Here is a 58,623-nt window from a genome sequence, read left to right on the forward strand (position 1 = left end):
TCTCTCCCTCTCTCTCTCTCTCGTACTATCAGTAGTTTATACTCTTGCAAATCATGAGTAGCTTTTTTTTGGCCGTTCATAGTTTATACTCGTACGAACCAAGAGTAAATGTTTTTTTATTTGATTTGGACATTCACAGTTTATACTCATGTGGGCTAGGAGTGATACAAATGTTTTCTTTTTTTATTTAATTTTGCCATTCACAGTTTATACTCGTGCGGGTCAGGAGTAATACAAATAATTTGTTTTGTGACTGTACCTTTTCAGGTTGCCTACGTACCCTTAGAGGGACCAAGTCATGACGTAGTTCATAAAGTGATTTGTACTTGCGATTTGGGGCTTTGTAGACAGTTTAGGCTCATGTCTGGGAGTACATTTTGAGTTATTTTGGAAGTTGAATAGTTTATACTCAATACTCAAGAGTTTTGTAGACAATTTATACTTGTATTTAGGAGCAAATTTTGAGTAGTTTCAAAATGACGAGTAGTTTATACTCATACTCTTGGAGTGTTACAAACAGTTTATGCTCATATCCGGGAGCAAACTTTGAGTTGTTTAAAAAGTCGAGTAGTTTATACTCATACTCGGGAGTCTTGTAGATATTTTATGCTCATATCTAGTTTTGTTTTTTTTTTTTCTAATTAGATAGTTTAAACTCATATATAGAAGCATAGATAGTTTAAACTCATATCCAAGAGCGTATTGAATGGTTTTTTTTTCTAATAGACAGTTTAGGCTCGTATATCAGAGCATAGATATTTTAAGCTCATATCCAGGAGCAAACTTTGACTCATTTTCTTTTCTTGTAACATGGGACTGTATGCACAACTACACATCCTTTGGAAAAGAATCCCATTTATATGAACTCTTGTAGAGTAATTGGAAGTCAAGGGACTTGTTTCAAAACTTCATTAGTTACCACTCGTGGTGGCTGGGTAGTAGTGTTATTGCCTTATCTTTTCTTGCTTTTGAGGAGTCTCTGTGATCGAACATTCCTTTTAATTTGCTTTGATTGTCCACAGGTAGAGTAGATTGGTGTGTCGCATGATGCTCCCTACGTATAATGATGGTCCAATCATATTTTGAGAGTGATGTGGTGGATCGGGGTGAAAGAATTTCCTTGGGACTTAAAGCATGTGCTTGTGCTCGATTTAGTACTGCCCCTAGTGTATGGAAAGAAGTAGAAGGGTCATTGGGGATTTGTGTTTCATTTAGTGATGGCCCCAGTGTAAGTTCATTGATGATAGGACAATGAGGGCATTGGAGAGCTTCAGGTTCAAAGGATCCAAATGTAACAGTTATCATGTTGGTGGTCGCTATGTCCTCACTTAGATCTAGTTCTATCACTCCTGACTCGACCAATTGCGTTATCTTATATTTGAGGACAAAACATTTCTCAACTAGTGGCTAATTACCTAATGGTAACGATAATATTTTGGATGATTAATTTTTCCTTCCTCTTTTGGGCGTATACTATCAGGAAGCTCTATAAGATTTTCAGCTAGAAGGGCATCCAACATTTCTGGGACATCTGAATCAGGGAATGGATACACCTTTGCTTCCAATTCCTTAAGAGTGGGCTTTGGATTTTCTTTCTCTTGTTGAATATTTGATTTCATTTCTTTCTTGCTTTTTTTCTTCCCAATAACCTTGAGAGGGGCTATTGAGGTTGCTAGGACTTGCATTGGCCTAGACAATTTTGTCTCATTTTTACCATATTTCTTTTCCTTTTCCCTTTGGAAATCATTCGGGTGATGTTCTCCAAAGGTAGTGATAACTCTGCATTTTGATGCCTTAAGGGTATTATTTCAAGGGCATTTTTGGCCTTGGAATAGTCAAAGTATGCTATTTTCCCAGTTCAATTCAATGTTGTGACCTCTGAGGGTCTCTACGCAAATTTTGTGGAAAATTAGATAGTTTTCATAGCTGAAGTGCAGATTTTGGGAAGCTGGTGCGAAGTCCAGCTAAGAGAGGGGGTGTTTTTGTGAAAACTAAAAGCAGGAGGGTGCCTCCTAGCTGCTAAACCCAGTTTGGCACCCCTCCTACTGTATTAGCATGCTCCCCACATTTTAGCAAACCCTATGGCGCCTTCTAACTCATTCTTTCATCCTTAACAAACCCTAGCCGCCCCTAACTACTAAATCCTCACCTTCCATCCTTTCTAATCTCCACCATCCATTCTAGGGCACTCCCTTTTAGCATTCTAACCCTAGGAGCCACCTAACTTCTAATCTTCACCATTCAGCTTTTAGCCATTAAATCTCAACCTTACATAATATTGGGTGCCTTCTCTTTTTCTTCTCAGCCTTAGGATTATCCTAGAACCATCCTAACCATTCATTCTAAACCCTAGGGCACCCATATTTTTGCTAAAACCCAGCTGTCGCCCCCTCTTTCTCTTTAATTCCGGTTATATCCACCCTTCTCTATAAAAAGGACCCAGGGGCCTTGGAGAAGGGGTTGGTCAATTCACCCAATTAACAAGGTTAAGGTTTCTTGAGGAGTTTGAGTGCTATAGAAAGGATGGATGCCTGATTCTTGTCAGGAGGGGTTTATGCAAGCTGTTTGGCCGATCTGTAGCTACCGCCACCGAATCTAGATTCTGGATCATTTTTTTATTTATTTCTTTTTTTTTCCTCTGTTGATTCCCATACTTTATTAAAGGGCACTCCCTTTTTAGCATTCTAACCGTAGGAGCCACTTAACTTCTAATCTTCACCATTTAGCCTTTACCATTAAATCTCAGTCTTACATAATATTGGGTGCCTTCTTTTCTTCTCAGCCTTAGGATTATCCTAGAACCATCCTAACCATTCATTATAAACCCTAGGGCAACCATATTTTTGCTAAAACCCAACAGTCGCATTCTCTTTCTCTCTAATTCCGGTTATATCCACCATTCTCTATAAAAAGGACCCAAGGGCCCTGGAGAAGGGGTTGGTCAATTCACCCAATTAACAAGGCTAAGGTTTCCTGAGGAGTTCGAGGGTTATAGAAATGATGGATGCCTGATTCTTGTCAGAAGGGGTTTATGCAAGCTGTCTGGCCGATCTGCAGCTACTGCCACCGAATCCAAATTCTGGATCATTTTATTTATTTATTTCTTTTTTTTTTCCTCTGTTGATTCCCATACTTTATTAAATTCTGATTTTTATTTATTATCTTGTTTAAATTTGAAACATTTAATTTCAGCAATAATAGATTTTGTTTTCGTATTTTCTGCCATTCCCAATTGCATTCTCTTGTTTGGATCTAAGTATATATTAATTTTTCACTTGCTTCCTTGTGGATACGATCCGTTCTCACCCATTTACTACGTTTGTATTTGTTTGAGAAAAATGTTAAAATTATAAATATTTAAACTGGTGTTCCAGAGTGTTTAACGACGTGCTTCCAGACACCAAGTTTTTGGCGCCATTGCTAGGGAAGCAACGAGAAAAATTTTTATTTGCTTTATCCAGATCTATTTCATTATTTTTTATTTTTTTCGATTACTTGATCCATTATATCAATTTAATTCTTGTTTCTCTTTGATTTTGCAGGACAATAGCGAAAGGTGGGGTACCGGAGCATTGTGGGACTACGGGACGGAAGAGAAGAAAAGAGAAATTGTATTGCGTTTCAGGTGTAGTCATTCTATTTTATTTTTAATTTTATTTTTTTTATTTTCAAACTCTTTTTTGGGTAGAATAGTAATTTTGAAAAATTTTTAATTATTTTTTTCCTAAATCCAATTTATTTTCTTTCAGTATTATTTTTCATCAGTTTTGTTTCTAGATCTATTTTTCTTTCTTCATTTTAATTTCTTGTGCGAATTTTTATCATATTAGGTTTGTGTTTTTTTTTATTTGAAAAAAATCATTTATTTTATTTTATTTTTTTGCCACATAATTTTCTTTTGTTTATTTTATTTTTGATTTAATTTTTAGAATAGCAATTTTCTTGTTAGGATTTATTTTCGTAGTTTTTAATCTTTTTAGCATAATTATTTATTTTATTTTCTACTTGTTATCATTATTTGTTGCCTTATTTAATTTCCTTTTTATTATCACTTTAATTGAATAATTAATTGTTATAGAGGAAATTGTTTAAATTTTCCAATTTGTATTTTAATTTAAATTTTAATTCAAATTTGAATTTTAATTTTAATTAAAGTTTGAATTTGAATTTCAAATTTCAAATTTTAAATTTAAAAATTCGAATTAAAAAAAATAAAAATATCAAATCAAAATAAAAAAATAAAAAAAATTAATGATTATTTAAAGAAAAAGTTTTGCATTTGTATCCCAACATTTATGGTTTCAGATTCTAGAGCATGCATCATATAAGTTTATTTAATTGCTGAAATTATTTTGTTAGTTGTGAATGTGCTAAGTTTCTTTTTATTTTAACTGCTTCTTGTAGTTAGTTTATTTTATTCTTTTATGTTATATTGCTGAATTGCATTTTAGAAATAATTGTTCATACAGTGTAGTTAGTTGCATTTGTTGTATTTATTTTGTTTTTGTTTCCTTAATCCATTTAAGGGCACCCAACTTAAATAAGATAAGGTGGGGATTTCATCACCCTTCCTTGGCCCAAAAATCACCACCCTTCATGTGCGGTTTACCCTAAACCTTAATTTAAAATTTGGATAGCAAGATCCTTTAGGGAAGCCTCACACTTGGTTCAAAGGTGTGCTGAATTTTAGAAAAGCTTGTAATTACTTTCCATAACCGGCTGTTGGTGTCTAAGGGAAGAGGTTAAACGGTTACGCTAAAGAGGGTTTTGTGGTTACTTAATTAGGTCCTTACGAGAGCAAGGGGGCCTCCCACATCCCCACCTCTTATCCGGTTAACTGAAGGAAGCAGTGTAATTCCAAGTGAACCTAAAATGATTCACATTTGTTGAACCACTAGTTTAGGAAACCCTAGGTCAGCCCTAGGTCATGTGGTTGATTTGCTTGCATTTTTTTAAATTTTAAAAATTCAAATTTGAATTTAAATTTTAGGAATTTAAATATCAAAAAATTTAAAATTGGATTTTATAAAAAAAAGAAAAAAAATCAAATTTGAGTTTAAATTGCAGAATTTAAATTTCAAAATCTAAATTTGAAATTAAATTAAAATTTTAAATTTTAAAATTCAAAAAAGTGGGGGGAATAAAACAAAATAAGATAAAATGAATTCAATGGCCGGAGTCTGTGGAATGAGAAACTATTTCCAACTTGAACCACAAATAGATTGGAATCATGTGTCTCGTCAACTAGACAAGATTAATGGGATGGCCCATAGAATTGACCAAGTCCTTGCATGTCGTCAATGATTTAGCCCATTCCCAACATTGTCATCCTGCCTAACATGTTCCATCTGTACAAGCCCGACCTATCATGTTAGTCAGTGCTCGGCGATGGGCCTATGTTAACTGGTCATTACAAAGCAAGTACATGTAGCTAATGGATTTTTTTAACCCAATGCCAACCCATCCTTTAGTTCATATAACCTTGGGTGGGAAAATCAGCCCAATTTCGCTTATTGGGCCCAAACCCAAGAAACCACCTGGCCAGATGTACACTTTCAATGGTCTGAAGCCCAAAATCACTATGAGTACAATGATTACCCTAGGACTCAACTGGCTCAACGATGCCAAACCTCCCCTCAGCCTTATCAAACCAATTCACTTAATGATAAGTTTTTGCAGCTCTAATAACTGATTTTATCTTAGCAGCAATCCATCGATAGATTAGAGAGCCAAGTAATTCAGCTCATGGAAGCTAACTTGCAGTGGGAAAATGATTCAATGCTTAGTCAGCTGGTTGTAGATCCTGAAAATGAATCCCTAGGTATTCCCCAATACCAAGAGCTTACAACCTCTAATGTCCCATACTTAGGGAGGGAAAGAGTGAAGACCTGTATGAATTTGGAAGTCCTTCTGCTTACTCAGAACAAGATTGTTGTATAAAAAACGTAAATAGAAACTCTGGAGAAACCGAACCAGTCATAGCGGATGATCCGATGAAAGAAGTTAATGTTTTAACAAAGTCTCCACACCCATTACAGTCTTGGCCTACTATTGAACCTCTCCCAAAGATAAACAATGAACCACCTGTGCCTTCTCTTGAATCTCCTCCGCAACTAGAATTAAAACCCTTGTCGGACTCCCTTAAGTATGTGTTTTTAGGACTCGACCAAACACTACCAGTAATTATAGCAGCCGATTTAACCCCTATGCAAGAAGAGAAACTGATTGATGTCTTAAGAGAGTATAAGGGTGCCATTGGATGGTCGGTGGCTGACATGAAAGGGATTAGTCCGTCCATTTGTATGTACCATATTTATAAGGAGGAGGGTGCCAAACCAAGTAGGAAAATGCAAAGGCGGTTGAACCCAAATATGAGAGAAGTGGTCAAGCAAGAAGTAGTCAAGTGGTTGGATGCGGGTATTATCCACCCAATTTCAAATAGTAGTTGGGTAAGTCTTACACAAGTGGTGCATAAGAAGGGTTGACTCACCGTGGTCACTGGTGATCAAGGTGAAGTGATCCCCACCCGGCTTACCACGAGATGGAGAGTATGTATCGACTTTAGGAAATTCAACACAATCACAAAAAAATACCACTTTCCTCTGCCCTTTATTGACCAGATTCTTGAAAAAGTTATAGGGCAGAAATATTTTTGCTTCTTAGATGGGTATTTTGGGTATAATCAAGTAGCCATTTACCCTGAAGACCAAGAGAAAACTACTTTCACTTGTCCATATGGCACATTTGCCTTCTGGAGAATGCCGTTTGGATTATGTAATGCACCAACAACCTTCCAAAGATGCATGATGGCAATTTTCTCAGAAATGGTAGGTGACTTTCTAAAAATATTTATGGATGATTTCTCTATCTTCAGGGATTCCTTTGAAAATTGTCTTGAACACTTGCGAAAAGTTCTTTAACAATGCATCAAGACAAACTTGGTACTCAGTTGGGAGAAGATTCTCTTCATGGTCCAAGAGGGGATTGTCTTAGGCCACATAGTTTCCAAATGAGGGATCGAAGTAGATAAGGCAAAAGTTGACCTAATCTCTAAACTCTCACCTCCCACCTCTGTTAAACAAATCCGCTCATTTCTCGGACATGCTGATTTCTATTGTAAGTTCATTAAGGACTTTTCCAAGATATCTAGACCTCTGTGCAATCTTTTGGCAAAGGATGACCCATTTAATTTTGATGAGGCTTGTCTTAAGGCTTTCGATTATTTGAAAAAGACACTGACCAAAGCCCCAATTCTTCAACCTCCTGACTGGTCGCTGTCTTTTGAAATAATGTGTGATGCCTCTGACTATGCCATTGGAGCAGTTTTGGGACAAAGGGTGAATAAATATCTTGTGGTAGTGTATTATGCTAGTTGCACCCTATCTGAGGCCCAACTGAATTACACCACTACTGAGAAAGAATTGTTAGTTGTAGTGTTTGCTCTGGAAAAGTTTCGTTCATATTTATTGGGCACCAAAGTTGTTGTCTATTCTGATCACTCGGCCTTTAGACATTTGTTGTCCAGGAAAGAGGCCAAACCTAGGCTCATCAGATGGATCATTCTTTTGCAAGAATTTGACTTTGAGATTCGAGATAAGAAGGGATTTGAAAATGTAGTAGCTGATCATCTGTCCAGAATTCAAATTGAAAAGAGTGAACCTATGCATGACTACTCTTTTCTAGATGAACACCTCTTGGCGGTTTCCCATAGCACACCCCCGTGGTTTTCTCATATTGTCAACTATTTAGCGGTAGGTAAATTTTTGAGGGGTGGTCCAAGAATGAGTAGGAATGATTCTTCTCATAGCTCAAATATTATTTCTGGGAAGACCCTGAGTTATTCCATATCTGTTTGGATCAAGTAATCCGAAGATGCATCCCCGAGTCTGAACACCAAAGTATCCTTAATTTTTGTCACACTCTTGCCTATGGAGGGCACTTTTCAAGGAAGAAAACAATGGCCAAAGTACTGCAAAGTGGCTTTTATTGGCCAAGTTTATTTAAGGACACCCATGCCTTTAGTAAAAATTGTCTAAGATGCCAAGTTGTTGAGAATATGTCCAGTAGAGACATGATGCCACTTAATCCCATTCTAACTGTAGAAATCTTCAATGTTTGGGGCATTGATTTCATGGGACCATTTCTGCCATCATCCGGTTACGAATACATCTTGGTAGCCGTTGATTATGTGTCGAAATGGATTGAGGCGGCAACAACCTGGACCAATAACCACAAAGTTGTAATGAAATTTGTTCAAAATAACATTTTCTCTAGATTTGGGTGCCCACGAGCAATCATTAGTGATGGGGGGTCACATTTCACTAATGCGCAATTCCGTACTTTGCTCTGCAAATACAGAATCACTCATAAGATAGCAACCCCCTACTACCCCCAAACGAATGGTTAAGTGGAAGTTTCCAATCGGGAAATTAAGAGTATTTTGCAAAAATCCGTTAGGTCAGACCGAAAAGATTGGCCCAACAGATTGGATGATGCACTTTGGGCTTATCAGACGGCTTATAAAACTCCCATTGGAATGTCTCCTTATAGGCTAGTCTTCGGCAAAAGATTGTTATCTTCTTGTAGAATTAGAGCATCGGGCCTATTGGGTCATCAAAAAGTTCAACTTCGACCTAACCCAAGCTGGACCCACCGGGCTCTGCAATTAAGTGAGCTAGAAGAACTTCGCAATGAAGCTTATGAAAGATTTTGCATTTATAAAGCCAAAATGAAAGTGTTTCATGATAAAAACATTTGAACCTGGTAAAAAAATTCGGCTCTTTAATTCTAGATTGTGGTTGTTTCTAGGTAAATTAAAGTCCAAATGGGATGGGTTGTTTGTTGTTGTTAAAGTGTTCGAGCATGGTGTTGTTAAAATAGTTGATCCCAAGAATGGGACCATGTTCAAGGTCAATGGCCAAAGGCTTAAACCATACATAGAAGGAGTATCTGAAAGTAGAGGAGTTGAGACCTTTAGTTTGAGTAATCCAGTTGCGTCTGGCTGAAGACGTTAAACCTAGCGTATGTTCGAAGGCAACCCAATGTGGTTTTCAGTTGTTTTTGCTTTTAGGATTAGAGTTTTTCTTTTCTTGATTTGAGATCAGTTGGCAAACCTTGAACCCCTCTGGAAAACCCTCTTAATTGTTCCCTTTAGCCCAAGTCCTTTCTGTATCATCCTAGTCATGCCATTAAGGACAGTGGCATTTAAGTTGAGGGTGAGGAAAGAGAGAGGAAAGAGAAAAATTTTGAAAATATAAGCCTTTAAATGTGCAGAATTAAAATTTTACTGAGAAATTTTTAATTTTTTTTCCATTAAAAGAGATTCCCAAACTAAAAAAGTTGAGGAAACTAATAAAAAAATATTGAATTTTGTAGAAATTGGTAGCAAGTGATAGGAGTCAAAATTAGTCTCATTTGAATATTGTCGAAACCGTTTAGAAATTGGAAAATACTCCCAAGTTTTATTTTCTCTATTGATTCCCATACTTTATTAAATTATGATTTGTATTTATTGTCTTGTTTAAATTTGAAACATTTAACTTCATCAATAGTAGATTTTATTTTCGTATTTTCTGCCATTCCCAATTGCATTCTTTTGTCCAGATATAAGTATATATTAATTTTTCACTTGCTTCCCTATGGATATAATCCATTCTCACTCATTTACTGTGTTTGTATTTGTTTGAGAAACTGTAAAAATTATAAATGTTTAAACTGGTATTCCGGAGTGTTTAACGACGCACGTCCGGACACACCAGGTAGTCAAGCTAAGTTTTATGTCATGGGTGTGGGTGGCCAATTCCTCAAATGTTCGAGGTTTTATTCCCTTGAGGATGTAATGCAAACCCCAATGCATGCCTTGGATACAAGTATTAGTAGCTAAAGCTTCTGAGAGCTTGTCTCAACAATTGAGGTAGAGATTTCTCCACCTGTCAATATAGTCAATGGCTGGTTCATCTTTAGCTCTGCAAAATACTAAGTTATTTCAACTTTGAAATAGTAGAAGCCCAAGGCTTATGAGGAGGTCTTATTTGTTGCTAGAAAGATGGACTAAAAGTTGAAATTACTTACTCAAATAATTGACTCATTAAACTAAAAATTCTACAAGGCCCTCAAGGCAAACGTTGTTTTTCTTTATGGTCATCCTAGTAGAAGTGATAGAGCTCTATTCTGGCAGAACTTCTCTCAAAGTAAGCTTTATCTTCAAAATCATCCATGGATAATGATGGGTGATCTTAATGACATTATTCATGTTGAAGTTATGAAAGTCCAAGTCATTTTCACCATATCTCAAGTTCTATAAAACATGTTACTGATTCCTATTCTCTAACTGTGTTAGGGAACTTAGGACCTTACTTACCTAAACAAATAAGCAACTAGGTCGAAAACTAGTTAAAGAAAGGCTGGATAAAGCTTTTGTTAGCCTAGAATGACTAGATCTATTCCTAGAGACCAAATTAACAATCCTTCTAGCTATTAATTAGATCATAACCCTCTTATCCTTGATACAAGCTTTTCTTTTATGGGAGGGAGACAAACTTTTCACTTTCTCCCAACGTGGGTTGAACATGAGGATTGTGAAAAGTTAATTTCACAAAACTGGCAAAAACAAGTCTCAGGGTCGATGGCCTATAAAATATCTAGAAGGCTAAAATTCATCAAGAAAGATCTAAGATCTTGGAATAAGGAGACTTTTGGTAACATAAAAGAGAAATTAATGAGTTAGAGACAAAAATTCAAACTATTCAGCAAAGTCCCTTAGATCCGAAAAGTAACATTATTCTAAAGGATCTTGAACAATAATTCAATCATTGGCTGGCTTATGAGGAAAGATGGGAGACTCAAATCTCAAGAGTTTTGGTTAAAAGTTGGAAATAGAAACACTGGATTTTTTCACCTTCAAACCAATCGGAGAAGAAGATGAAACAACATAGAATGGTTAAAAACAAGAAATCAAAGCTAGGTTTCAAGTAGAAAGCATATTGGCCAAGAGGAAGAATTTAACCCTGATCTCTTGGAGGGCTTAATCTCTCCCCTCATCTTTGAGGAAGAAAAAGCAAATCTGATGCTAGAACCTAATGAAATTGAAGTGAAAGTAGGCCTCTTTGAAATGAATCCCAATAAATTTCTAGGACTAGATAGATTCACCCCTTACTTCTTTCAGAAGTACTAGCAAATCCTTGGTGCAGATCTTACAAGATTAGTCCAGAACTTTTTCAACAGTAAATTCTTGCTCAAGGAATTGAATCATACTTATTTGGTATTCATTCCTAAAAAAAGTGGGATCTCAATCTACAAATCATTACCGTCCAATTAGTCTTTGTAATGTCATCTACAGGATAATTGCTAAAGTCCTCGAAAATAAGCTAAAGCCTCTCTTGCCAAAATTAATCTCTCCAAATCAGGCAACCTACATAAAAGGAAGAAAAATTTCTGGTAATGTTATTCTTGCCAAGGAAATAGTCAATAAATTGAAGTATCAGAAAGTGAAACAAAAATGGGTTATGTTAAAAATTGATATGGCAAAGGCCTTTGATAGGACGGGGTGGAGCTTCTTAATTGAAACTCTCAGAAAATTGGGCTCTCCGGAAAAATGGTATAACTTAATAAGTTAATGCATTTCTACAACTTCTTTCTCAACCAAACTAAATGGCTGTTCTTTTAGTTTCTTTCATACTAAGTGAGGACTTTGTCAAGGGGATCCTCTCTCTCCTTATCTTTTCATTATAGGAATGCAAGTTCTCTCTAAAATTTTTGAAAGAGAAGAATTTGAAGACAGACTTTAGGGGATTAAACTTGCCAAAAATTCTTAGCCCCTCACTCACTTGTTATTTGTGGATGATTGTTTCCTAGTATGCAAGGCGTCTCTAGAATCTCTTCAGGCAATCAAGCAGGTACTAACTCTTTTCGAGAAGATTGTTGGTCAACAGATCAACTACAATAAATATGGCATTATCTTCAGCAAAAAGGTTCATAGAATCCATCAAAACATTGTTTGTAGTTTTATGGGCATGAACATTATGAACTTTAGTGGCAAGTACTTAGGTTCTTGGATTGATGAAGAAAGAAACAAAAGTAAGCCTTACAAAGAAGTTCTTACAAAAGTGGAGAACAAGCTTGAAACTTGGAAAGACAAGGTGCTATCACAAGCTAGCCGAACCACAATGTTATAGTTAGTAATTCAAGGCGTTCTAGCCTATTTGGTGCTCACAAATATACTACATAAGAAAGTTCTATAGAAACTTGAACAAATGCAGAGGAACTTCTGGTGGCAAGGAGATAAAGAGAAAAGTTTGGGCCACAACATTTCATGGAGAAAAATTTGTCGGCCAAAAAACATAGGTGGTTTGGGATTGAGATTAATGGAACCTATGAATAAAGCGCTTTTTGCAAAGCGGCTCTGGAAAATGTTTGAGGAAGGGGAATCAATTTGGCAAAGACAATTAAGAGTAAAATATTGAAAAACAAAAGTCTTTTGAGGTTAAAGAAAAACAGTCCCATTCAAGGTGGTAGCGAAATATCCTAGAAGTAAGAGATCAAATATCCTCGCACCTATGTTGGAAGATAGGAACATGAGATAAAATCAACCCTCTTGTAGACCCTTGGATCCCATGGCTGCCAAATAATAAACCACAAATAAGAACCCCTCTGCTATCTAGTCAAGAATATCGGACTTGGACTATAAAAGACCTCATCGTAGAAAATTGGGAATGGGATACTCAAATCCTGCACCAACTCTTTGAACCTATCTCTCCTCATCAGACCGAAGAAACCATGTTGTGGAAAGGATCAAAGAATGGAGTTTACACAGTCCATTATGATTACAGAAGCTTTAATCCAGATGATGGAGAAGGAACCTGATCAAGATCCCTCATTCGATGGCCCATGCTTTGGATGGTGAAAGCTCCTTATAAATGTCAAATGTTTGGATGGAAGATTCTGATGAACAAAGTAAAAACAAAACACAAGCTCACCTATTATTTGAATGAATTTATCTCATCAAAGAAAAACTTTGAACCAAAAGCCTTGAGGGATCACTTTATGGCTAGAATTCTAGACATCCTTCGTAGCCTTTGGGATCATAGGAATGATGTGGTCTTTAGAGGAAAAAGACCAGATCCTCTCACAGTAATTTTAAAAGCTGATGGATATGTTCCACGAGTTGAGCCTTCTCAGCTAAATGTCACTTTGTTAGAGAATGCTACTGATCTCACTCTCTCTGATTATTGGTTTTCTTTCTCTTCTCATTCACTAGTTGTAGTGGATGGCTCTTGGAACACTTACACCCACACGACTTCTACAAGACTTTATCTATATCTTATACACATAATGTTTGCATTGCAACAATGTCATGCCAATGAAACTGAACTCTGGCAATCATCAGAGGCTTAAGGAAACTAGCTGTTTTGGGGATTGGTAAAGCAACTCTTACTTCTGATACAAAAGACATTTTGATGCAATTAAAAGGAGCCAGAAGAAACATTAGATGGAATGGCCATGCACTCCTGGATCATATCGACTATCTCCTCACTCTTTTTGACGACATAAATCTGCTATATGTCTGTAGGGATGATGTTATTAAGGCACATAATATAGCTAAGAAAGCGAATGTAAATAGAACTTACTTTTTTTTTGTTCAAAACCACCCCCTTAAGATCATCCTCTCAATTCTGTAAAAAGGGGCTCCTTTTGTATCCTTGATGTTTCTAGTGGATCATTTTACTAAAAATAGCTATTATTATGTCATTATTTTATGAGACCAATTAATTATAATTTTGTTTGTTACGGTAAGTTTATAGAACCTCGAATGCACAATTTAATAATTTTGTTGTCATAGTCAACCTTATTAGCATGTTAAGGGGTAAAGTGCTTGAATCTAGAAGCTAGGAATTTCTACCCAACTTAGTAGTGGATACTTGCTTAGATGGGGTAGGTTTTTGCTTCAAGGATGGATTTTAGGGTGGGAATGGGTTTTGGAATTTTCCACGTGTGCCTATATGGGTTTTCAAAAGCATATGAATTTATTGCGAAAGATGATTGATAATTTATGTATATTTTACATGTCTTAATCAAATAAATTAAAAATTTTGATATTTATTTATATTAGGGTAAGGTCATTTCTTTATGGAAATTTAAATGCTGGTTCTAAATCCCATCTGCCCCTTCTCTTAAATGCGAGAAGGTTAAGAACGGGGAAGATTTTGCATCATTTTGAGGCAGGCATGAGTTAGGGAGGTTTTCAGGAGGCTGGTAGGGTTTAAACTCTAAAATTTACAACACCCTCCGCAAACTCGGCCCATTTCAATCCCTAATTGTGGTTGGGTAATTGGGTTGTATTTCTAGGATGATTATTAAAAGGAGATGGTAAAAATATTTATTTTTTATCTGAAAGAATTGTTTTTTTTTTTTTTTTTTTCCTTTACCTTCTTTTTTTGTCCACGTTGTTGTCTGTTGTAGGGCCTTCTTTTTCTACTGAATTTAAATCGTATTGGAATCGGGAAGAATAAAATGAAATGAAACCCAGGTCATTTAATATAGATGGTAGGCTGGTACCTAATTAAAAGATAATTCCAAATTAAAGCCGGTTTAAGTTACTCTCACAACTATTCCCCATAAAAAGAAAAAAAATAGAAAAACAGCACTCCATTCTCCGTAAAGATGTGGTCATGAACAACAACAATCTGCGTTGAATTCGTTTTCAACCGTCACTCCAGTCTCTCGATCAAACCCAGGTCAGTGCAATCAATTCTTGTGAATTTTCGCCCTTATTTTTGACGCTCAACATGTCAGAATGCTTTGTAGAATTTTTTATTTACATTTCTTTGTAGAATTTTTTTATTTAGATTTTTTTCATCTATCTATTTGACTACCTTCCCTTTACTTCTCTTCTGGTTGTCTTTAATTTTCGCCATAATCGCTGGTTGAGGTTTTTCTCTTTTTTTTTTTTTTGTTGTTTTTTAATTCTTATATTGTAATGGATTCGTGCTCTTTTGTAATCTTTATTGGTTTTTGAATTGAGATGTGATGGTTGATGGTATTTTAACGAATGTCTGAAATTTGTTTTTAAGTAATCCCTATACTTCTTTATACTTTTCTTCTGCATTACTTTGTATTTTTTAATTTGTTGGTTTCAGTATTCTGTCTTTTTACAGGCTTTTTCGATAAAACTGGTAAATTGGTTTGTCTAAAGTCTTCTGCAAAGTCTTGCTAGTAATTGAAGTTTGGATGCATGACTATCAGTTTGCAGTTTTCGCGATTTTATGGCTATTTAGAATTTCTCTTTTTTCTCCAAAAAAATATCTATTTGATTGGATTTGATAATCTCTTGTTGTTCTCAGTCCTGTTGCTAGTTTGTTTCTTTAATTATTGGGTTGAGGAAGCTACAGTTAATCAGAACTCTCGTATAATGATGAGCTAGTTTTTCCTCATCAATTGATTGATTTGTAAATTGTTAAATTGTAAAGAATGTAGGAAAATAGTCTGTAGTTATCTAAGTGATTGCGTTGCTTTCATGACCTTGGGACTCCTCCTTTGATCTGCATCTGCAAAGCCCACTTCTTTTCTGGGCATTTGGTCAGCCTGCTTGGGAGTTATCCTTGCCTCGTGGCGTGAAGCTCTTTGTGTTGGTCTTTGGTTGCATGTAACTCCTTCATTCTTTATGCCAAAACCTTTGAATGGATCATATGGTTTCCTTTTTATTGACTTGCATTGGGTTCGCAGGGTAACGCCTAAGGAATTTTGGAATTATGAAGTTCAAAGAAGGAAATAAAGTGGAAGTATTGAGAAGAAAAAAAGATCCATTTGGCTCTTGGTATCCTGGAAAAATAATTTCAGTAGATGGGGATCAGTACACTGTTAGATATGAGTTGTTGAATAATGAAGGAAAGCCAATTGTTGAGAAGGTATATGTGGAAGATGTTAGGCCTGAGCCACCACCTAAGAAGGGAGGGGAGAAATGGGTGCTCGGTCATATAGTTGAAGTTTTTGATTTTCATTCTTGGAGGGCTGGGAAAATTGCCAAAGTGATGAATAATAACCAGTTTGTCATCAGACTATTTGGGTCTATCCAGCTTAGAGAATTTGATAAACCTACTCTTCGGGTTCGGCAAGTGTGGCACAACAACAAGTGGGATTTGGTAGGGAAGGTAAAATTTTAATCCTCTTTATCATTTGACAAGTTCTTCTCTTACTTTTCTTTCATGTTGTTGCTATCAAATGTCATTGTTTTCTCCTAGTTTTGTCTTGAATGTAGATAATGTTATATGAATTCTTGTTTGATACTTGTTATGAGCTACTGAACAAACTTTATCTTCTTGTTGTTTGGAACTTGTAAGACAGTGTAGTTGATTTGATGCAGTGTTCCCTTGTTGTTTGTTAGCAATTGCATAATTGCAAAACATGTAAAAAATCACTGAAATTGCCTTGTTGCTTTGATCAGATTTCCTTTTTGTCTTTAATAGCTTGCTGCTAAATGCTAATCTTGTTATTTATTTTATTAACTTGAATGATCCCCTCATGTTTATCATGTGAGAGAGGATATTGCTTTAGGAAAGAAATTTGTTGAAATAATGCAAACAGAACTATATTTTTACAGCCTTTTTCATATTGGGATAAGGAACCATGATATACTCTTAGATTCTTTAATTCCTTAAAAGAAATGGAATGTCTTCCATAGTGCCTGTAGCAAGTTAAATACATGGTCTCAGTGCTTGCTTTTTCTTTCCCCTTCTCCTAGGCACCTTATTGCAAACTGTTGGATATAATAATAAAGTTATTATTCCCATATCTAATGATTTGCTTTGAGGTGTAATTATATTAACTGACAATTGAATCTATGGAATCTTATTCCCCAGTAAAATTTTGGTTGATTTATAACACTACTGGAGCTCAAGTAACAAGCATACATTACATGAGTTCAGGTTTTGGCATCAGGTGTAGGTATGCGTCCAAGAGTCATATCCATTTGACAACAAAATTTTGGACTATGGTAGCTTCTGAAAATTGGTCTGCAACTCTTACTAATATATGGACACATCATATATTGAAAAGTAAATATTTAATTTCTAATTATGCAACAACCTTTGACACCTAATTGCATGCTTTAACTTCTAATGGAATGCCATTTTTAACAATAATTGTTAATAACTTATGTTTAGTGTTTGTCCAATTGAGTAAAAAATACCCAATCAATCAAAACTTGGCATCAGAAAACAGATACAGACTTGACTGATAAGAGAAAGAACCTGTACCCATGTCAATGTTGTGACATGGATACTTAGGGTAAAAATGATAGGTTCAGATATGATAGTTTGTTACTTAAGAATTACTTTATGAAGTCTTGGGTTGAAGAAAAATATTTTCAAAGGTTAGAAAAATTCTAGACGATAAATTAGAATTTCTATCTTAATTTTATCTTTGAGTTTTGTGGCTTCTACAAACCTAGAAAATGTGTTTACTAGTGGGTCTTTGTGTTATACCTTAAATAGGGGTGCAACTTGGGCTGGGTTGGGTCAGCAACTTGTTAAATTTTAACCCTAACCCAAGTCTGTTGTAGTTGAAATTCTTCAAACTGGGCAACCCAACTTTCAACCCTAATGTTAATAAATAATAAGGTTGTGCTTATGGGCTTGAGTTATATTGTGACTAATAAATGAGATATGTGATGCTTTTAAGAACTTTCATCACTTATTAAGATTTAGTTTGGCCTTTATATTCTTCTTTCAAGTATGAAGGCATTTTGTGTGCCTGAAAGCTTTCATTCTCATTAGAACTGTAGAAGCTCCAAAGTAATTGTCATGGGTATCATAGCTTGTTAATCTTGGTGGGAAGGAGCAACTCTTTAATTGTCTCTATGGATAATTTCATCAGAAGTAACGATAAGTAATAAAGACATGATAAGTAATAAAGACTTTATTGTTGTGAAAGTATTACAAAAGTTATATTGTTTTTCCATCTTTATCTAATTGAAATTTCAGTTAGATTGTTTTTCTTAGTGTTTCATGAACTTGAGAATAGATGAAATCTTCTTTTTTTTGATACTTTTGCGTTCTATGTTTCGGTTTATGTCATTTCTAGGGCTTGATGCCCATACCCCGCCATTAAGCTGTCAATATATATTTTTGTTGTTCACTAATTTTAGGAAATTCTCTTCTTCCTGTTGAAATAACTAACCCACACTGCTCTGGATGTGGTTTCTGCTGGTTAAACAATTTGATTGGCATTGCCAATAACTGATTGGTGTTCCTTGGTGGTGCTTTCTCTAGGCTCAGTTTGGAAAGAGTACAAATGCAAATATGTAGAGTACAAAACCTTGTATTTTTTATTATTTTGTATGTATTTGTACTCTTTCCAAACTGATCCTCAGTACTTGTATTCAAGTTGGTTGGTTTTCTGTTAATTGCCTGTACCTTCTAGTTCTGTCTCATGGAACTGATTATGGTCAAAGGGTTTTTTACCAGACAACTGGATCTCTCTTGGATTTTCTAACTATTTATTGCATATGCATGCAGGTTGATGGACCTAAACTAATCAAGAGAAAAGTAACACAAAATTGCTTGAAGTACTCTCATGCTTTGGGCGGTGATGCTCAACAATCAATCTGCGAAGACACTCTAACAAGAGAGAGAAATGAGAGGGAAGAGTTCAAGACATTTCCCACTGTGAAAACTTCAAAGAGGAATTACATCTGTGATTTTGAATCATCACCACATGATGCAGTTAGCCGACAAGGTGGTAAAAAGGGGAAGCCAAGCATAAAAATTGAAAATTTTGACAAGTCACATATGAGAACTCTTACATTCCCTAAACAGGTAGATGTCGTTTCTTCCCCAAATCTGGAAATGGGTGAGAAATGCATAAATGGATCTTTTGAAATGAAGGTTAAAATGTGTAAAACAAACAATTTTGCCTTACATCCATCTTCCATGCCTGTTCAGGCTACTCAAGAGAGTAAAGAATGCTCTGTTTCTAGCTGTAGCAGTAATGACTACCAGGAATTTGCTGCTCAAAATTTCAGAAAACCTAGGAAAATTCCTATCAGCTCTTTCAGTGATGCTGGGTCATCCTGTCCATCTATATCTGGGTTGAAGGATTTGCATTCCTGTGCCGAAAAAGAACTAGAAGCCAACATCCATAGATTAGAGCTACATGCATATAAATCAACTGTTCAGGCATTATATGCTTCTGGTCCTTTAAGCTGGGAACAGGAGTCCCTCTTAACAAATCTTCGTCTATCTCTTAACATTTCAAATGAGGAGAACCTTCTCCAGTTGAGGCACCTCTTATCTTAAAAAGTTCTTTGATCATCTTTATTAATTTTCTTTTTGTTACTAGACTAGAATTCAGAGCAGCTTAGAATAGCAGTCAAAACATTCTTTTAAATGTTAAATCCTTTTTACTTGTTAGTTATGATGAGTTACACGATAAGAGCGGGAATCTTTTATCAGGTCTGAGGTAGGTTTTAATAAAAAATGAGTTCTTAGAAATAATCCAGCAGAACTGTGTTTTGCTTTCAATGTATATATGTAAATGTTAGTCAATAGATCTGGTTTTAGTTCTTGAAATTCAAGGTCTGAAGTGGATATTTGATGTATGTTGTATTAATGAAGGTGCTTCCTCCAAGAAACACTCAAATTCACTGGAATTGCTTACAATAAATCATTGTTGAGATGAAACTATACATTGTAAATTTATAGTTTGGAAGCATTAGAAATTTCACCAATAGTGTTTTTCCAACTACATTTTTTATATTGAACATAGTAAAGCTACATGCTTGCTGATTGCTGAACTTATTGAGTATATATTTCTCAGCTTTACTTCATGGTTTCTTTGTAGTTAATTGTCAAATTCCATTGACATGCTCCCTCAAGGGATTTGGGATCTCACCAACTTTTTACTTCAAGTGGATCTGGAAAACTGTTGTGATTGTTGAGAAAAATCAATAGGTGGTCAAGTCTGGAATTAGCATAGCTAGACAAGGACGAATTCACATCTGTGCCCCACAGAGCGCACCCCAAAAACGCCCCACAGCACATCCCAACCGTGTATTGGGAACATCTCCTGAAGATAATTACGGGAGATGTTCCCAATACATGCTGAGATGTGCATGTGGGGTGTTTTTGGGACACGCTATGGGGCACAGATGTGAACTCTAGACTACCAAGAATGGGTGGAATTTGATAAATTAAACTGCAAAATTGCATAGGGTTTGCCTGAGTTGCCAAGTGATGCAGCTTTTGGGCCAGAGGTTTGGCGGGCCAACTCATTTTAATTACTCTTTAATAAATCACATATATAGAAGTCCGACTCCGATGATACTGATTGAGTTGAGCTGCCTATAAATGAGTTATGCAAGAAAGAGTCAACATGTCTGGTCTTATTGCAGGAAAGCAATACTTTGTTGAACATAAATAGTTTCTATGCTGCATATAATTTGTTGAATTTCTCTCTTTGTTTCTTATACAATGCAAGTTAAAATCTCTTTCCATGGTACATGGGAAAAGATAACATGGTATCCTCCGCATATCCTTGTTTATGTATCATCATATGTTATTCTGGTTTTGCATGGCCATTGGCCTGTAATAGTAAATAGATGAACTCAAGTTTACGAAGGCATCACTGGAAAATCATGACGTTCATATATCAGCAATGGTTATCTTCCTGGTAAGAATTACATATCAGTTTTTACCTTGCTACGAAAAGATAACTGTTTGAAGTTCAAATCAGCCCCCCACAACGTCCCACAGCACATTCCCGCTGTGTATTGGAAACATGTATTATCATTGGGAGATGTTCCCTGTGGGGATGTGCTGTGGGACGTTGTGGGGGGCTGATTTGATCTCAACTGTTTGTTATAGATAAGGAGAAAAATAGTTTTCTTGCCATAGATAACAATTCCGAGGAGAAAGGTTCTTTCTATAAACAAGGGGTTCTCGGAGTAAAACAGAACATATGCAACAGAAAATTTAATACCTCAATGTGGATGTGGTCTCATCCATTACCTTGATTCAATAATTTATAACAAAAAGGAAAAGACTACCAGGTTAAATGAGAGAAAAATAGACTATAATGCTTTGGTCATTGGTCACATGCAGAGAATAATTAGGATTTAGGAGCAAGCCAAATGGAAGTTGGTGTAAATACTGAGAAATTATTTCAAGACAATTGGTTATAATGAATAACATGAGCAGGAGCCAGGATGATTCATGTAGCTAACTCGGTATAGTTGAGGTAAGGCTTTGTTGAATTGAGTTGAATGGATAGCAATTGGTTGTGCCCTATTGAATAACATGGGCAGGCTAGGCATGAGTTAGTAGTAGCTAGTAGGTTAGGAAAATGAACCCTGTTCGTTCTAGTTTATTATGTGACACTGACATGGTGGCACCCTAAGAGGTTTAAATCTCCCAGGATCTAATGATTTATCATCATTTCAAGTTTGCTATTTACAAATAACTCTCTTCTTTGTGCAAAACCTTAGGGTAAAATCTTTACAAAGAAGAGAGTCATTACAACTACTCTTTGTGCTTTTTTTTATTTATTTATTTAACTTTACTCTCTTAAACAAATTGGTTGGTGACGGTTCAAAGATGCAAACTCCAATTCAAAGCTATGCAATTGTGGTCCATGGTTCGACTATTGTTGAGGTGGATTGATCGACTGCCTAAGTCAGCAGGTTGTTGATCAAATCAACTATTTTTTGACGAAAGAACAGTTCAAGGGTGAAACATAACCAGTTGTCTGGCCGGTTTTTGGGCCAAATGGTTCGACTGTTTGAGTTAACAATGGTTCAAAAACCATACTGCCAACCACCATGATACCATTAACATCAAGTGAAAGGAACCTTTACCAAACATGCTTGGAAATTTTTTTGTTACTTTTGAGATTAAACCCTTGTCTACCTCTTATCTTACATCATCAAACAAGTATAAATCTAGAATTTCTATCTTCAAACCAAAGTTCAAAGTAGGGTTGTTCATCAAACTAATGAAACTGACCAACTTGACCTAATCTGACTTGAGTTAGTTAGTTATCTAATTATTTTGGTTGGTTTCAGTTTGGTCATTTGCAAACCAACCAAAACTGGCCCGATCTGACCATATATATATATACATATACATTCATATATACATGCATATATATGGAAAACTAAGAAAATTCTCATATTTTCTAGTTTAAAATATTTTATATTGTAATTTTTATTTTTCTTAAATTTACTTTTTAGTAATACCATTAAAATTCTTTAAATTTAAATTTAACTTCTAAATTTATTTTTTTTTGAACGACCAACCAAACGGAAAACCGACCCAAATGATACAACCTGAATTGTTCAATTTTCATTATTGGTCAATCGGTTTTAGGTGACTAACTCCTCAACCTAACCAGGTCAATTCAGTTGCTTAAATAGCCTGGAACTGAACTGATCCAACTCATGAACACCCTTAGTTCAAAGTATTGGTATAGCACATTGTTGCTATTCAATTTTGCAACAAGGAGAGAGCTGGATAGTGACTAGATGATCCTTGGATTTAGGTGACCTACAATCACAAAGTAGCGCCAAAGGCCCCAAAGTTAGGTCTTCAAAGAGAACCCTTCAATGATCAAGTTAGATGATATGGAGAAGAAGGAGCTTAATATCCTGGGACTCTAGGATCTCATAGTAAATGCAAATGTGTGAGATGTTCTTCAAGGTGTGCCATGAGGAGAGAGAGAGAGAGAGAGAGAGAACCTTGTACCTTGGGAGGAGGGTGCTATTCAATGTTTTAAAAACTAACCTGGAACCGGAATCATTATGGTCACCAATTTCTAGGTCAGCAGTTTGAATAGACCGCTCATTTTAATTAAAAAAATTAAAATAATAATTAAAACAAAAAGGTCAAAAAACCATTGTCCAAGTCGAACAAGTCAACGGTTTGACTACCTAAGTCAATAAGTTGCTGACCAAGCCTACGATTTTGGCCCTTTTAATTCCTTACGGTCTAAAGTTGCTTTTTGTTTTGTTTTTGTTTTTGTTTTTGTTTTGTTTTGTTTTTTTTTTTTTTTTTTTTTTTGCAAAGTTCAAGGATGGTTAAAGTAAAAAATCCAATATATTAATAAGGGTAAATTTCTTAAACTACCCCTATGGTTTAGCTAATTGACTAAGTGTACCCTTATTGTTTGAAAATTGATTAACACTATCCCTATTGTTTCTAACAATTGACTAACTCTACCCTTACCATTAGGTTCTATTAATATTCCATCAAAACTCATAGAAACATGACATAATTTTTTTAAAAACCAAAATTTACCCTCCACCTCAATCTCTTTCGCTGTAGATCTCTGATCTCTCCCTTTTGTTCTCATTCTATTCTCAAGAACTGCCAGAACTGCAGAGGTCGGATGCTATAAGGGAATCACAGTTACGACCTTTCCCCTCTTCCTTTAATCTCTCATTCTCTTCTCCGGAACCGTCAGAACCACCAGAACTGCAGAGGTCGGATGTATAGGGGTTTTTCATTGGGATTTTCTTATGGACACTCCTCTAGAAAAAGAGTTGCTCAAGAAGATCGAAGAGGTCGAAGCCGGCATGCCCACCTTAAGCAAGAGATGTCGAAGCTGATGCTTAACACCATTGGTGGCACCGACTCCAAAATGGACCATGGGCATCGGCGCTCCCACTATGAAAAAGGTATGAAGACATATGAAATACATGCTTTAATGGTTTATGTGAAGAATTCATTATACTGGGATAAATAGATATACTATTATATCAATCAAGAGTCCAACACATGTACTATATACTTTACAAATTACAAAAAATGCATTTGGCATTCCTTATCTTAAGGACTTTTCTCCTTTCTACAGTTAAAACCTCATTGTTCATAGGGACACTTTAACTGTAAAAGGGAGAAAAGTCCTCAAAATAAGGAATGCCAAATGCAACCTAAGTGTATAAGACCATTGATATTTTATTATTTATTATAAATTATACTATCAATAATAATTTACAGTAATATATAATCTTAATTTAAAAATTATAACAAAACCATTAGAATTTCAAAAATACATGTCATATGCAAATCATAAAGTTTAAGAATAATTATATTGGTTTTATTATTTTTTATTTCTATAAATCGCCAAACAAATTAAAAAACTTTAAATAAATATCGATAAATGGGCTTGATATATTATTCATACATAATTTATTTCAATAATAACTATAAAATACTGATTAAATGATCAAATTTTCATTAGTTTTTAATTTTCTGGCTCAACATTTTGGTTTGATAGACAGCCTAACTGAAAGCCCTCCTTGAAGTTGAAGGGTGGTTAAGAGACAAACATCAAATGGAATGATCTTTCTCCCTGACCAAACAAAACAGCAGCAGTTGGCAGATTTCAGAAACAAATTACGGACAGTTTGGTATTGCCTAGGAGAAGCCAAGCAGTGGTCCAGCTATCTCGCCTGAAATTAGGGAAGGACTTGCTTAAGATGCTAGCGTCTAAGTACTGTGGTGTTTGGTAATGTTGAATCGATTTGTGAACTCTAGTTAAAACTTTTGATCTTCAAAGTTTAGTGGTCATCGGGAATAAACATTTGAACATATCTATGTATTCTGAAAATTAATTATCTCTTAAGTAGTAGTGGAGTCACGAATTTTCTTTTGGGTACATGTTAGATGTGAATACCTGGCTGCTCATTTGGGTAGTTTCATCATCTTCACCCGTTTACAAAAAAAAAATGGGTAATTTTGAAACATTGGCCCAAAATCAGAATATCCCTAGGCTCCCTTATCCCATGATTATATCTGTGGAGAGAGAGAGATTTACTTACTGATGTGGGTTAGCTTAGCCCAGCTCATCGTGGGCTGGGAGGCCCAGCCCACTAACGCCTGACAGCATCAGGAGGGAGCCCTGCTGCCTTTGTATGGAGCCAACCATATGATGATCAAACGTACTCATCAGGACCTACCGCCTGACCTCGTACGCCTCTCATCAGGGGCTTTCATCTTCACCTACTTCCAGTACATTCAAGTATAAATAAGAGGTAACTCCCCCTTAAAGGGGATCCGGAACAGAAAATTCTAACACAGCTTACTCATTTACTCCCCACACCTATCCTGCTTCCTTAGTATTTACTCCGGGAGATCTAGTGCATCCAAGGACTATTGCCAAGACCTCGCCTGCACCCTCTCCTACTTTACACCTCATACTAACTTGAGTGTCGGAGCCTCTACCCCGGGTGCCCGTCTGAGGCATCTGACATTCCCTGTCTTGCAGTACCTCTAGTCATCAGGGACCTCGCCTCGGTCTACAGTCCTCGGAAGGAATACCTCACCTCGGCTTGTGGTCCTCGGCTTTGGCTCACCTCTTCTGAGGCCACAAAGTCCTCAGCCAACATTCGAAACCTGGAGAGTGAATTTACCTCGTTGCCCCCAGCCAATTCGTGTGGCACAATTGGCACCGTTTGTGGGAATGTTGCTAAGATGACCCCCACTTTATGATAAAAAAAAACAACATACTCTAAATCCAAGCCCTCTTAAGCTTGAAAACCATGGTGTAGAGAACCAGGAACAATCAGAACCAGGTCACCTATGAACAGTTTCAGGCTGTCCTCGATTGTCTAGACCGCCTTACTCAACGAATGGAAGAAGTTTTCCCCCGAGCAGGAGGTCCCTCTCGAGATGACTGCCCCACTGGGGTGTTAGAGGATCAAGGTCGACATGAGAATGTCGAGCCATCGGCCCCTGGCCACGGTAACTCGCTGGCTGAGCCATCAGAATCGGGCAACAACCATCCCCCGGATTCACCACGAAGGAACATTTGTCTTCCTAACCGAAGGGAAAGCGTGCCCGCTCAATCCAAAGATAGTCATCAACCTTCAGAGCAACACCACCGCTGCCAGAGGGAGGCCTCCCAAGACGATGACGGGCATCTCGACCGCCCTGGAGTTTGCTCCCGAGGTGAGAGTCGACACCACGCCACTCCCCCTCCCGTCTCGAATCTCTGGGACGTTCTGAATGATCGTCGCACCCGCAAAGGAACACGCAACCCTGTCTCAAGAGTATTCGGGAGTCCAAATTGATGCCCACTGAGTCCGTAAGGACAGAAGCGGAACCCATGCCCGCGTTGACCCAGGGCTTGCTGAGTTGTGAACCGAGACTGGGACCGTCAAGAACGAGCTCTGCCAGGTTAAGGAGAGCCAAGCCAACGCCTCAACCAGTCATGGCAACTCCGCTGGCCGCATAGACGCATTCACCCCGGAAATCATTTCGGAGCCTCTTCCCTCACACTTTAAGGCTCCCACACTGGAAAACGTATAATAGGAGCACTGACCCCAATGACCACCTGGAGGGTTTCAAGGCACTCATGATACTCTACGGGTATTCCGACGCCTTGACGTGTCGGACCTTCTAGGCCACCTTCAGGGGGGCCGCTTGCGACTGGTTCTCCAACCTCCCTCCTCGATCAATCAGCTCATAGGAGCAATTTACAACCTTGTTCCTCACCCACTACATCAGGAGTAGACGATGCCAAAAGAGCGTAGTCTCTTTGGTGTCACTAAAACAGGAACCAAGTGAAAGTCTGTGGTCTTGTATTGACCGCTTTAAGAAGGAAGAGCTCGAGGTTTGAGACCTCGACCCTATGGTCTTCATGCATGTAGCCATTAACAGAATCCGCCCCGACTCAGCCCTCAAGTGCTCAATCGCCAAGACTCTACCAAAGACTAAACTTGAATTCCTCAAGAATGCCCAAAAATACATCACGGCAGAAGAGGCTTCGACCGGGGACAACCAAGAAAGGGCAGCCAAAAGCCATGACGGGCCCCCAGAGAAGAAGAGAAAAGGTAGGGGGACTAGTGCCACCCCGGCAACCATGGTGGCAAAGACAACAAGAAGCCATTGACTCCGACCTTGGCTTATAAGGACTACATGCCACTCAACTCCACCCACACTCAAATACTGATGTAGATCGGGGAAGAGAAGTTTGTGAAGTGGCCAACAAAGCTGAAGTAGAACCCCAAGAGGGGGAACCCTATGAAGTCCTGCAAGTATCACCGCGGCATCGGGCATGACACCGAGGACTGCTACGATCTAAAGAACGAAATAGAGTCTCTTATCCACCGCGAGCACCTCAAGCAATTCATCAGAGGAGAGGTTGATGCCTCGTCCTCCCAGTAGTAGCAGCATCAGCAAGTGGCAGGTATCATCGACGTCATCGCCGAGGGCATGGCCTCAGGTGAAGCCTCAACCTCGATTCTAAAACCTACACCAGGCTGAGCATGGACCTAAGCTTTAGGCCAGTCTGACAAAAGAAGAGAAGCTTTGTACCGGAACGATGGAAGTCCATAGGAGAGGAAGTTGATAAGTTACTCGATGCCGGCTTCATCCGTGAGATTCATTACCCCAACTGGTTGTCTAACGTGGTTTTGGTAAGGAAAGCTAATGAGAAATGACGGATCTGTATTAACTTCACAGACCTTAACTGAGCCTGCCCAAAGGACAGTTTTCCTTTGCCAATGATAGACCACCTCGTTGATGCCACTACGGGGTATGAATTACTCAACATCATGGATGCCTTCTCTGGGTACAACCAGATCCAAATGCACCCCAACAACGAGAAGACCTTGTAAATCACTGAGCACGGCCGGCATTAAGAATGTAGGGGCCACCTACTAGTGCCTTGTCAACAAGGTTTTCAAGAATCAGATGGGGAGGAATGTCGAAGCCTACATGGATGACATGGTGGTGAAGAGCCTGAAGGCCGAAGCACACACCTCGAACTTGGCCGAGACCTTTGATACTCTACACAAGTTCAACATGAAGCTCAACCCGAGCAAGTGTGCCTTCGAACTTACCTCAGGAAGGATCCTAGGTTTCGTCGTCAGTCAAAGAGGCATTAAAGCCAACCCAGACAAGGTACATGCCATACTAGACATGGCACCCCTCAATCAATAAAGGAGACCTAGAGACTCACCAGTAGGATAGTCGTCCTCAACCATTTCATGTCAAAGTTGGCAGACCGCTGCCTTCCCTTCTTTCGCATCATCAAGAAGCTAAAAAATTTTCAATGAACGGAAGAATGTTAGCGTGCCTTCGACGAGCTCAAGCTATACCTTGCCTCACCCCCGCTCCTTGCTCGGTTGACATAAGGGGAAATTCTATATTTGTACTTGTCAACTATAGACAAGACCATCAGCTCGGTCCTGGTGAAAGATGACAAAGTCCAAAGACCTGTATACTATGTCAGCAAGGTCCTCTGTGACACTGAAACTAGGTACCCCAAAGTGGAAAACTAGCCTACACCCTCGTCACCTCGACTAAAAAGATCAGGTCGTATTTCCAAGCCCATACTATCATGGTCCTGACGAATCAGCCCCTTAAGGCCGTCCTCGCCAAGCTAAAGACTTCAGGACACCTTTGAACTGTCGGAGTTTGATATCCAATACCAGTCGAGGCCTACGATCAAAGTGCAAACCTTAGGTGACGTCAAGCGGGTGTAGGCTAGTCCAAAGACCTATATATTATGTCAGCAAGGTCCTCTGTGACACTGAAACTAGGTACCCCAAAGTGGAAAACTAGCCTACATCCTCATCACCTCGGCTAAAAAGATCAGGTCGTATTTCCAAGCCCATACTATCATGGTCCTGATGAATCAGCCCCTTAAGGCTGTCCTCGCCAAGCTAAAGACTTTAGGACACCTTTGAACTGTTGAAGTTTGACATCCAATACCAGCCAAGGCCTGCGATCAAAGCGCAAACCTTAGGTGATATCATAGCGGAATGCACCTTCAGCAGGCCCCTCAACCGGTCACATGGAGACGAATCAGAAGAACCACACTCGGCCAATGAAACCCCCCCTATGTGGAGACTTTTTGTCGATGGTTCATCTAATGCCAAAGGGAGTTGAGCGGGCCTCATTCTCCTCACTCCTGACAGTGTCATCATAGAGTATGTGTTGAGATTCGAGTTCCCTGCATCCAACAACCAAGCCGAGTACAAAGCCCTCTTGGCAGGGTTACAGTTCACTAGAGATCACAACTTTAAGCACATCGGCCCTCCATAGAGGACATCCAAATCCTCCCCATAGAGGCCGAACCGTCTTGGATGTACCCTATCATCGACTTCCTACAGACGGAGAGGCTACCGACGATAGGAACAAAGTTAGAAAACTCCTATGTCAGGTAGCACACTACACCCTGCTAGAAGGTAAATTGTATAGAAGGTCCTTCACCTTGCCTTACCTCTGATGCCTCTACCAGGAGGAGGGCGAGTACGTGCTCCAAGAAATTCATGAAGGCATCTACGAGTAGCTTGCTACTATAACTCCAAGGTGAAAGAAAGACACTACAGAGAAGACCATGTCCTCAAGAAGGTCATGGTCCCCGAACCTGGAGTGGGAAAGCTGGGCCCCAGCTGAGAAGACCCTTACCGGATTAAGCAAGCTCTTGGCCCCATCACAGTTTAGTTAGAAAATTTAGATGGAAGACCCATCCCTCGGACGTGGAATTTGAAGGACCTCCAGATGTACTATAGGTGAATGTAATTTTTTGATGAAATAATGAATGAATGAAGCAAAGTTCCTCTCCACTTTGGATGGTCAAACGAATGAATCCTAAGTCCAAAAAGACTTACAGCCTTGGGACCTACCAGCGTGGGAAGCCCTCTTTCGAGGGATGAAACCTCGACATAGGCCATTGCGGAAAACAACACCTCACCCAGGACATACGTGCCAAGGCAAAAGGCTTGTTACGCCTCGTTACCTTGGAGTGTGGTGACCCCCTCGGCTACCCGCACTTAGCGTAATGGAAATAGTGAGACAGAGCCCTTGGCTTCGCTGGTGGGATGCCTCGGCCTCCCCCGAAAAAACACTTGGTAAGAACGAGTCAGGGGAACTGCACCCTAATGGTGCCGCTCCACCTTGCCTCTTCGTCTACCCAAGTACATCAGCGGCATACCTCGGCCATGGCACCAGGTCCCTTTGGCCTTGCCTAAGTTAACACAAGATTTGGGAACCAAGTGAGCCCCACTTCAGACGCGTGACTCCATCTCAGCTCCCAATGTCCCAATTACTTTAGGCGAGCATGCAAGTAAACAAGTACTACGAATGAATTGTGTGCGTCTTGTGTATCGTGGTCTTGATTGTTTGGAGGGGAAAGGGTCTCTCATAAAAAAAAGGAAAAGAGAAAAAGGAATAAGAAGAAAAAAGAAAGGGGAAAAGACAACATGCACAAAGCACAGTAGATACAAAAAATGGCTTCATTCATTACTCAATTTTGGTCTAGTATAGCCTTTACAAAAAGTTTTGTATTGCCTTCACAAAAAGAAAAAGAAGAAAAGCAAACAACAAAGTATTACAACCACTAAACAAAAAGGGGGGGGGGGGGAATCTACGCTTGCGCCTCGTCGTTGGTAGGAGGGGGAATGGAGTCTTCGGCCGGCTGAGCCTCGGTGGGAGCATTGGGGATCACTTGTAGCCCCTCGATGCCAAAATCTGGCAGCACCACTAGGAGTGCCTTCTTGGTATCTTCAATACCGTCGAGATAGGACGACGAAGCATACTCCACTAGCATATCCGGGTAGTTAGAGGACTTCTTGTACACCTCCACCACCTTGGTTGTTTCTTTCTTCAATTGTTCTGTCGAGGCTAGGGCTTCGGCAACTTTCTTCTCTGCCTTGGCAGCCTTCTTCTCTGCCTCAACTGCCCGTTTCTCCACTTCCATGACTATGCTCTCCAACTAGATCTGCTCCATCTGCTCCTTGGAGAGCCCTTGCCACACCTCCTTCATCTGAACCTCAAGGCACTCCTGAACTGATTGCTCATCCAGTAGCACCTTTCGGAATTTTTGGTACTTGTCATCGGCAGTGACAACTGCCTTCTGGAACTTCTCCCATTCCTTATGGTGTTTCACCTTGGCGGCCGTTTTCTCCTTCTCTGCCTTGTCAATTCGAGACATGGCAAGTCTTGTTTGGTCCCACAAATCAACGAAGTGCAGACAGGCCTGCAACAAAACCAGTTAGCAAACAAAAAGGTAAGGAGAGAAGAAAACGTGAAGCCGAAGAACATCTTACCTCAGCCAAGTGATACAGTCCTTCATCGTAGATTGCCTTGGGGTCACTCTGCAGTAGACGGTAATGATCACTTGGCAGGATGGCCCCGCTCACCAGCTCCTAGCTGACCCCTTCGTCTTGAATGGAGTCCCCCTCTCGGAATTACCATTGTGGGCGGAAGATCTTCCCAATCCCCTCGTCTCTCTCAGGGAGCCCCTGTACTGATGGAGGGGCTGATGAAGGCCCTGATGGGCGCTCCCCGGGCGTGGACCTCTGCACCACCTCCTCGGCCTGCCTATCAATGTTATTCACCTTCCACGGTGGTTTCTCCCTCGACATGTCTACTGCGGGCCTCTTCTTACCCGCCTCATGCCTGTCTGTAGGCTTCTTTGGCACCTTGGTCCCGATGGTGGGCTTCTTCGGCACCTTTGTCAACTTCTTCGATGCCACCACCAGCTACTTCCCCTTGGCGGTGACCTGCAGATCTCCCCCCTTCGCCAGGGTAGGGGGCAGCTTCATCGCTGGGCCTCTTCAGCATTTGCCCTCCGTCTTTCTTCCCGACCTGCTTCACCCGGACATTCTCCAACAAACTCTGCTTGGCATCCATTGGCACTTCGGCGAAACAACAAAAGAAAATAGTTAGTACATTAAAGTGAAAAAGAAGAGAATGTGGAAGACGCACTAACTACATAACCTTTTCTACCGAGGGGGGCTGAGCTAATCCCAGCGAAGACTAGGGCGTCCACCTCCTCCACCAACGGCTTTGCTTGGAATGTCCCCGTCAGGAGCAGGTGAGCTACAGCTGTACCCTCTTTGTCTCAAAGCGGTGGGGGACATCTCTTGACAATGATGCATGCCTTCCCCCATTTAGACCTGAACCGCCAGCCCTCGGGGCAGGAGACGTAGAAAAACCTGTCCTTCCACCCGTGGATGGATGAGGGGTTATGCATAGGCTTCCCCCTCCTCGGGTGGAAATAGTACATGTTGGCCTCGAAAGCGTGCTTACTTGGTGCAAACATGGCTTAGAACAGTCTCAACGTCAAATCCACCCCCCGAGCCGAGCCCACACCATCATGGAAACTATGGTCCTAAGGGCGTTGAGTACCAGCTGGCTGATAGTGATGTCTGATGAGAATAAAAATTATCATACTTTTATCCCTCAATATTCAGTATTTTATACTTGATTAGTACCAAATTAGACTCACTATTCTTGTATCTCGATTTAGGGAATGAAAGAAGGCGTTAGGTGAAAAACAAGGCTAATCGGGTAATTTTGCACAATTTCATTTCCGTGCGGTAATCTGGTCATAACTCTCCCATCCGCAATCCAATTGAGAAGATTCATGATGCATTGGAAAGATAAGGAAACATCTACAACTTTCATGTTTTGAGTTTTGATAGATTCAAAATGCATCGAGGTCAAAATCGGGCCTGAAGTCTAAGCAAATTCATAGAGAAGCCCAGTTCGCAGTTGAAGCCCATTTCGCAACTGAAGCCCAGTTCACAGAGAAGCCTTGCGGTGGCCCAATTCGTTAAAGAAGCCTAGTACAAATGCAAGAATAAGAAACATCAAAGAGTCCTATCAGATTCAATTTCCTGTTGTATTTCTAGAAAGATAAAAGAAGATTAGGATTACTAGTTAAGAGATAAGGATAGACTATATCTAATGTAAGCAATATCTAATAGAGAACTGATATCCTAATGGAGAAAGAACTCCTTAGAGGAGAAGGAGACAACTCCCTCATAATTCTATATAAGGGGCGGGGGGGGGGGGGGACTAGCACCCAAGGCCATCATGAAATCCTCCAAGAAGAGCTTCAGCCTTTAGAGAGAGACATCGGCAACCAAGTAGGAAGAAGTAGAGTTCACCCCCTCTCATCTGGAAGTTGCGATTTCATCATGAAGTGTCTATAAGGTTTTATTTTCTGGTTGAAGGGTTAGGAAAACTTTGTTTCTATAAACATTGTGAGATCTAATTGTTTTTTTATTTCAATTCATTGTTTATGGGTATTCATATGTTTTCTGCGATTAACTATGATGATTATTTTTATTGATTAAGCAAGAAGGGCCCCTTGCTCATTCAATGAAAATAATCTATGGCCGATTGAACCTCCAGTTTCGTATATGATTGGTAGGTTCAATCATGGACGCAACTAACAGAAATTGATTGCAAAAAAATTTTCAATCTATGTTAGGAAAATGTATGATCTGGTTTTAATGGTCTAAGATTATGAGATTGCTGACCAGAATTGGGTCTCTCCCCTCTTAATGCTATTAATAGATTAAATCCTAAGAGCTTGTTTAGGATTGTCTATTAATAAGAGAAACAATCAAAGAGCTTATTTTGGTTGTCGAATAATATGAGTAGAGGTTGGCCGTTAGAGCTTGTTAATAGCTATAACCAATTTATTCGTAAACATATGAATCTATCTTTGCATCGAAGATCAATGATAAGAATCAAAGTTGAACTTGTCCCTTCAACCGGAAGCTATATTCCATCGATTTAATCTTTTGCTTTTTGTTATTTTCTTGTTTTCCTTAGCTTTACAACCCCCTTACTTCGTTTACTTGGAAATAAATCCACCCAATCCTTGTGGAGACGACCATGCTCATCACTATCTACAAATTATTTAATTGGAGCAAGACTATTTATCTTTGGATAGATTCGACACCTACCAATGTCATACCACTCTAGCAGCTCGAAGATCAAAGAAGGAAGGGGAAACCTTAGGCTAAACTCCAAAAAATGCTGGTAGACACAGATTTCCCCCTCCTCAGGGGTCCACAGCCAAGTGCCCACATCAGGAACCCTCAAATTATAAGACCAAGGTATGTGGAGACTCCTCGCCAGGGATTTGACCTGGCACACATCTAAGGAGCTGTCAAACTCCGAATGCGGGACACCAGCATCAGCCACCCTTTGGGCATCACTTCCTTCCACTGGTCCAACGACATCTTCCACATCATCCTCGGAGAGAGATCCCTCGGGCTCCCTCTGTAACGTCGAGGTGACACTTTCATAGGGAGAATCATTCCCCCGGTGACTACCCTCGGCACCCCCCGAGGTTAACCTTTCCCTAAGGATGGCCAAGTCCCGGCGAAGGGGCACTACAGCTAAGGAACCTAGGGAAGATAGGGGAGAGGGGGTTGCAGGAGAGCTCCCACCTGAGATGTTCAAGAGTTCATGGCATTCAGGGCCAGAGTCTGAAAACAACATATTCAATTACCTAAGAGTGGGTGAAATATCCCGAAGAGAGAAAGAAATAGGAGAGTTTGGGAGAATTGAGAGCTGGGGAGCTGCGTTCACTCAAGAGAAAGGGCATCTAAGTTCAAGTGAATGAGAAAGTCACTGCCAGGGTCCTTATTTAAAAGAAAATGGATGGTCTGGATTTCTACGAATCTGATGGCTGAGACAAATCCGCTCCCACCGTCCAACTATGATGCGCCACCGGAGCTTGTCCTCGGGAGATGAAACGATGCCCAAAGAAACGGTTCAGATCGACACAAATCCAACGGATGCGGGAGCCCTCCGTTTTTGAGAACCAGTTCCACCGCACTTCCTAGCGCATGCCCTCTGAAGGCGAAATGACATAGGGTGGACCGCGAAGACCGTTCGCGGCAGCCCACTAAGCGAACCATCGAGCGGACCACTCGACCTGACAAACACACTACTATTGGAATAATCGTCCCCCGCACGGTAGCTCCCTAACGTGGTCTGCTCGTGCATGATATGGGACACCTCCACCAAACCAAGACATCCACATAACACGCGTTTCTGAACTGAAGAGGGACGACGCCATTGCAGGACACCCCTCGACTGACATATCCGAAAGCATAACGACCACTACTTCCAATGACCGAAGTCAATGCCTTACCTTGATTGCTTCTCTCATTGCCAACCAAAGCCAAGCCCTCGCCTCAGCATCGGGAGTGGGGGAATGACGTGGGCTAGCTTGGCCTAGCCCATCATGGGCTAGGAGGCACAACCCACTAACGCCTGACAGTGTTAGCCACAGTAGGGAGCCCTATTGCCTTTGTACGAAGCCAACCGCATGAGGTCAGATGTACCCACCAGGACTTTCCGCATGACCTCATATAGCTCTCATCAAGGGCATTCATCTTCACATACTTTCAGCACGCTCAAGTATAAAAAAAAGGTAACTCCCCATTAAAGGAGATTCAGAATAGAAAGTTACAACACAACTTACTCATTTACTCTCCACACCTATCTTGCTTCCTTAGCATTTACTTCGAGAGATCTGGTGCATCCGAGGACTATTACCAAGACCCTACCAAAACCCTCTCCTACTTTACACCTTGTACTAACTTGAATGTTGGAGCCTCTGCCGTAGTAGTCAAAGGAATACCTAAAGAGTCCTTGGCCGACATTCGAAACTTGAAGCTCGTTGCCCCCGACCAATCCGTGCGGCAACAAGTTTGGGCCTGAGACCCACCTTATTTACTCATTAGTTATTAATGCTCACCCTTGTCTTATCACTAAAGTTAAAAGGGTAAATACAAAAAACTCCCTGAAACAATCATAAAAACACTACGAAAAACTACCCGTTTGGAGTCGATGGTCTTTAACAACTGCTAAGGTGACGCTCCATCAAAGACCGCCGCCTAGAAAATTAAAATGAATTAAGCAGCGATCTTTATAAACTATAATGATGGTTTTTAATTTTGAACCGCACTTTAACCGGTATAAATCTTTGTTTTTCGTTCCCTTTATTCTAAATATTTGGAGCCCCCGAAACTCCTTAGAAATGGCGGCAAAAGGATTGAGCAGGCTTGTGAGGAGAGGTCTCGGAGGAAGATATCCAGGTATAACATGAGCAAGCTTACCGACTCTATTAGGAGTGGTTGGTCGGTCATTGGATTATTCGTTCTCAATCTCGGCTTTCTTCTCTGATCTTCTAAACCAAAACCCATTTCCACCATCCCGGCGATCACTTGTCCATCTCTTCTAGTTCTTCTATTTTGATTGGTCTGCGATCGATTGCTTCGTCATCGCCCGGTTGCTACAGGGCGGAGATCTCGCCGGAAGAACCCAAGAAGAGAATTAAGAAGCAAACTTCTTCTCCGTGGATGTCGTTGACAGACATAAGCAACCCGGCTTCACCACTGTCGGCCGATGATATCTCGATTTCTGTCATCGGCTCCAATCTCCATGCGTTTATGCTGGCAGAGCTAAGGGTGATCATGCAGAGTTTCTCGTCAAGAAATTTCCTGGGCGAGGGCGGGTTCGGCCTAGTCAACAAGGGGTTCATCGATGACAATTTCAAACCTGGGTTGAAGGCGCAGGCTGTGGCTGTTAAGCTCTTGGCCGTGGAGAGCTTGCAAGGACACCGGGAGTGGCTGGTGAGAATGTACACCAACTCGCTTGATTTGTCTTCATCAATATTCAATCTGATATATGGAAATTATAACTGATTAGTTGAATTAAAGTGAAGGTCTCTCTATGCTCTGGCGTGATGGACCCAACTGGTTGGGCTAAGCCTTCTCTGAATAGATTGGTTGGTTGATTCTCTGGCGCTACTGCATCTTTGCGTTAATTGCTAAATGGACTTTTATGTATTGATTTGCAGGCTGAAGTTATATTTCTTGGGCAATTGAGGCACCCCAATCTTGTGAAGTTGATCGGATACTGCTGCGAGGGCGAGCACTGACTTCTTGTATACGAATACATGGTGCGAGGAAGCCTAGCTAGAGAATCAACTCTTCAGAAGTACGTATGTTCTCCCTTTCTGTAACATCGTTGGATTTGTATATATGGGTTTATGGCCTGTTAGGAATTGGGTGCCCTGTCTTCCTAATCCTCACTACATTTCCATCGAGAGATAAAAAAGAAAACATCTTATATCAAATGCTAATGTAGTTTTGTGCGTTTTATTTCACGGAATTTGACAAAATGATTTACAAGCAAGGGAAGATTCACCATTTGTTACAATTTTTGTCACCCTGTGCATGGCTGTAGACTGTGAACTGTTGCTGGATTTCAGATAACAAGTAATCATTTTAGAGGCATGTCATGCATTATAATCTTCACCAATCTGAACCTCCCCTTGCTTGGAAAATGACTAGCTTATCATGCCTCTACTCAATCCATATCTGCAAGAATTGTTAACAAATTTCCCTGCATACAGAAATTTGCAAGACAATAGTATCTTCAAGCTTGTTGAAGGTGATTATCATGTTCTACCATCACCAAATCACTGTCAACAACTTTACATTTTTTGAGGTAACCCTGCAAAGTCAATAATCTTTTTAGATGATGTTTCACCTAGTGTAAATTCATTGTTTCCAAGTTATACTAATAACGTGTAGTGGTGAGAAAGTTCCACAGGAGAGTTTACCTCCTCTCCTTAAGGTTATGTTTGGTTTGAAGGAAAAGGTAGGGAAGGGAAGGGAAAGACAGGGAAACCAATACAAAGTTTGTAAAGGTTTCCCTACCTTTCCCTTCCTTTCCCTACATTTTCCTTCAAACCAAACATGACCTAAAAGAAAAATACAAGAAAATTATAGAGACAACAGTAATGAAAAATTACAAAACAGCCCAGTACAAACTTTCCCTATTGATCCTTTGTTTGCTAAGAAGGTATTATTGATAATAGATCAATGTTGACCTGGTCCTATTGATGAAGATAGATAAATTCTTGATTGGTGGAACTGTTTAATACTCTCTAAAGTGGGTTATAGAATAAAAGACACGTTGGAAAAAATTTCTTTTCTCTTGTGGACAATATGGACAAGCAGAAATGAGTCCATATTCTAAGCAAAATCCCTAACCCTGTTATGATTGTAGAAAAAGCTAAACAAATATTACTAGACCACAGTCACAGGGTGGGATGGGAGATAGAAACTTTCTTTGGAAAGGCTGGAAAGAGGCTCACAATACCATTTAGTGGGTTGGGAGCAAATCTGCAAACCTAAGTCATAGGGTAGGCTAGGAATAAGACATTTAAAGCTATTGCTTTGCAGTGAGCTGATATGGAAGGGCCATCTTATGCACTCCTGTCTTCAATCTTTATCCATTCAAAGATTGCAGACTATAGATTTGATGACTATTACCAATAATTTAATTTTTTGTTCTATTTTATTTTACTTTATTTTGGTCATCCTGTATCCTCTTTCAGCTAGCTAATGAAAATGGTGCTACTTGTTGATTGTTCTATTAATGGTTGTGTGACACAATTCTCATGTCATAGGTGCTCTCCGGAATTCTCTACAGGATAGGCCAAGTAGGGGCTCCTTTTGGTGATCCTTTCTTCACAACTCCATTTCAAAGCATGTATGACCCGAACATGCTCAGACCAAACGCAATTCCCTTTGGAAATTCAGATATGCATCCTGTTGGATTTAGATATGACCTGAACATGCTTAGTTTCTATATCTAACAACTAATGATTGTGAAGGAAATATGAGAAAGATTCATGATTGCATTCTGATGGAGCGCAATCCGGCCGGTCTTTGCTGTCAACGAATTTGCCTCTGAGCTGGAGCGACAGGGAGCCTGAAACGGGAAAGATGAGAGAACTCCGGGGTAAACCGGTGAGATAACTCCGAAGTTCCAGTTAGTAATCTTTCAAAGGCAAAGTGTAGATCAGATAGCGCAAAGTTCACATACCTTGTTTGTTGGGGGTAGGGGGCCTTTTATAATCACTTCGCGCACTCGCTCCGAGGCCCTTGTCAGGTCGGGTATGATTACTCTTGCATCTGTCAACTCAAGCGTCGTCCTTTCGGCTGGGACAGAACCGTCACTGCCTTTTGTTGGAACTGTCTCTCTAATTGGAGATGGCAGTGTCAGGAGGCGGTGGCAGGTGGCCGTTTGGAGAGCAGCCGTCAAGTGTCAGATCCCAAGTCAGTCTGGTGCACCGCCCTCGATGTACCGAACTGTTACAAGGTAGGCCAGTTCGGCGAAGTATGTCCCGAACTGTTGCATGCAGGCCAATTCGGATTATTTTTCTGGTTTGGGGCCAAGGGTGAGTTCGGGCCCTTAAAGGGAGTTTTGACCGCTGGTTTCTCCCCTCGGTGCTCGCGTTGTAGGCTTGCTTTTGCGCCGAACTGTTGCCTTTGCCACGTGTCGCATAACTGTGAGGTCGGGCCAAATCTTCCTTCATCAATTGCCCCCCACTCCTCGCACCAAGGGTCTTGCCCTGGTGCGAGGAGTTTTGCGAGGTGGTAGGTGGATTAGTCCCGTTCTTCGAATCTTGACTACGCGAGTTGCTTTTGCTAGGGTTCTTCGATTTTCTGGAGTGTCCGAAAAGGAGGGGGACGTGCCTACTACTCATAAATGTTGACAGACGAGGCAGCGCGCGTTTATTTTAAATTTCAAAAATTTGCGCCGCTGGGATGAGACAGCGGGTCATTCAATTTTGAAAAAGTTGTGCCACTGCCGTTCTGAAGGGACGTGCGCTGGCGGTTGTCAGTTGTAGGGAGACGTGTGGCGCGTTTGTCAGTTTTAGAAAGACGTGCGCCGGTGCGACGTCAATTTCAAAAAGACGTGCGCTGACGTTTCACTCTTTCCGGAAAGACGTGCGCCAATCACGTCTCGATCTCAGGGGAGGTGCGGTCAGCGCGAATGTGGGCCGTCTAATCGTCTTTGACCTGCACTGCCGGTTCTTGGTTACTGTAGCTATAAATAGTGGGGGACCTTAGTCGATTTGTCACTTCTGTGGTTTGCTTTTTGAGCTCGTGTCCAAGTTTTTCAGCTCGTGTCTAGGCTGGTTGCTTGGTCTTCAAGGTTTTTGGCTTGTTCCCGTCTCCGGAGCCTTCAAAACTTTCTTCCGGTGAGTACCTTCTTGAATCCATCTCTTTTCCTCGATGTCTAGCTTTGATAGGTCAGACGACTCTTCAAGTAGGACTGACGTAGGTTCTACAAACCGAGCCGTATCCCCCGACTACCTTAGTGATCCTGAGGTGGAACTCGATGATGACTATGAACCCGTAGGTCGGGCCGCTTCGGGTAGTTTGGCGTCTACCTCTCACCGAGGACGGATGCTAGACAGGTTTGGTCCCTCAACCATGACGGCCGAGGGGCTCCAGACTATACTTATGTGTTACAATTTGCCTGGGGGGTATACATATTTCATTCCTTCAGGTAGCTTCCCTTGGGAACACGGTCCTGATGAGATCGTGATTTTTTGAGAGCAACTCGCGGCGGGGTTGCGACTGCCTTTCCACCCTCTTCTCGTCAAAGTTATAAACCACTTCGGTGTTACCATTGGCCAGCTTCATCCGAACTCTATTCGGAACATAGTGGGGACTGTCTCCCTTTTTTCCGATCAGAATTTCCCTTTAGACTTGGAGATATTCTCCTCCATCTTGATGCTCAAGAGACAAGCGGGTTCTCTTCTTGGGGGAAGACGGGCGTATTATCTTTCTCCTCGCCCGGGCTTTAAGCTTCTGCACGATCTTCCTAATAAGGTCCCGGCGTGGAAACGGGACTACTTCGGTGTGCGAAGTGCACAAGGATTGCCCTTTCAGACCGGGTGGGGTGAGGCCGTTCCTGATTCAGGTGTCACTCTTGACAAAGAGACGGTGAAGGGCCTCCGGCAATGGGCACAGCAAGGTTTAAAGTGCCATCAGTACTTAACGGAGGCCAAGCTTATTGCGGCCAGCCTGAGTTTCGGTAGGTTTCTAGTTCTGCGGTTTCTTGCTTGCTTTGTTCCTTCATTTTTTCTGATGTCGAACTCGTTTCTGCAGGTGTGATGGATGCGGAGAGAACTCGTGGGAGACACCTGTTCCAAGGCATGAAGAGGAGGAAGCGGGTCGCCAAGCGAACTCGTACCGAGCTGCCCCCGGATGAGGAGACTCAAGTTCCAGGCCACACGCTGGAGGATCTGCCTAGGGAGCCTGAGGTGACTCCACCGATGCATGAAGCTGTCAGGGCACCTTACGCTGAGACTACTCACACGGGTGCTCCTGCTTACTCCAGTGCTCCTGCTCACTCTGGGTCCGCTCATACGCGAGCTGGGCCCTCGGGCTCGGGAGCTCAAGGGGAGTTCAGGAGCGTGTTGACGCCGAACTACGCTCTTCAGAAGAGTAGGGAGGCTACATTCCTCGAGGAGATCGCGGCGTGGACCGATCTTCCTTTGGATCAGGTCGCCTGCCGGGCCGTAACACATGCTATGGTGGTAAGTCAGATTTCGTCTGCCTTCTTCATTTTCTATCGCTTTTGCTGTTGTTGCTCACTTTTTTCTTTTGGTAGGTGAATTCTTCAATTCACGCCTTAGCAGTCCAAGTGGAGAGGAGTTCGCGACAGGCGCAAGCTGCTGAGGCTGCCACTCATGCTGCTGAAGAGGCTTTTCGTGCCGCCGAGGCGAATACCCGAGCTGCTGAGGCAGCTGCTTATGCTGCCGAAGAAGCTGCTCGCGTCGCCATGGCCAGGCAGGCGATGTCTCAGCGTGATGCCGAGGCCATGGGGGTAGTCGTCAAGCACATGGCGGACTTGAAGTTGAACTTGCAGCATCAAGTCGAATATCTTCAGGAAGACATCATGGAGAAAACGCGGATTTTTTCCCAAGGCATTGAAGACGCCAAGAAGAAGGCCGTTGAAGACTATATTGCCTCTCCGCGTTTTGACGATCTGATGGTGGATTCTTACAAAAGGGGGTTCAAGCTGAGCCGGCGAATGATCCAAAACAGGTACCCCGACCTCGATGTTAGTGCCATATCCACTTCGCGTATAACTCAGGAAATGGCCAATGCTGCCGATGGCGAGCCGGACTCTGAAGGAGAGGCAGGGCCTTCGGGTGTTGTTGAAATGCCTTTTGATGGCGAAGAAGTAGTTTCGGGCATGTAGAGAATTTTTTTTTTTGGAAGTGCCTTCTGATGGCCAATGTACTCTTGTTTCTTGCAACGGAATAGACAATCTTTTTTGCCAAGTGTTCTTTTTCCCGAACTGATTCTTTGTCGAACTGGCAATATGCCACTTTCTTGTCTGGGTTATTGTACTTACGCGACCTGTTTCGACGCTGACTTTTGTAGCGAACTGATTTTTTGTCGAGCTGATAATATGCCCGACTTTTCTTTGCTTGCTTACGCCGAGGTTCCTCTTCGCTCTGCATCATGGCCCTTAGGCCCTTGAAGCGATTCCGTCCACTTCCCTTGGCGGTTTATAATTAGTATCGCCTTAAGTTCACAATGTTCCACGCTCGAGGTACTTGTTTGCCTTCTAAGGTTTCGAACTCGTATGCCCCCCCGAGCGCTCTCTTTACTTTACAGGGCCCTTCCCAGTTTGGTCCAAGTTTGCCCACACTGGGTTCGGGCACCATAATCTTACGAAGGACCAGGTCGCCGACTTGGAAGCTTCGTTGCTTTACTCTGGCATTGTAGTAGCGAGCTACCTACTACTGGTAGGCCGCTGTCCAGTAGGTCAAGGTTGGTACGTAACTCATCTCTGTTTGTCTGATCGTCGTATGTTTCTAGTCGCAATGTTGGTACTTCAACTTCCGCCAGGATCACTACTTCATTGCCGTAAGTGAGGTTGAAAGGGGTTTCTCTCGTGGCGGTTTTTTCTGTAGTTCGGTGAGCCCATAAAACGCTTGGTAGCTCTTCCGCCAACAATCCCTTAGCTCGATCTAGACGTGCTTTCAGTCTGCGCAGGATGGCTCTATTCATAACTTCCGTCTGATCGTTTGCCTGCGGGTGCACGACTGATGTGAAGTTCTGCTGAATCCCCATGTTCTGGCACCACTCTTGGAACTTGATATCCTCGAATTGATTGCCGTTGTCGGAAATTAGTACCCGAGGTAACCCGAAACGACATAGTATGTTCTTCTGAAAGAAGTTCTATATGTTTCGGGCCGTAACTGTTGCCAGAGGTTCGGCTTCTATCCACTTCGTGAAGTAATCCACTGCCACAACTAGGAATTTTCTCTTTCCTGTTGCTGGTGGGAATGGCCCCAGGAGGTCAATGCCTCATTGTGCAAAGGGCCACGGGCTGGCGAGGTATTTGAGGTCGGAAGCAGGCTAATGGTGGATATTGGCGTGCTTCTGACACTTGTCGCATTTTCTGACGAGCTCGACTGCTTCTGCCTTCATCGTTGGCCAGTAGTATCCTTGTCGAAGTGCTTTTTGGGTGAGTGCTCTGCCACCCAGGTGCCCGCCGCATAGGCCTTCATGAGTGTCGCGGAGTACAAACTCGGCTTCGGAAAGTCGCAGGCAACGCAAGTAGGGGAGCGTGTAGGACCGTCGGTACAACCGTTTGTCAATTATGACGTATTTGGTTGCCTGGCGCTGCACCCTCTTGGCCGCAATGCGTTCTGCAGGGAGGGTTCCGTCTAGCAAGAAGATCGCGAGTGGGTCAATCCAGCTCGGCTCTGCTTTGAGGACGGGAGTGACCTCCTCTGCCCCCCCGAGAATACTAGGCCGAGGTAAATCCTCTATGTACACGGTTCTCATGTTGTTGTGACTTGTGCTGGCTAACCGGGACAGAGCGTCGGCCTCAGTGTTCTCTGACCTCGGGATTTGCCTGATGAAGTGTGACTGGAAGTCGAGCAGGGCCTCTTTTACTTTTGCCAAGTATGCGATCATAGAGAGCTCGCGTGCTTCATACTCGCCCGTAACTTGGTTGACCACGAGCTGGGAATCACTGCAGATGACTAAGTGCTTTGCTTTTACCTTTTGCGCTAGGTTTAGCCCGGCTATTAGTGCTTCGTATTCTGCCTCGTTGTTAGATGTCGCAAACTCAAAGTGTTGTGCGTATTCCAATGTTGTGCCGCCCGGGCCGCATAAGACTATTCCAGCCCCATTGCCTTGCTGGTTCGAGGAACCATCTACGTGAAGGATCCAGGGCTCCTTATCCCAGTTCGCATTTCGCCTGACCAGGAAAGAGGCCACACTGGTTGCTACTTCACGGGGTTCAGACTCAATTGGCTTGGGAGCTTCGGGTTCGCCCGAACTGTGGACCTCGGGCTCAACTTATTGGCCTTCGAGGCTGAAAGTGCACTCGGCGATAAAATTTGCCAAAGCTTGTGCTTTAATTGCGGTTTGTGGTTTGTACTGGAGATCGTACTCGCTGAGTTCGATGGCCCACTTCGTCAGCAAGACTTGTCTTAGGGGTTTGTCGGTTAAGACGACGACGGTGTGAGCTTGGAAGTACGGGCGGAGTTTCCGAGCTGATATCACCAGTGCGTAGGCAATTTTTTCTATCTACGGGTACTTCGTTTCTGCTCCCTGCAGAATTTTGATAACATAATAGACAGGCCGATGGACCCGATCTTCTTCCTTTACTAGTACCAAACTGTCCACCTCGTCGCTCGTCGAGAGGTACAGTTCTAAGACCTCGCCCTCATCGGGTCTGGCCAAGGTTGGCACTGTGACGAGGTAGGTTTTTAGCTCGTCGAACGCGAGCTTACAATCTCGGGTCCATTCGAACCCTTTTCCTTTGATTGCCTTGAAGAAAGGCCGTTGCCGGTGTAGTCGATGCACATGCGCCACTTGCCGTTGGCTTTTTTCACCAGCACTGGGTTGGCTACCCAGCTCGGGTAATAAACTTCCCTTATGAAGTCCGCTGCGATGAGCTTTTCGACTTCTTCGTCGACCGCTCTCCAGCGCTCCGGGGCTAAGTTGCGTTTCTTCTGTCTAATGGATCTGACTACAGGGTCAGTGTTAAGCTTGTGAGTTAAAAGGCCAGGGTCAATACTGGGCATATCTGTCGCGAACCATGCAAAAATATCTAAATTTTGGAGTAAGAAACTCACCAGTTCAGTTCGCAAAGGCTCTTTGACGGAGGCACCGATCTGTAGTGTTCGCCCGGATCTGTAGCCGAGGTCGGGACTGTGACTGTTTCCTCAGTGGGCGAAGCTCGTTCCTCGCCCTGCTCCGCAGGCCGCTCCAGTTCGAGGTCATCGGTTGTCTTAGTTTTTCCCTTTAGGGCGGCAACATAGCATTTGCGGGACTCAAGTTGGTCGCCCCGCGCTACACCCACACCAAAGTCCATTAGGAACTTCATTGCCAGATAATAGGTGGAGACCACAACACGCAGAATATGCGTAATTGGTCACCCTATGGCGTTGTATGGGGAGGGGGTTGCTACCACCAGAAAATCGTGGTTGAGTCTTACCGCGCATGGCCATGTGCCGACTTCCACAGGTACTGTTATCTTCCCCAGGGGCCTGACTTCCTCTCCACTGAAGCCCACCAAAGGAGTGTGCACGGGTTTCAACTCGCTTTTCTGCAACCGCAATTGGTCGAACGCCGATTTGAATGGGATGTCCACCGAACTGCCTGAGTCTACCAGTACGCGCTGGACTTCGAAGTCACTGATCCTTAGCTTTATGACGAGCGCGTCGTCGTGGGGATAGTGAACACCTCGCGCGTCGTCTTCTGTAAAAAAGATCGGTTCTGTCTTCGGCCTCTTGGGAGGGTTCTGCTCCTCTCGGGCAGCTTCGCGAACTAATGTCCTTGCTGCCGCCGAAGTGCATCCTGCTACTACCGAACCGCCCACTATCACGTGGATGGTTCCCCGGACTGGCCTTTCTTCTAGGGGAGGTCACTGCAAGACTTCGGCCGGTCTGTTGCTCGGCTCGGGGACATCCTTCTCGTGTTCCCCTTGCCGACCTGCTTTATTACTATTGTCATACTGTACAAAATTTCTCAAGTATCCGCGATTGATAAGTCCCTTTATCTCGTCGCGGAGATTATTACGTTGCTCGGTGCTATGACCGTGATCTTTATGAAAACTACAATATAAATTTTTGTTCCTCTCGTTTGGGTTGCTCTTCAGGCGAGGTGGCCATTTTATGTAGGGGCGTCCTTGATCGTCATCAAGATCTCGGTCTGCCTTGTGTTCAATGGCGTGTAGTCCGTCCGAATTGCTAAGGGTGCTCGGGACGGTTGGCTTGGCTTCGCCTCTCGATTCTAGCTTCTTCTATCGCTAGGGTTGGAGGGCTCGCCTTCTCTTTTTCTTTTTTCAACCCCGCCTTCGGTTCTTTGGTTTATCTCTTCCTCTATTCTCATAAACTTGTCCGCGAGCTTGAGGAAGTCGGCCACAGTTGCTGGCTGGCTGGCCACCATGTGCCATTTGAATTCTTTGTGCGTCACCCCTCTTTTGGCCGTGGTGAGCTGTACCGCGGGGTCTAACCGAGGGATCTGCAAACATGCTTCATTGAACCGTTTGATGTAGCTCCGGATGGGTTCTCCCTCTCTTTGGATTACCCCGAAAATACTTTCCTCGGTTCTGGGACACCTTTTGCTGGTAACAAAGTGCGCAGTGAAGATCTACACGAACTGGGGCCAGCTTCTTATTGACGCGGAAGCTAGGTTTCGGTACCAGGTGCGGACCACCCCTCTGAAGGTGGTGGTGAAGGCCACGCACATGCACGACTCGCTTGCCCTAGCGATGTGCATTTGCGACTGGAACGCGTCGACGTGGTCGTTGGGGTCAAATGACCCATCATACTTGTCTAGAGAAGGGAGTTTGAAATCTCTAGGCAAGGGGACTGCCAAAAGTTCTGTTGAAAGGGGGGAAGAAACTGAGAGAATGGGGACGGTTTTTACCTCACCTGAGCTTGTTTCTTCCTTGCCTCTGAGCTCAGGTAGCATACGGGTAGCAGTTCGGCGGCTACGTCGGCACCTTCTTTTAGTGGGCCTGGTGCTGGCGCTGTTGGCCTCCGTGTTGCCGAGCTTGATTGGCCCGAAATGCTGGCCTGTTGCTAAGGCGCTGAAGAGGTTCTCCGTGAGCGGGAACTCGGGCTTGGAGCGCCGGGGTGACTTCGTGGGCGAGGTTCTTGACCCACCCGCGAGCTGCGAGATGGGGGTGATCTTTCTTTGCTTTCAGCCCGGGGATGAGGCCTGACTATTAGGCGGGTTCTGTGGTCGGGAAGCTTCTCCCTGGTGAGGTCGTCCACCTTGAGGGGAGGCCTTGACCGGCTTTGAAACAGGGTGCCGGGGGGGGAGTAGTGGCTGGTTCAAGGGTAGCTAAGGGAACTGTTGTTGATAATGGTGTTGGGAGAGGTGGTGCTGTTGAAATTGCTGCATTTGGGCCTGCATTGCTCGCATGCATTGCATCAGATCATCTATCTGGTTTTGGCGGGCTGCTAGTGGGGCAGCAGTTGGTTCCACGAAGTTCGTTTCAATGGGGAGTGGAAAAGGAACGTTCAACGAAGGAGTGTTCAGAGGTGCCACCGCCTGTGGCACATTCAAACTTGGGATCCCATCCACCGAAAGGGGGATGGTGAACTGCCCAATGCACACCGCCGGAACACTGAGTTGCTCTCTGGTAGTGGCTGTTTTTGTTCCACGTCCGGCACTGCTGGAGGAGGCTATTTCGGTGTTGGAGTTTTTGAAAGAAGGGTAGGTAAGAGAGATTTAGAGGGAGGCTTTTGGAAGCGTTCCCACAGACGACGCCAATTGATGGAGTGCAATCCGACCGGTCTTTGCTGTCAACGAATTCGCCTCTGAGCTGGAGCGACGGGGAGCCTGAAACGGGAAAGATGAGAGAACTCCGGGGGGAACCCGGTGAAATAACTTCGAAGCTCAAGTTAGTAATCTTTCAAAGGCAAAGTGTAGACTAGATAGCGCAAAGTTCACATACCTTGTTTGTTGGGGGTAGGGGGCCTTTTATAATCACTTCGCGCACTCGCTCCAAGGCCCTTGTCAGGTCGGGTATGATTACCCTTGCATCTATCAAATCGAGCGTCGTCCTTTCGGCTGGGACAAAACCATCATTGCCTTTTGTCGGAACTGTCTCTCTAACTGGAGTTGGCGGTGTCAGGTGGCCGTTTGGAGAGCGGCCGTCAAGCGTCAGATCCCAAGTCAGTCTGGTGCGCCGCCCTCGGGTACGGACTTCCTCGGTGTCAGGCATAGTACGGTTTATTTGGTTTTGGTGCCCTGAGGGCGATGTGGTGGAGTGGTGAGCGAGGCGAAGTCTTGAGTTCGGAGGTATGTAGGGCAGGTCAGTTCAGCGAGGTATATCCCGAACTATTACACAGTAGGCCAGTTCGGCGAATTTTCCCGAGCTGTTACAAGGCAGGCTAGTTCGGCAAGGTGTATCCCGAACTGTTAAGGTAGGCTAGTTCGGCGAAGCATGTACCGAACTATTTCAAGGTAGGCCAGTTCGGCGAAGTATGTCCCGAACTGTTGCATGCAGGCCAGTTCGGATTACTTTTCTGGTTTGGGTCCAAGGGTGAATTCGGGCCCTTAGTAGGGAGTTATGACCGCTGGTTTCTCCCCTCGTTGCTCGCGCCGTAGGCTTGCTTTTGCACCGAGCTTTTGCCTTTGCCACGTGTCGCATAACTGTGAGGTGGGGCCAAATCTTCCTTCATCACATTCGTTTCATGATGGTTATATCCAAAGCTTCTGAGCAAATCACCCCAAAAAAAGTTATATTGCTCTCAATTGATGGGCAAGGAACTCTAACTATTTTCCTTTAATGTTGCAGTACTGCTATGTGGTGTCATTTCATATGCTTGTTGTTACTATTTCTGCACTTCTAACTTTGATATTTGGTGCCAGACCCTTTGAGTTACTGTTAGTAGGCTTGTACAAGCTGCTGATTCAGTTTTGGTATAGTTCTCTTTAATTATTTTGCAATTTTACCTTTATTTCCCTTGTTTTTATTCTTCCCTTTTTAGTGAAATCTCTTCTACATTTACCTGATTGACATGCAAGGTCAACAGCCTTGTGTGAACTTATAGAAGTCGTTCCTTAATTTTGTTTAATGGTTCATTTTCCCCCACTATATTATAAAATGACTTGATTTCTGCATCTTTATCTCTTGATTGAACATGTATACCAGGCCTGTCTGTCTAAAGGTTTGGGTGCGCCAATTATATCTGTGATTGTAGGTTCAAAGAGCTTTATTGCCAAGGTATTGGTGAACTACTTGCAATTACAGTAGTGTCTTTCCTTTGTAGAAATGGATACCCATGCTACATCTCCTGTTGAGAGAATGGGAGGAACTTGGGTACCTTCAGAGAGGCACCATGAGATGTCCTCTGAATCAAAAATCAATTAGATTATTGTAATTAATTAATGTTACTGTACCATGCCAAATAAGCAAATGGATGTAGTTGATATTAGTATCGGATCCTACAGGTTTCTAGAACCAAAGGCCCACCACAAACTAAAAGAAAGGAAAAATATCCAAGTCATAGCTTGTGACATGGAATGCTAGAGCACTACTCATTGGAATTTGATTATTTTGTCACTTTCCCTAACTATATAACTTCAACATAGATTTTGACTATATCTTAATAAAGACTCTTTCTACTAAGTGACCGGCCCTTTGGTAAGATCAAGTGATTAATGCTTCAGCCCCAGTTGAGTCATAAGTTATGAACACCAAGCTCTATCCATGGATATTGAGCTGTAATACCAAAGATTCAAAACCATCTTACAGCAGTCGGCATGCAACTTCGTCATTAGAGAAATGAATAATAAATCTAAGATTAATTAGAAAAATAGGAAACCCCATTTGGCCATTTCATCAAATTGATTAAAAAAAAAAGAAGGAAATCCAACTTTGACCGGTTTGACTGATCGAAAGATTTTAATTCATGCATATAAGTCATCCTACGCTCTCCAGTTTATATCAAGAACATATGCAGGCTATATTATTAATAAATAATTTGCAATTTTCACTTCACAAGGTTCATGATTTTCTGATGGCAAACCCAGATCCTTTAATACCCGTGTAAGATCTTACAACATCATATCTTGTCGTGGAAATTTATAAAGTGGTCGAATTTCTTATGCATTTTTTTTTTCAACCAGAAATTAGATCTGTAGATCACAGGTATTAGGGCTGTTACTCTATTTGCATTGGCTTTGGAAAGATTTAAAACCAAAATGAAGTTGCAGACAAGCAAGAAAAGTTCTGAGTTCCTGGTATCTGTTTCTGAAGAATTTGGGTGCAGCTACAAAATGTTGAGTCTCAGATTAAGTCAGACTTGTAGATGTCATAAGACCACTAGTTTACCTTTAATATTTTGATATTGATTGCATGCAGCTTCATCATATGAATGAAGTAGGTTACCTTAAAGGGAGACAGGGCATGGGTGTTAAATTAGGAAATTTTCAGCCACATAATTCTGCAAGCCAATATCTAGCATATCATGCTTTTGTCATATTCTAGTTGAAAAGTATTTGGAAATACTAGTCATAATTTGGGCAAGAGACACATAAGAACCATGGAATCGACCTACCTGAGTCTTGTTTATATAGTTTGACAAGCTAAGTTTGTTTTCTTTATTCCCGCAGTTCTTCAATCCAAACAGATCCAAAAGGTAGTGTTATTCTGTTGTTTTCGTTGATGTCAAACTGATCCTCAAGCTAATCCTAATAAAATCAGCAGTTAGTTACCATATATTTAAGCATTTTATATCAGAGCATAAGTTTGATATCCACAATTTTCCTTTTTTTTTTTTCATATACTCATATTTGGCTGGCTTTCCTTTCAGGGGAAAATCTGGCAATGATTTTTACTGATTTAGAAAATAATGGGTTATTCAGCTTTAAGACGATTTTCCAGTAGTGTAGACTATAGTGTAGTTTAACCCTAAAGAAAAACTTTGTGTTAATGATTTTTCTCTTGTTTATTTCTGTTATTTTTATTTTGGGAATCATAATCCATTGCTCTTATGTGTTATTGTTGTAATTTATACCTGAGGAAATAACTACCATCACGAAAGACTTTGCTGAACCTGGATCACTTGCTCCAACTGGCTTACACCTTGGTGGCACAAAGTATATGGTGATCCAAGGAGAACCAGAGGCTGTTATTTGAGGGAAGGTGATACTTTCACATCCTTTCTTAACCCATCAACTTCTTTATTTGTATGCTACTAGATGATATTTAAGGCTAAATGTAAGGCACAACATTTCACATTGCTCAAATGGTTATTGCTAATGGGCCCGAAATTCTCAAATGGTAGAGCATCTATTAGATTGATCAAATCTTTTTTTTTTTTTTTTTTTGTGGGAAAATGGGCTAATGGGGTAGCTCTCTCCCAAACCCAGGTGAAGGCAGGATTCAACCTCAAGCCTCTACAATATCCAGCCATACATTACAAGAAAGTTAGTTGGCACCTTCTATCGATGTGCCTATATATTTTGGATGGTCAAAAAGAAGGCTGTATTGATAACATGGAGATGTTCCCGGTGCATGGCTGAAAAGGGTTGTGAGAACGGTGTGAACACAGTTTTGCGAGGACTGAATCTGCCCACCTTTGATGTTGTTTGCCCTTGATAAGTGATGCATTGCTAGTATGCCCTTATGGATGCTATAGAATATTTTAAACTACTATTGATATTCCAATTAATTGCTTAGAATTCAACCTATGTAAATTTTAGTTACTATTCTTATCTTTATAGTTTAAATATTTGAATATAATTCTAATATTTATATGTTTAGATTTTAATATATAAACATATATTAATAGATTTTGATGGAGCGCAATCTGGCCGGTCTTAGCTGTCAACAAAGGAAAGTTAGTAAACTCCGGGGGGAACCCGGCGAGATAACTTCGAAGCTCAAGTTAGTAATATCTCAAAGGCAAAGTATAGACCAGATGGCACAAAGTTCACATACCTTGTTGGTTGGGGGTAGGGGCCTTTTATAATCATTTCGCACACTTGTTCCGAGGCCTTCGTCAGGTCGGGTATGATTACCCTTGCATCTGTTAATTCGGGCGTCGTCCTTTCTACTGGGATAGAACCGTCACTGCCTTTTGTCGGAACCGTTTCTCTAACTGGAGATGGCGGTGTCAGGAGACGGTGGCAGGTAGCCGTTTGGAGTGCGGCCGTCAAGCGTCAGATCCCAAATCAGTCAGGTGCACCGCCCTTGGATACGAACTTCCTTGGTGTCAGGCATAGTACGGTTTATTTGGTTTTGGTGCCATGAGGGCGATGTGGTGGAGTGGTGAGTGAGGAGAAGTCTTGAGTTCGGAGGTATGTATAGGGTAGGTCAGTTCGGCAAGGTGTATCCCGAATTGCACGACAGGCTAGTTCGGCGAGGTGTATCCCGAGCTGTTACAAGGCAGGCCAGTTCGGCGAGGTGTATCCCGAGCTGTTACAAGGCAGGCCAGTTCGGCGAGGTGTATCCCGAGCTGTTACAAGGCAGGCCAGTTCGGTGAGGTGTATCCCGAGCTGTTACAAGGCATGCCAGTTCGGCGAAGTATGTCCCGAACTATTACAAGGCAGGCCAGTTCGGCGAAGTATGTCCCGAACTATTGCATGCAGGCCAGTTCGGATTACTTTTTGGTTTGGGGCCAAGGGTGAGTTCGGGGGAAGACGGGCGTATTACCTTTCTCCTCGCCCGAGCTTTAAGCTTCTGCACGATCTTCCTAATAAGGTCCCGGCGTGGAAGCGGGACTACTTCGGTGTGCGAAGTGCACAAGTATTGCCCTTTCAGACCGGGTGGGGTGAGGTCGCTCCTGATTCTGGAGTCACTCTCGACAAAGAGACGGTGAAGGGCCTCCGGCAATGGGCATGGCAAGGTTTAAAGTGTCATCAGTACTTAACGGAGGCCAAGCTTATTGCGGCCGGCCTGAGTTCGGGTAGGTTTCTAAATCTGAGGTTTCTTGTTTGTTTCGTTCCTTCATTTTTTCTGATGTCGAACTCTTTTTTGTAGGTGTTATGGATGTAGAGAGGACTCGTGGGGGGCGCCTGTTCCAAGGCATGAAGAGGAGGAAGCAGGTCGCCAAGCGAACTCGTACCGAGCTGCCCCCGGATGAGGAGCCTCAGGTTCCAGGCCACACGCCGGAGGATCTGCCCAGGGAGCCCGAGGTGACTCCACCGATGCATGAAGCTACTGGGGCGCCTTACGCTGAGACCACTCATACGAGTGCTCCTGCATACTCCAGTGCTCCTGCTCACTCTGGGTCCACTTATACGCGGGCTGGTCCCTCGGGTTTGGGAGCTCAAGGGGAGTTCAGGAGCGTGTTGACGCCGAACTACTCTCTTTAGAAGAGTAGGGAGGCTACATTCCCTGAGGAGATCGCGGCGTGGACGGATCTTCCTTTGAATCAGGTCGCCTGCCATGTCGTAACACATGCTATGGTGGTAAGTCAAATTTCGTCTGCCTTCTTCATTTTCTATCCTTCTTGTTGTTGTCACTTGTTTCTTTTGGTAGGTGAATTCTTCAATTCACGCCTTAGCAGCCCAGGTGGAGAGGAGCTCGCGACAGGCGCGAGCTGCTGAGGCTACTGCCCATGCTGCTGAAGAGGCTTTCCGTGCCGCCGAGGCGAATACCCGAGCTGCTGAGTCGGCCGCTTATGCTGCCGAAGAGGTTGCTCGCGTCGCCATGGCCAGGCAGGCGATGTCTCAACGGGATGCCGAGGCCATGGGGGTAGTCGTCAAGCACATGGCGGACTTAAGGTTGGACCTGCAGCATCAAGTCGAGTATTTTCAGGAGGACATCAGGGAGAAAACGTAGATTTTTTCCCAAGGTATTGAAGACGCCAAGAAGAAGGCCGTTGAAGACTACATTGCCTCTCCGCGTTTTGACGACCTGATGGTGGATTCTTATAGAAGGGGATTCAAGCTGAGTTGGTGGATGATCCGGAACACGTACCCCAACCTCGATGTTAGTGCCATATCCACTTCGTGTATAACTCTGGAGATGGCTAATGCCGCCGATGGCGAGCCAGATTCGGAAGGAGAGGCAGGACCTTCGGGTGTTGTTGTAGTGCCTTCTGATGGCGAAGAAGTAGCTCCGGGCATGTAAAGAGATTTTTAAGTGACTTTTGATGGCCAATGTACTCTCTTGTTTCTTGCAACGGAATAGACAATATTTTTTCCAAAGTGTTCTTTTTCCCGAACTGATTCTTTGTCGAACTGGTAATATGCTATTGTTTCTTGTCCGAGTTATTGTACTTACGCGACCTGTTTCGGCCCCAAAGGCTCTTGTAGCAAACTGATTTTTGCCGAGCTGATAATATGCCCTAAACTCTTGTATCGATTTCGTCCACTTCGCTTGGCGATTTATAAGTAGTATCGCCTTAAGTTAACACTGTTCCATGCTCGGGGTACTTGCTTGCCTTCTAAGGTTTCGAGCTCGTATGCCCCCCCCGAGCACTCTCTTTATTTTATAGAGCCCTTCCCAGTTTGGTCCAAGTTTGCCCACGGCAGGTTCGGGCACCATAATCTTACGAAGGACCAGGTCGCCGACCCGGAAGCTTCATTGCTTTACACTGGCATTGTAGTAGCAAGCTACCTACTGCTGGTAGGCCGCTGTCCGGATGTGCGCGAGGTCCCTTACCTCATCTAGTAGGTCAAGGTTGGTACGTAACTCATCTCCGTTTGTCCGATCGTCGTATGTTTCTAGTCGCAATGTTGGTACTTCGATTTCCGCCGGGATCACTGCTTCAGTGCCGTAGGTGAGGCTGAAGGGGGTTTATCCTGTGGTGGTTTTTTTTGTAGTTCGGTGAGCCCATAAAACGCTTGGTAGCTCTTCGGCCCACAATCCCTTAGCTCAATCTAGACGTGCTTTCAGTCTGCGCAGGATGGCTCTATTCATAACTTCCGTCTGACCGTTTGCCTGCGGGTGCGCGACTGATGTGAAGTTCTGCTGAATCCCCATGTTCTGGCACCACTCTTGGAACTTGATATCCTCGAACTGCTTTCTATTGTCGGAAATTAGTACCCGAGGTAACCCGAAACGACATACTATGTTCTTCCAAAAGAAGTTCTGTATGTTTCGGGTCGTAACTGTTGCCAAAGGTTCGGCTTCTATCCACTTCGTGAAGTAATCCACTGCCACAACTAGGACTTTTCTCCCTCTTGTTGCTAGCGGGAATGGCCCCAGGAGGTCGATGCCCCATTGTGCAAAGGGCCACGAGCTGGCGAGGTATTTGAGGTCGAAAGCAAGCTGATGGTGGATATTGGCGTGCTTCTGACACTTGTCGCATTTTCTAACGAGCTCGACTGCTTCTGCCTTCATCGTTGGCTAGTAGTATCCTTGTTAAAGTGCTTTTTGGGCGAGTGCTTTGCCCCCCAGGTGTCTGCCGCACAGACTTTCATGAGTGTCGCGGAGTACGAGCTCGGCTTTGGCAGGTCGCAGGCAACGAAGTAGGGGAGCGTGTAGGACTGTCGGTACAACCGTTCGTCTATTATGATGTATTTGGCTGCCTGGCGCTGCACCCTCTTGGCTGCATTGCGTTCTGCATGGAGGGTTCCGTCTATCAAGAAGCTCGCGAGTGGGTCGATCTAGCTCGGCTCTGCTTCGAGGACGGGAGCGACCTCCTCTGCCCCCCCCCCCCCAAGAATACTAGGCCGAGGTAAATCCTCTATGTACACGTTTCTCATGTTGTTGTGACTTGTGCTGGCTAACCGAGACAGAGCGTTGGCCTCAGTGTTCTCTGACCTCAGGATTTGCCTGATGAAGTGTGACTAGAAGTTGAGCAGGGCCTCTTTTACTTTCGCCAAGTATGCGATCATAGAGAGCTCACCCGTAACTTGGTTGACCACGAGCTGGGAGTCGCTACAGATGACCAAGTGCTTTGCTCTTACCTTTTGTGCTAAGTTCAGCCCGGCTATCAGTGCTTCATATTCTGCCTCGTTGTTAGATGCCGCGAACTCAAAGCGTAGTGCATATTCCAATTTTGTGTCACCTGGGCTGCATAAGACTATTCCATCCCCGCTGCCTTGCTGGTTCGAGGAACCATCTATGTGAAGGATTCAGGGCTCCTCATCCCAGTTCGCGTTTCGCCTGACCAGGAGAGAGGCCACACTGGCTGCTACTTCACGGGGTTCAAAGTCAATTGGCTTGGGAGCTCCGGGTTCGCCCAAACTAGGGACCTCGGGCTCAACCTGTTGGCCTTCGAGGCTGAAAGTGCACTCGGCGATAAAATCAGCCAAGGCTTGGGCTTTAATTGCGGTCCGTGGTTTGTATTGGAGATTGTACTCGCTGAGTTCGATGGCCCACTTCGTCAGCCTACCGGAGACCTCGGCTTCAGCAAGACTTGTCTTAGGGGTTTGTCGGTTAAGACGACGACGGTGTGAGCCTGGAAGTACGGGCGGAGTTTCCGAGCTGATATCACCAATGCGTAGGCTATTTTTTCTATCTGCGGGTGCCTCATTTTTGCTCCCTGCAGAATTTTACTAACATGATAGACGGGTCGCTGGACCCGATCTACTTCCTTTACTAGTATCGAACTGACCACCTCGTCGCTTGCCGAGAGGTACAGTTCTAAGACCTCGCCCTCCTCTGGTCTGGCTAAGGTTGGTACTGTGGTGAGGTAGGTCTTTAGCTTGTCGAACGCGAGCTGGCAATCTCGGGTCCATTCGAACCCTTTGCCTTTGATTGCCTTAAAGAAAGGCAGGCAGCGGTCTGCCGACTTGGGCATGAAGCGGCTTAGAGCGGCTATGCGGCTGTTTAGCCTTTGAACTTCTTTTACTTTCCGAGGTGGTCTCATATCAAGGATGGCCTTTATTTTATCCGGGTTGGCCTCAATACCGCGCCGGTTGACAATGTATCCTAGAAACTTGCCCGAGGTGACACCGAAGACACACTTGTTTAGGTTTAGTCTCATTTTATACTGACACAGAATTTGGAAAACAGAATCCAAGTCTTTTATTAATTCCTGGGAGAACTATGTTTTGATGACCATGTCGTCTACATAACATTCGATTTTCGTGCCAACTAAAGGCCAAAAAAGTTTATTTACAAGTCTTTGGAAGGTCGCACCGGCATTCTTTAGTCCGAAGGGCATGACCTTGTAACAGTACAAGCCTAACCCGGTTATGAAGTTGGTTTTTTCCTCGTCGGACGGGTCCATCTTGATCTGGTTGTAGCCTGAGTAGGCGTCCAGGAAGCTTAGCAGCTCATGTCCCGAGGTCGCGTCCACTAGGCGATCGATTCGAGGTCGCTCCGCGCTACCCCCACACCGAAGTTCGTGAGGAACTTCATTGCCAGATAATAGGTAGAGACCACTGCATGCAAAATATGCAAAATTGGTCGCCCTATTATGGCGTTGTATGGGGAGGGGGTCGAGACTACCAGGAAATCGTGGTTGATTCTTACCGCGCACGGCCATGTGCCGATTTCCACAGGTACTGTTATTTTCCCCAGGGGCCTGACTTCCTCTCCGCTGAAGCCTACCAGAGGAGTGTGAGCGGGTTTCAACTCGCTTTTCTGCAACTGTAATTGGTCGAACGCCGATTTGAATAGAATGTCCGCCGAACTTCCTGAGTCCACCAGTACGCGCCGGACTTCGAAGTCGCTGATCCTTAACTTTATGAAGAGCGCATCATCGTGGGGGTAGTGAACACCTCGCGCGTCGTCTTCTGTAAAAGAGATCGATTCTTTTGTCTTTGGCCTCTTGGGAGTGTTCTGCTTCGCGAAATGACGCCCGTGCTGCTGCCGAAGTACATCCTGCCACCACCGAACCGCCCACTATCACATGGATGGTTCCCCAGACTGGCCTCTCTTCTGGGGGAGGTCGCTACAAGGCTTCGGTCGGTCTGCTGCTCGGCTCGGGGACATCCTTCCCGTGTTCCCCTTGTCAACCTGTTTTATTACTAGTCATAATGTACAAAATTTCTCAAGTACCCGCGACGGATAAGTCCCTCTATCTCGTCGCAGAGATTATTACATTGCTCGGTGCTATGACCGTGATCTTTATGAAAACTACAATATAAATTTTTGTTCCTCTCATTGGGGTTGCTCTTCAAGTGAGGTGGCCACTTTACGTAAGGGGCGTCCTTGATCGTCATCAGGATCTCGGTCCGCCTTGTGTTCAACGGCGTGTAATCCGTCCGAACTGCTAAGGGAGCTCGGGACGGCTGGCTTGGCTTCGCCTCTTGGTTCTGGCTTCTTCTGTCGCCGGGGTTGGAGGGCTCGCCTTCTCTTTTTCTTTTCTCAACCCCGCCTTCAGCTCTCTGGTTGATCTCTTCCTCTGTTCTCATAAACTTGTCTGCGAGCTTGAGGAAGTCGGCTATGGTTGCGGGCTGGCTGGCCACCATGTGCCATTTGAATTCTTTGTGCGTCACCCCTCTTTTGGCCGCAGCGAGCTGTACCACGGGGTCTAACCGAGGGATCTGCAAGCATGCTTCATTGAACCGCTTGATGTAGCTCCGAATGGGTTCTCCCTCTCTCTGGATTACCCCGAAGATGCTTTCCTCGGTTCTGGGGCACCTCTTGCTAGTAACAAAGTGCACGGTAAAGATCTGCACGAACTGGCCCCAGCTTCTTATTGACCCGGAAGCAAGGTTCCGGTACTAGGTGCGGACCACCCCTCTAAAGGTGGTGGTGAAGGTCACGCACATGCATGACTCACTGGCCCTAGTGAGGTGCATTTGCGACTGGAACGCGTCGACGTGGTCGTTGGGGTCAAAGGACCCATCATACTTGTCTAGAGATGGGAGTTTGAAATCTCTAGGCAAGGGGACTGCTAGAAGTTCTGCTGAAAGGGGGGAAGTAATTGAGAGAATGGGGACGGTTTTTACCTTGCCCGAGCTCGTTTCTTCCTTGCCTCTGAGCTCGAGTAGCACACAGGTAGCAGTTCGGCGACTTCGACGGTGCCTTCTTTGAGTGGGCCTGGTCCTGGCGCTGCTGGCCTCCGTGTTACCGAGCTCGATGAGCCCGGAATGTTGGCCTGCTGATAAGGCACTGAACTGGTTCTCCGTGAGCAGGAACTCGGGCTTGGAGCGCC

General features: G+C 42.9%; 2 protein-coding genes and 1 long non-coding RNA gene across 7 annotated transcripts; all 3 read left to right on the forward strand.

Annotated features, from left to right (window-relative positions):
- Positions 1-14,583: 14,583 nt before the first annotated feature.
- Positions 14,584-19,813, forward strand: LOC148879066 (uncharacterized). 2 transcript variants are annotated; one of them, XM_088960453.1, is made up of 4 exons: positions 14,597-14,732; positions 15,465-15,640; positions 15,721-16,145; positions 18,510-19,813. In XM_088960453.1, the coding sequence occupies exons 3-4, from the start codon at positions 15,747-15,749 to the stop codon at positions 19,287-19,289; spliced, it is 1,179 nt and encodes a 392-aa protein (XP_088816579.1). In that variant the 5' UTR covers positions 14,597-14,732; positions 15,465-15,640; positions 15,721-15,746; the 3' UTR covers positions 19,290-19,813. The 2 variants fall into 2 exon arrangements, with proteins under 2 accessions (XP_088816578.1, XP_088816579.1); XM_088960452.1 differs by lacking the exon at positions 15,465-15,640 and having other exon boundaries at positions 14,584-14,732.
- Positions 19,814-35,769: 15,956 nt separating this feature from the next.
- On the forward strand, positions 35,770-51,366 carry LOC148879067 (uncharacterized). 4 transcript variants are annotated; one of them, XM_088960455.1, is made up of 8 exons: positions 35,770-36,385; positions 36,478-36,511; positions 36,613-36,752; positions 37,171-37,265; positions 38,233-40,655; positions 40,730-41,160; positions 41,235-50,762; positions 50,990-51,366. In XM_088960455.1, exons 5-7 carry the CDS (start codon positions 40,352-40,354, stop codon positions 41,826-41,828), a joined length of 1,329 nt encoding a protein of 442 aa, XP_088816581.1. In that variant the 5' UTR covers positions 35,770-36,385; positions 36,478-36,511; positions 36,613-36,752; positions 37,171-37,265; positions 38,233-40,351; the 3' UTR covers positions 41,829-50,762; positions 50,990-51,366. The 4 variants fall into 4 exon arrangements, with proteins under 4 accessions (XP_088816581.1, XP_088816582.1, XP_088816580.1 ...); XM_088960456.1 differs by lacking the exon at positions 36,478-36,511 and having other exon boundaries at positions 38,233-38,315; positions 38,440-40,655; XM_088960454.1 differs by lacking the exon at positions 36,478-36,511.
- Positions 51,367-51,549: 183 nt separating this feature from the next.
- Positions 51,550-53,784, forward strand: LOC148879068 (uncharacterized). The gene is made up of 3 exons (XR_016104101.1): positions 51,550-52,527; positions 52,602-53,032; positions 53,131-53,784. It is a non-coding gene; the product is annotated as an uncharacterized LOC148879068 (long non-coding RNA).
- The last annotated feature ends 4,839 nt before the right edge of the window (positions 53,785-58,623 follow it).

Source organism: Nelumbo lutea, chromosome 1 (assembly GCF_056320005.1).
Source record: "Nelumbo lutea isolate HS-2025 chromosome 1, American lotus-T2T, whole genome shotgun sequence".
In the NCBI taxonomy this organism is placed as follows: Eukaryota; Viridiplantae; Streptophyta; class Magnoliopsida; order Proteales; family Nelumbonaceae; genus Nelumbo; species Nelumbo lutea.

Excerpts from the sequence above, each read along its gene's own strand:
- LOC148879066 (XM_088960452.1), top strand. The coding sequence starts at position 15,747 with ATGAAGTTCAAAGAAGGAAATAAAGTGGAAGTATTGAGAAGAAAAAAA. Across the intron at positions 16,146-18,509 it reads AGTGGGATTTGGTAGGGAAG|GTTGATGGACCTAAACTAAT; the intron begins GTAAAATTTTAA and ends ATATGCATGCAG.
- LOC148879067 (XM_088960455.1), top strand. The coding sequence starts at position 40,352 with ATGCTCAAGAGACAAGCGGGTTCTCTTCTTGGGGGAAGACGGGCGTAT. Across the intron at positions 40,656-40,729 it reads TGCGGCCAGCCTGAGTTTCG|GTGTGATGGATGCGGAGAGA; the intron begins GTAGGTTTCTAG and ends TCGTTTCTGCAG. Across the intron at positions 41,161-41,234 it reads CCGTAACACATGCTATGGTG|GTGAATTCTTCAATTCACGC; the intron begins GTAAGTCAGATT and ends TTCTTTTGGTAG.